Raw genomic sequence first — 70830 nt, forward strand, 5'->3', positions numbered from 1 at the left:
GAATTTTTTCCACAATGTGTTAGAATCAGGGTCATCTGTGACACACGTTCATGTTCTGAACAAGGCATCGCTGGTTAGTCCAAGGCACCAGAGGGTTCTTCAGGGGTCCAGGTGCCAGTGGCAACACTCAAGTTTAGAGAGTAGGTACTGTAGAGTATGCCCAGTAGTATCTACGATGCCAATCGCAGTGATGCCCACATACTTACTAAAAACAGGCACATTTTCTCCCTGATCACTGAGAAACCATGATCGTGAAAAGCACCATGTAACAGAAACCATTCACCCTCAATGTAGCAGATATTTTTAAATTGAGCAATATACAAACTAAATGTATAATACACATTTATAATCAGAGCATAATGCTGTAGAGATACCTGTATGAAAATGTTTGTAATTTATGTATGGAAAAAAAAGAAAAGAAACATGTTAAGTATTTTCTTTATTGTTTCCAGAAGGTGTAATGACTTTCTATTAAAATATGTTGTGGAATCCTGGTGTATCCTTGGTCTTGTGAGTCTTTATAAAGTGTTTTCTTCTTCCAGTGGAGCACGGATATCATGTCGAGGGCTTCCATGCAGATCTTGTGAGTGGCAGCACAGGGGCGGCATATGTCTGGGTATACTGTAGTAGAATCTTCACCATAGATTCTTCACAATATTGAGCCTGAATTTGACGTCAAAGATCTGGGTGTGTTGTCACGTCTCGCACTGGCCACTAGATGGTAGTTTTCGGCCATCATTTGCATCAGGTTTAGATGTACTCCAGGTCTTTACCTACCTATCTAGAGAGACAGGACCCTGCCACGGAAAAAACTGGCAACTGACAACTGTCAGTGGATTATGCATGTGTAGCAAGCCCCAACTTGCTCTGCACAATAACAAATGAGATGGACAAGAATATAAAAAGTGCCAAGTGACAGTACATGAGCCCCATAGTGCTTTTACTCTGGGCTGGCAGGTAAATGCTAGAGAGACTTCTGACTGACTCTCCATGGCCCCTGGAGTCTTCACTAGATGTGTGAACACAGTTCTGAGTAGCCTACCTACAGGGAGTCATTCTATCTCGATAACTGGCTTATATACACCGTTTTGAAGATCTAGTCGAGAGCACAACATGAACATTGTATTGTCGTGGATATAATTGATTCTTAATAGATTTAGTAAAACTTACAAAGCACAAAGAGCTTAGATCAATTGTCTCCAAAGAGGCCTTTTATTAAGACCAATAAGCAAGAAGCAATACTAGCCCAAAGCAAGTAGGAAGCCCCCAACGATGGGTGCGACTCATATTTATAGACCTGTCCCTGGTCATGAGGTCCCTATTCTTGGGAACCAATCATATTATACAAATCTTTTAGTTATGGGCCCTGTCCATAGTCAGAATTATTCACTGCGCTACAGATGTTGGCCCATCCCTTACAGGAAGGAAATGGGCTTTCCTTGAGTGCTAGATTCACCAAACTGTAGAGAGACTTACATTTCTCAGTATAACATGATATAAAACCACTACAGTATCACAGCACTTGGCCTCACAGTAAATCTCATGACAAGTAAGTTGATACTCTGTCTAGGGTTACAGGTTGAATCTTACTACACATTCAGTTTAATGATCAATAATACTAGAATCATTAATGACTCGTTCAATGACAGTATTACACAATAATAAACAGTTAATATTACACATACATTTACATTTTTGGCATTTAGCAGACGCCTTATTCCAAAGCGACTTAGGCTACAATCAATACATTTGACTAAGCAAGTGAATCATCAATCCACCAGTCGTAGCAGGAAGAGTAATCTAGCTCAGGCCAGGGGCACTTGGCAGTCTCAGTGATAGAAGGAAAACACATATACATATACATTTTATATATATATATATATATATATATATATATATACACATTTTGCCATTACACATGAAGTCCACTCCAAGTGTGGTTATGGTTTCCACATTGTCTCAGGTGTTTTTAGACTTCATTGTTGGCAATGCCAAAACCCAATGGGTGAATGAGAGGCCATTGTTGTAAAGCACTTTGGAATAAGGTGCTATATAAGCGCAGTCCATTTACCATCCTCATTTAGGAATGAGCTAACTCCAGAAGATGGCAGTAATGCAAGATCAAGAATGCAAAGCTGCCGTTAAACCCAGAAGAAGAAGAAATAACGCTTGTGCAGCAGTGATTGTTAGCTGTTGCTATGGGCACAGCAGGCAGCGCTTGACAACACTTCGCGCAGGCGCTTTTCAAATAAACGATGCATTGTGGGATTTAAGGGTATTGACATAGCAACCGAAGGGAGAGTTGCGATACATTTTTTGTTCGAGGGGCTGTCCTGTTTAGGTGGCTTTACCAACCACAGAGATTCATCTTTAAACAGCTGCAGCCATGAACGGGACAGTGGCCAAGAAGACCCAGGACACTCTGGGGAAAGTGATCAAGAGGCCGCCGCTCACCGACAAGCTGCTCAGCAAGCCGCCGTTCCGCTACCTGCACGACATCCTCAGCGAGGTGAGACCAGATCAGCTAGAGGGGCTAAAGCTTCCACTGGCTAACCTCGCCACAGGGATGTCTGTGTTGGAGAGGATTTTAGCTGGCTAACTTTAGTTAGCTATCTCATTTTGATAACGTCCCAAGATAGCTAAAGCCACACAACTAACATCATGTTACTCGTTAAGATAGTTCTAGGGTTTCTCTGATGAGCTAATCAGCTAATGGTTGATCTCTATAATGAAGTAGCTAGCTTAGCTAGTTAGCGAATCATGTCATCTATGCATCTACTGGGGGGGGTTTAGGACAGCTAAAGCGGACCGAGCCTGTCGATTAGCTATTAATAAACCTGTCATTGATAGAAAGCATCATCTAACAAAGTCAGATGCTGCTCAATGATGTCTGTTTCCAGTCTTAAAGAGTCTATCGTACGTAAACAGGTTGTCTGAATGAGCCAGCTAGGTGTTAGCTGAGCGTCATGCCAGCGTCGTGTGGTTGCTAGGCACCACAGTCTGGATGACGATGGCAAACACAACAACTGAATTAAAGACACAGAGAGACAGAGAGACAGAGATAGAGAGAGAGAGAGAGAGAGAGAGAGAGAGGGAGAGAGAGACACAGAGAGACAGAGAGAGAGAGACAGAGAGAGAGAGAGACAGAGAGAAAGACAGAGAGAGAGAGAGACAGAGAGAGAGAGAGAGTGTGTGTGAGCTGTCGTTTCCCCCCAATAAACACTATAGTCTAACATGTCACTACAGACTAACATTTCCTCTTGAATGTTGTCAATATATGTTGTGGAACTTCATGGTGTGTCTGTATTTGGTTAACAGAACCTTACATAATGTTCTGCAAAAACAGACACAAGACCCCTGGTTTTAATCTACTGTTTTGAGAGGTGTCGTGTTGTGTTGTGTCATTAGTGGTATAGGCTCTATCTATCAGATGCTCAAAGTCCATACCTTCTTCCAGGTAGTGGACACTTGCAAATTAGATTCTCCCTAAATGCAGCTGGATTGCTGGTTTCATAAAAAGACTGTCTAATGCTGTTGGCTATTTGAAAGGTTAACCTAGGCCTACATGGAGGCTGAACCAAGTAGGCTAACTAATGTCACTTTTTATCTGCAGCATACCAGCCGCCATAGAAAGTCGTTTACAAACAGGCATCTTTGACATAATGGAAAGCACAACATTGCTGTTTCAGATGCCTTGGTTATTATTTGTAGTTTACTTGGCCAAAAAAATGCCGCATGACCTGTTGTACGTGCAGTTAATGTCTGGGGAAATAGTTGGGCAAGCTTGCCTAACAGTTATGTCAACTAATTGTATTATTAACTAGATAATGTAATCACACTCTTAACCACCACTACAGCTCACAACGGGGTCCTGAAAAATGCAGTGTGTTTTCTGAGTTTAAGGGGGGCAACTGGTTAGGGAGGTGCCGGTCTCTGTAGGGTGAGTTTGAAAGTTTGGCAGTGGCTTGGTCTGTGCCTCAAACTATGCAGGCAGAAGGCTCAGCCAAGATTAGCCAGTTAGAGCATCACTTCAAAGTAGGAGCCTGCAAAGTGAATGGAGTCTTTCTTAGCTTATGCTTAACTTAACTTATCTTAGCTTTTGGACAGTGCTGTACCTATGAGCACAGCACATTTAGCTACTCTGAGGTAGTGAAGTCTTACTCCAGCAGTCAATGAAGTGTCCTTGAGTAAGTGCACAGTATTTATAGGCCACAGCACTGGCAATCCCAAGTCCGCATTCAGCCTATTTAGTTTTGATTGCTCTGGATATGAGCATGCTCCAGTAGAGTAGTGTATACATTCCTAACATCCCCAAAGACAGGATGGGTAACTAACTACACTGGAATCTGCTTTGCTTTTTCAATTGGCAGACAGCTGCATACCTCCTTCCGTTTGAGTTTGTCTCTCCTTTCAGTGTAGAGTCATGCATATTTGATAAAGGGAAGTGCGTAGGCATCTGTGACTCTTAAATTATGCTGATTATTTGAGTGTTTATGAACACTGTATTTAACTGATGGATAAGCCTTAACAATGATTGAATTGTCATTGACAAGTCATTGACATTGTCAGTTCCAGCCCAGGTTTTTTTCTGGCTCAAAAAAGGACCTATAGTAACTTGAATGTGACCGTGTTCGGACAGGCCGTTGCGCTAATCAAAAGTTCTGGGGTCTCATTTATAAATCTGCGTAGGATTGACATGAAAAGGTTGCGTACGTACAAAAGACAGATTGTTTCCTGACAAAAATATTTAGATTTATAACATGCACGTCCCACGCCGCTTTCCCTTTATAAATCACATCAACTCTTGTCCCAACCGTTTAACACCCATAGTTGCCTATAAATGGTAATTGAAATGCCCCTAATTAATATGAATCCATACTGACTGCATGACGACAATGACGGCAAATCTTGACAGGCTAACAAAATAAAATTCACCCATTGAAATTCTGCGCAACAGAACACATGATAACAATATATGAAACTGTGCACTCGTATCTGCCCGATTGAGGCATCATAAATAACATCGATTTAAATGTAATTTGTTCATATTATTTATCAGAATACTTTTCATAACATGCGAGTATTGTTTAATGATTACAGATCCAATTAAATATGATTCCCCATTAAACTGTACACCATTTTTCAGGGGTTGTTTTGCAAAACCAGATTTCTCCCTTTGTATTTATTATCCTAAATAAAAAATGTTGTGCACTTCTGGGAACTCTTCATATATAATACATGAGAGGTCATTTAGATTTATTTTACACAATGGTATCATTTTCAAAGCGTTTCTCGAGTTTCATCTTTCTGCCATTGGAGTCGTAGTTGCTCATTTCTCCGTACGCATGGGTCAGAGTGCATGCGTGGGTTTGAACTGGCGATAGAAAAATATTACAATTATTGGTTCCTCGCTAATGTGATACGGTATCCTACCCCCTATAGGTCATCCAGACCACTGGCTTCATGAAGGGACTCTATGGAGATGCAGAGATGAAGTCAGACAATGTGAAGGTAAGGAGTCATCACATAACCCTTTAAGGCCCGATGTTGTATAACAATGTCTTTAAACACCTGGTAAAATGTCTGTACGCATTCAATTCACAAAAGGGAGGTACTACACACTTTTAGGGTCAGGTTCTCTGGTGGCTGATCATTGTAATTACACCAAGTTTTCTCTGAAAAAGTCTGTAAACACAGAAATGATTGTGTCTTGAGTCTTGTATGTTGTCAAAAGGGTGAATTTCTGATTCATTTGAAATGCTAATGTTGTGTAAATGTTGTGTATTGGGGGTCAAAGACTGAAATCACACATTGATGATTTGCATAGGCTTTCATATAAAATTATATTTTTGTGGCTCAAAAGCTGAATGAAAAATTCATCATCATCATGTATGAGAGTGTTAACTCGCTATATTCGTAAAAAAAAATATAGGCCTATTTATTTATTTTTTGCATTAAAAATGCATTGAGACATGAATATAGCAACATTGCATAACTATTGATATGGGTGTTATTTATTTATTTATTTTTCCAGAGGGGTCTTCTTGGGCAGTCCTAATCACTGCTTGATTTTCATGCAATGAAAACTGGGTCCATCCTAAGGGATAAGTTCAGTTTGTGAAATACCTGGACCAGGGGATTAAAATCATCATCTTATTCAGATGTTTGTATGGGCTACATGCCAGCCTCTACGCTCTACCCACAGGCAGTTTGTATATGATGATACAGCGGTCTAATCCAGTTTGAGCATTTTCACACTGGGCTAAACGGTTGTCATCTCATCTCATTTCCCCATGTGGATAACTTAATTTAACCTTTAAAACAAAGAAAAAACCCAACTAAAGCTGAAGGAGGAAGGCAGGTGAAATGAAACGGTGTTCCCGGTAAACGCGATGCAATCTACGCCGGAGAGTTGAGCTTTAGCCTTAAGTCCCGCTCGTTTGCCTCGTCTGCCTGGATTAAGCGTATTAAGTGTCCCCCCCCCAACACCCCCCCCCAAATGATGTCCTCCTCTCTCAGTGCCAGAGATGGGGCCAGGCCAGCGTTCATCCTTTGGAGGTGTCAGAACCCAGACTGCTGGGTGTTTGCAGGTGACTGCTGACCTCAGATCAGTATCAGGGCCAGGTGGATGAGAGCCAGACGTCCGGTTCTCACCCAGCAGCAAGGGCCGGAGACTGGAAACCCATACGTGTTCTATCTGGATGGCCTGTATCCAAACTGACCTGAGGTCAGAGACCTGGAAGGTCAAACAATCAAGTAGAGTGTAACCTTAACCCAAAACCCTCACTCCCCTACTGAAAGAGCCTTCCAACTGGCTTGGGATCAGTTACTTTCACAGTGTCCTCTCAGACGGCCAGGTTTCTCACTTCAGTAATTCTCAGTATACAACTGACCTTAGGTCAGTGGCAGGCAGCGTTAAAGGAGAATGGAAACCCTGACCGGGGACAAAGCGAGGGCAAGCAGGTACCAAAGGGTTCACACCTGATCCCTCTCACAACGCTAGCGATGGACGGCCAGAGGCACCTGATTGATGCAGCAGCATGCATAATGAAGGAGACACACACACACACACACACACAGCCCCGATCATCCGCTGGCCGCACATGAAAGGGGCACCCTTGGCTCTGGGCCTCACACTGCTCGTTCTCAGCCCTTTGAATGTCAGCTCTGCTCTGAAGTATAAGACCACAAGAGCCTAGAGAGTGACTGGAAGAGATAGCATTTATATATCCAGCAGCATAATGTGTTATCACTAAGCCCAGGTCACATCTGCAGCAAGCCTAATGTTGCCCAGTTGGCATGGTGCTTAAACAAAACAAAGTGGTAGTGTCAACATTTGGAGTAATCGGTTCGACTATGCTTGGCTTGCTACACGTTGCCTGGAAAAGCACCAGCATACGCTGAGATTGAGTTGTAATTGGGGCCTAAAGAGTCTAGACTGATCCCAAAATGGACAACAAAGCTTTTGAACTTGTGAATCACTCCGAAAGCTCATTTATTTTTGATACACATCTCGGTTCTTCTGAACACAGTTTTCAGGTCTGTCTGTCTATTCATTGAGGGATATGTATACCCCAAGGAAAACCAGTGGAAAGAAACAGGTCACTGTGGTTTTGTTAGCATTAGCATGTAAACATTTACCTGGCGTGCCAGGTTTACACTGGTACCTCAGCAAGCTAATACCCTGTCATCTGGGCCCAAAAGTGATCTGATTGGATATGGACTATCGGATTGGATTAAGTCCTGAAAATGGGTAAAAAACAGGATTAAAATCACTTTGAAATCCGATCAGATCAAGTAATCCAATCCCATCTTTAATCTGGATAAAATATTCAAAAAGTGTAGTTCAGAACAATTGCAATCATTTTGATAAAAGAAATTGGAATACTTGGTGCCACTGGAAGGGTGGATTTAGAGTGAATTACCAGAACAAAATGTACTATAACATTTTAAAATATGTTTCAATATAAATAAGATGGTAGTTTCTATATGAAATAATACATTGTTTGTAGCCTTAATGGTTGATATATTTTTATTTATATAGATTTGTCACATTTTCAGTGGCCTCTCGCATTCAACCAAATGACTTTGTCATCACAAAATTATATCTATTTGATCTATCTATTTATGATCTAAAGTTTCAAACTTTAAGTTTTATTGTTACGTCTTAAGTGTGAGAGTAAAATTCTTAGGCTTTGGTTCCTGACATTGCAGCACAAGACAATAAAGCAATAGGCATAATCAGTGGAGCCCCTAGACTTTTGGGGGCCCTAAGCAAACAACATTATAGAGGCCCCTGGTAAGGGTCTTAGGCGGGTGACGATGTGGACATTTTACATTTTATTTATTTCCCTGACACTAAAATATAATACGGTTTTACGAAGTTCGCCCATATGCGCGTGCTCGTGTGTGTGTAAGTAAAAAAACAGTCTGAAACAAAGGAATTCATTATACATGTCATAATGTATTAATTAACAGTCACACACGTCCGAGTATTTGATCAACAAAGGAGACATGTGTAGTAACATCAAATTGGAGCAATATAAATAATGAAATATCAACTCACAATGGTGCTTATTAGAACTCTTAACACACTTACATTCTGAAACTGCTGGTGTTTTCACATTCTGAAACAGCAACATTAATATGAAATATCAAACAGAGCAAGAACAACAAATAAATAAACAAATAAATCAAAAAATCAATAAACAAGTATATTCTGAAACCGCTGGTGTTCTTATTTACATTTTACATGACTCCACTGGGTCTGTCTGTCTGCCTGCCTGCTTGTCTGTCTGTCTGCCTGCCTAAGACATCTTACTTATTTTGCACTCTGCATCTTATTTACATTTTTGCACTCTGCAGCTTCTATCCACTTACCACTATCCTGGTGTCGTTTTTCATTGTCTTCTCGTTTCTTTTTTCTTTTTTGGTGACCAGAAATGTGCGATCGCTTCATGATTGCTGCTGACAGTTGAGAGGCAGCTAGAAGTCAATTTCAAGCTAGAAGGGGGCGGGGCCCCACTAGGGGGGTTTTGGGGCAGCGGCGTGGATACTGCCAATAGTGGTTACGGATATGGATGTCCATAGGTCATCTGGTGCCTGAATATTGTGTTTTCCCACCATAAATTGATGCAGAAAGGGCACAAATTGGTGTATATCAATTCACCAGAATGCAAGAAAGGCAGCCCTGCTTCATGGGTCCCCCCGATGTCAAACACCACTGGTACCACCTCCGCCTCATTTTGATCCAGGAAAAACCCTGAGTAGGCCTACAACTAGTAATAAATCTACAACTAAATTGGCACAAGTTCATCGTCTGTGATCAACCTTCACCTTCAACTTCAAAAGCACTTGTTGACAATAACATCTGTCATTGCACGACCACTGAGTAATTTATAGGAAAATCCACAGACAGGCAACAAACCCTATAAAAGGGGTGAATATACAGATGTGGTGCTTGATATCGTTGGTGGTCAGAATTCACAATCGTTACGTGGAATTACGAGCAAATGTTCCACAGGAAGAGGAGTCCCCGGTGTGTGGAGTTAGTGTGCCTGTTGTAACACACAGCAGTCAAGAAGAGGTTGTACTTGTCATCACCAATGTGGAACCAGAACCTGGACCCTCAACAGCCACTACACTGCAAGAGCCACCTCTTAAGAAAAAGTTGAACCGTGAAACGTAGTAGTAGAGATGCAAATGGAACTAAGCCTGCTTCAACAAACAGACTTTGAATTCAGCTCCTCAAAGCACACCGTGCTAATGCTGCTGCTTAATGCTGCTGTTGTTGTTGTTTTTGCCCTATTTGATTTATTATTTTGGATGATCATTCTTTTTTTTATTGTTTTTATTTAATCAACAGCTGTTACTTATAATACTTAAATATAATTTCATGTTACTTAAATATAAATATATAATTTATGATTGTATCCTTCTTAAAAATTTCTCTAAATTGCTTTGCGTCTGTCTTTCTTATGTTTATTCTTCATATCCACTAGGTGGAGATGGGATCGGATCAGGTTGATCCTATCCGCAATTACTTTGAAATACCGGCACAAAATGTGGCTGAGTTGTCTGATCCTGGACCAATCAGTTAAGGCCTTTGCACACCAATGCGTTTTTTACGTCCGTAAAAAAAAAAAGAATAGAACTCATGTTGTGTCAATCATGCTTGCACACCGAATCCGAAATATTCGTCGTTTCTCGCGTCCGTCAAAAGCCTTTTGACAGTTGTTTGACACTCTGCCATGGTATAGACTGGGACACATCGTCAAATTAGAACTGCAGGACAGTTGGGTTAATGCTGATGGAAGTCTTTCGAGTGAAAGCAAAACAACATACAGATGATAATTCACACAATATAATACCACGAAAGCGTACGGCACTAAACAATAACATTCATTTGGGCAGCATCATACTCAAATTTAGGCAGAAGGGCAGGGTCCGGGGAGGTTCACACTGTCACAGACTGCCAATGCATCATAATTCAGCATGGTTATAGCTGTTTCTTTTTCTATTCTACTATTCTATTTTACTTCTGCTGTCTGCGTCTCCCTGGGTATTCCCTTACACATGATGAAAACATGTCTACTAAACATGTAGATGGCAAAAAGTAAAGAAATGCTTTCTACCAGGACTTAAAAAATACCAGGACTTAAAAAACATGGATTTTGTGTTTTTTAGACTGTGGTTAGGCTGGAAATTGTCAATCCCATCTGGAAACCTTGAGCGGAGAGTTTACACATGGTATGTTTACAGATATCGCACTGCTGGAGATGCACACCACACTTTGTTAAAAGAAATAAAGATTTATTGTACTTTTCTACTGATAATACATTCTACTGATGTAGTCTACCATTTGGTTTTAGTTATATTGCTCTCAGTTGTTTGTACCTTTTGCTAAATCAAGCATTTAGAATGTAGAGTGCATATTGCGAAATTTTGCAACGTCAATATAACAAATAAACGCATCGGACTCTAATAAAACGCATCGGAGGTCAGTGTGCAAGGTCTCTGTGCGTAATGTTTTTTTTCGGATGACGGATTAAAAAATACGCATGCGAAAAAAACGCATTGGTGTGCAAGGGTTTTAGAGATGAAACGTTTCGACCTCCTGGGCCCTGGAGAGGAGGGCTATTGAGCTCATTGGTTGAGTAGCTGATTGGTTAAGTGCTTTTTTGCATTGACCTTGAGACTTAACCCTACCCATAGCCTCGTCAATGTGATGTCAATAACTGATACACAATAGGTTCAATTTGAAGATAACCATTTTATTCCAACCAGTGTGAAGCACTGACCTACTTTCTAGCCAGGCTACATAAAGATGATATAAACCCCCCCAAAAAACATATGAGTAACTCCATTCCCAGGCTATTGCGCTTGCACACCGGGAATAACAATGCGTCCAACCTGGCCTCTGTGGGAGTAACTTACAGAGTAAAGTATTATTAGATTTTTTTCCAATCACACAGCTGCGAGCCATGCCTCAAGAATTAGAAACGTGTGGTGTGCAAACACTGGTGGGCAGTGCTGTGGCAGATGAGTGGTGTGAGGTGAAGCTAATGTCTATGTGTCACAAGATGTTCCCGATCTTTGTATTGGCCAGATTGTGGTGTTGGCCCACCAGACATTGGGAAGCGTATTGGGTGGAAGTGTCTGGGAACGAGATGAAGCAACATGAGCCATCCAGTGTTGCCAAAGCAACGCATACATTTTTATCTCTATTCTCTATCCCGCCCCCCCCATAGGATAAGGACTCCAAGATAGCCTTTCTCCAGAAGGCCGTGGACGTGGTGATGCTGGTGAGTGGGGAGAGCTTGTCGGCCAAGCCGGCCCGCATCGTAGCTGGACACGAGCCGGAGAGGACCAACGAGCTGCTGCAGGCCATCGCCAGGTGCTGCCTCAACAAGGTCTGCCTGCTGGAAACACCCCCACACACACTATATATAGTACACACACACAATATAGTACACACACACGCACACACACACACACACACACACACAATATAGTACACACACACACACACACACAAATATAGTACACATACACATATACTAATACAGTACAGACACACATACAAATACATTACACACACATACAAATACTGTACACACACACTCACACACACAATATTTGGTATACTGTGTACAGTATACACAGCATACAAAATATTACACACATATAAAATACAGTACACACATGCAGACACAGTGTACGCATTATGCAAAATATTACACACACACACACACACACACACACACACACACACACACCTACAGATAAGATTGCATGTTTACACCCACTGGCAGTGTATTGTGGCATACATCTAACTAATGATGCTCAGGAGGGAAGTTTAAAGAGGATCATTTATAGCCTGGTACATTTTAATTGAACCCTTGAGAGTCGGGGAAAATAAAGGAGGTTAGAACTTGGGAGGACTCAGTTATACCTCACTGAGGTCAAACTGATTAGAGATTCCAGTAATTATCCAACATGTTGCAACCGCAAGTCGGTTTATCTTGTTCAGAACTAGGGAATTCTGAAAACTCATAATGACTGATAGAATACATGACACTTATTTGGACTTACTTCTGTCGTTTGAAACTCAGGGGATTTCATAAATCACGTCACAACATTTATTCATTCATTATTCAAAAGGAAAGTTTCGCTAACCGTCCTTTCCTATCGGGCTTCGTTTCAGCCTTGTATTTTTCTACGGGCTTTCAACTATTCACGCTGAGAAAGGCGCGTCTGCTAGACGACTATGTTGAAATAGTAAAATGTCTGCCCTCCCTCCCTCCCTCTTCCCCAGCTCTCCAGTGAAGAGGCGGTGAAGCGGGTGCTGGCGGGGGACAAGCTGGACCCCAAAGGCAAGGCCAGCACCACCAGGTCCCAGGACAAGGAGAACAGGGAGGGCCGTGAGCGCCAGAGAGACCGAGAGGTGGGTAGGCAACCAGGGAATGAACTAGAACAATACTGTACGTATGTATATAGGCACAAAGGTACATGTCACACTGGAGACCAGACTGGCTACCGCTGTGTGGATGGGGAATGATGTTGAAGAATCTTCTCGTCGGTAAATGATGGAATGGATCAATCTATTGAGGATTTCTTGATCTTAAATGCTAGGGGTGTAACGATACATCGATTCACATCGATGCATCGATTCATTGACTAACGATCTGATTACATCGATGCAATGTAAAAATATCGATCTATATCGTCATCTTAAAGATACACCTTTATTTTGAAATGGCACATTCTGCGTGACTGTCACCATTTCCGTGCAGCGCGCGACTAGCAGCGGCAAATTACAAAGTCAAAGAGCGCTGCACACTGTGTGTTCTGCATTTTGTGACTGCGGCGGAGAACAGCGAAGCGGTTTTAGCTGCGACTGCCAAGCCCGCCCACGGCCGACTGTGATTGGTCAATGCTCTAGTCTAGCCGACTGTGATTGGTCAATGCTCTGGTCTGTAACAAAGCATCTGTCTTATGAATGGGCAAAGGCTGCAGGTTGGACCTTACTTACTTTACTCCGGTTTGCTTGTCCAATTTCATTGGATAAACCTGAACAAAATTCCTATTGATAAAATCTACAGGTAAATCATTACTCCCGTAATCAGTGATCTAACATGACTGTCCAAGCATAGCCTTACCTTTCACCAATCAACACATCATATCAGATCAGTGCTTCCTAGAGGAAGTGTGATGGATGGCCCTATATTAAAAATTATCCTGACCTGCGTTCAGAGCGTAGTGTTTGTCCTGAACATGTTGATCAGTTAGTTTTTTTGAAGAAAAACCTCCCAAAGAAGAACACTGGAGGATATACTTATTATATAACACTGGAGGATATACTTAACTTATTTTGGTTAAGAAGAATGTATATAAGATGTACTGCACTGTACTGCATTTGCACTTATTATTTATTATTATTTTATTATTATTTATTATTATTGCACAAATATACTGTAGGTTTGTGAGACTAGTGAATGGGTCTATTTTTCTTTTTGTAACAGAAGAATACTGTATAATACAATATGATTTAAATGCTGGATACCTGGAAGAGCTCACAAATAAAATGGTCAAATAATATTCTAGTTGTTTTTGTGAGTGGATAATTGTGTTAGATTGGCATATGATATCGCGTCATATCGATCATATCGTCATATCGATCTTGAATCGAATCGAATCGAAATCGTATCGTGACTGACATTGTGATATCGTCAAACATTGTATCGTCATACAAACAAATCGATATAATATCGTATCGTGATGAAGCTGGTGATTTACACCCCTATTAAATGCGTTGTTCTCCATAGATCTTGGTGTGCAGAATAAACAAATTGACAAGGAATAGATATCCAAACACGGGTCGTAATGATTACTCGATTTAATAGGTTCTCAACAGAGTACAAACATTAGACGATCATTATGGAATACAGACAGACTTAAATACTTTTCATGTTATCTCAGATGTTACGTTGTGAATGAGCTCACCATCTCTGGCGCCTCCAACCCCCAAGGTCTTAGCCGGACCGTCTCCGATAACAACCCCGAATCTGCCTATTTGTAGCGTCACTGCTAACAGTGAAGATCATCCTGACCGTAGCCTGATATTCTGGTTAAGAAAGAGAGAAAGAGAGAGAGTGTGTGTGTGTGTGTGTGTGTGTATGTGTGTATGTGTGTATATGTGTGTGTGAGTGATATGAGAATAGAGTGTGTGTGTGTGTGTGTGTGTGTGTGTGTGTGTGTGTGTGTGTGTGTGTGTGTGTGTGTGTGTGTGTGTGTGCGTGTGTGCGTGTGTGTGTGTGTGTGTGTGTGTGTGTGTGTGTGTGTGTTTCGCGACAGACAGACAGCTTGATGGCTGCCGTGAGTGGTGAGATGAACGCGCTCAACATCTAAGCTCACATACATACACCCGTTGTAACTGCCATCGTTATTGCAGTGGGAATAAGATGCACTGGATGCTTTTGATACAATGTGCCTCGTTACCACACTAAGATTGGCTTTTAAACAAGCCCTGAACAGCGGGCGAGTCTAACAACGAGACAAACAACGCCCGAACGTCTGCGACCCAAGCCCAACACCGGCCGGAGATGTTCCCGTAGACTTCAAGACGACCAATGACAGACTACGAGTGGACTAACCTTTTCCATAAAGGAATATTCTCCGCGACGCAAGGAAACGCGCGTCCATACGGATTCAAGCTTCTGAAATATGTCGCCAGAATCCTGAAGAAATTCCCACCCTCTGTCGATTTCCCGGTGGACCTTACACCTGACTCGCTGACAGCTTGGATAGAAACGCAGCTTTGCTTCATCCGTGAGAGAATACAACCAGCGCTGCGGGCCTCCGGGACAGAGACACATCGACAACACACCATGAGGGGTCTGAGAATTGCTGCAATGACTAAAAGAAAGGCCAAACAGGTTGCCAAATGTTGCTCTGTCTCAGCTATTATTGGCAGCTTGGCCGTGTGGAGAAGGAGGTATTATGTGTACCCTTAAGTGTTCAGTGCTGCTTAGCCCCGAAATATTTGATTCCCTGTTTGTATAATATAATTTGTGGAACCAAATAAAGTATTCAAATGTGTGTGTGAGTGACATAAGAATATATGTTTTAGAAAACCCCACTAGATCCAACAATGTTGACGCCGTAAGACTGTTACCTAAAGGCAACTAAGGGTGTGCGTGTGTGTGCGTGTGTGCGTGTGTATATAGTCACCAGAATAGCGGTGCTAGAACCGGAAAACAATGTTATCACAACTAATGACAACGTAGATTGGCGCCAGATGCTTCTTCAGAGAGGGGTTGATTGCGACTCCCAAAAAGAAGAGAAGGGGAAATGATTGCAATTTACCTCCCGTTGGGGAGGCCGCAGGTGACTTATTTGTGCGCTGGTGCTGCACACGATTCCTATAAAAGCAGCGTACCTCCATATAACTGGTCGTACTGACAACATGCCATTGAGCCGGGACCGGTTTTAGGATCTTGCTCCACGCTCGACAATAGCAGTAAGCAACAATCAACAATTTGAGGGGTGGCTGTGGCGCAGGAGGTAGAGCCGACGTCTAATGATCGCAAGGTTGTTGAAGACATGTTGAAGTGTCCTTGGGCAAGACACTGAACCCTGAATTGCTCCCAGTGAGCAGGCCGGCGCCTTGCATGGTAGCTTGCCGCCATTGGTGTGTGAATGTGTGTGTGAATGTGTGAATGAGAGGCCGTTGTAAAGCGCTTTGGATAAAGGCGCTATATAAGTGCAGTCCATTTACTATTTACAATTCAATAGGAAGTCATCTAAAAGTGACCTGTCACACTTACATACAGTGCCTTGCAAAAGTATTCACCCCCCTTGGCATTTTTCGTGTTTTGTTGCCTCACAACCTGGAATTAAAATGGATTGTTTGAAAGTTTGCATCATTTAATTTACAGAATATGCCTACAACTTTGAAGATGTGATTATTATTTTTTTGTGAAGCAAACAACAACAAATAGGACAAAATAACAGAAAACGTCAATTTGCATAACTATTCACCGCCTTAAAGTCAGTACTTTGTAGAGCCACCTTTTGCGGCAATCACAGCTGCAAGTCGCTTTTGATAAGTCTCTATGAGCTTGCCACATCTTTCCACTGGGATTTTTGCCCATTCCTCAAGGGAAAACTGCTCCAGCTCCTTCAAGTTTGATGGTTTGCGCTTGTGAACAGCAATCCTCAAGTCTGACCACAGATTCTCAATTGGATTGAGGTCTGGGTTTTGACTAGGCCATTCCAACACATGTATATGTTTCCCCTTGAACCACTCAAGTGTTGCTTTAGCAGTATGCTTGGGGTCATTGTCCTGCTGGAAGGTGAACCTCCGTCCTAGTCTCAAATCACTTACAGACTGGTACAGGTTTTGCTCAAGAATATCCCTGTATTTAGCACCATCCGTCTTTCCCTCAAGTTTCCCAGTCCCTGTTGCTGAAAAACAGCCCCACAGCATGATGCTGCCACCACCATGTTTCACTGTGGGGATGGTGTTCTTGGGGTGATGGGATGTGTTGGGTGTGCGCCAGACATAGCGTTTTCCTTGATGGCCAAAAAGTTCAATTTTAGTCTCAATTGACCAGAGCACCTTCCTCCATAAATTTTGGGAGTCTCCGACATGCCTTTTTGCAAACTCAAAACGTGCCTTCTTATTTTTTAGCTGAAAGTAATGGCTTTCTTCTGGCCACTCTTCCATAAAGCTCAGCTCTATGGAGTGTACGGCTAACTGTGGTCCTATGGACAGATACTCCAGTCTCTGCTGTGGAACTCTGCAGCTCCTCCAGGGTTACCTTTGGTCTCTGTGCTGCCTCTCTGATTAATGCCCTCCTTGCCCAGTCCTTGAGTTTTGGTGGGCGGCCCTCTCTTAGCAGGTTTGTTGTGGTGCTATGTTCTTTCCATTTGATTATGATGGATTTGATGGTGCTCCTGGGGATCATCAAAGATTTTGATATTTTTTCATAACCCAACCCTTGTACTTCTCAACAACTTTGTCCCGGACTTGTTAGGAGAGTTCCTTGGTCTTCATGGCAGTGTTTGGTTGGTGGTGCCTCTTGCTTAGGTGTTGCAGCCTCTGGGGCCTTTCAGAAAAGGTGTGTATATACTGACAGATCATGTGACACTTAGATTGCACACAGGTGGACTTCATTTCACTAATTATGTGACTTCTGAAGGTAATTGGTTGCACCAGAACTTTTTAGGGGCTTCACAATAAAGGGGGTGAACTTTGCACATGCCAATTTTCAGTTCTTTTTTATATATATATTTCTCATTTCATTTCAAAACTAAGACTATTTTGTGCAGATTCATCAAATAAAATTCTGATTAAAAAAACATTTAAATTACAGGTTGTCTTCTTCTTCGTCGTATGGGTTGTTGTTTTCCTCTCCGCTCCACCAGGCTCGGGGCCGAGGGGCTACCCTTTTACCACCCCGAGACCTGGTTGAGGGGCTCACCCGGGCTATATTTCTGGACACCCCTCCAGAAGCCACGTCCCCCCGTTGGGTGGGTGGTACACCGGGCAATCCAGGATAACATGATCTGCGGTTTGGTCCTCTGCGCCACACTCGCACGACACATTTGGGGCCAAGCCCCATCTGTGCATTGATGAGCGGAAACGCCCGACGCCGGTCCGGAGACGATTGAGCCTCACCCAGGATAGCCTTGGCAAGTCCATCCCGAGGGGCTCAGGGCCGGCGACTGGGATGTGGTCACAGTTTGGAGGTGTTTGCCTCCCACTCCGTGCGCCACATATAATCCACCCATCCTGCCGCACTGATATTAAGATCTCTGCATTGCTGCCTAAGATTAATTTAATTAATTAATTAATTAATTAATTTTGCCATTTAGCAGACGCTTTTATCCAAAGCGACTTACAATTACGAATTACAGGGACATTCCCCCTGGAGTAACTGAGGGCTAAGTGCCTTACCCAAGGGCACACTAGTAGTGGTGTGGTTTCAGGCGGGATTTGAACTCACAACCTTCCGATCCCAAGTCCAACTCACTATCCACTAGACCACCACTACCCTGTGCGGCAGGCACAAATGGGTGTCTCGACTTGAGACGCCGGGAGGGCTCCACTGTTATAGTGAGCCTATCATGGAGCAGATGGTTATTAAGCTCCACGGCCCGGCAGGCGAGACGTGCTGTGGCTCCCATGCGGCGGAGGCCTGCGGGCTGGATGCCTGCGGGCTGGATGCCTGCGGGCTGGATGCCTGCGGGCTGGATGCCTGCTAGAATGGGAAGGTTGTCCACGGGGGTAGGACGCAGTCATCCTGTCACAATGCGCAAGGCTTCGTTTATAGGCGAGTCGATGAGGCGGGTGTGGGCACTGCGACACCATACTGGGACGCAGTATTCACTGGTTGAATAAACGAGGAATAGGGCTGCCGTGCGCAAGGTCCTTGTGCCGGCACCCCAGCCCGAGCCAACCAGTCGCCTCGTCAACGCCACACAAGCTGTTAGCTTCTTGCGCAGTGACTCGAGGTGCCGGCGAAACGTGAGCATCCTCTCCAATGTCACGCCGAGATAGACTGGCTCAGCGGAAAATGGCAGGGAGTTCCATCTAGGTGTACTCTAAGCTCACGTTTAGCCTCCCTGTTGTTAAGGTGGAAGGCAGCCGACACCGTCTTTGCCTCGCTAAGCTTCAATCTCCATTTCCGGAAATATGCCACTAGTGTCTGCATGTCCTGGCTCAGAATCCCCTCTACAGACTGCCAATTTCCAGCAGAGTACACCACTGCGAGGTCGTCTGCATAGGCGTACTTCCGCGAGAGTGTGTTGGGCAGGTCATAGGTGTAGATATTATAGAGGAGGGGGGCCAGGACCGATCCCTGAGGGACGCCGTTCTTGAGGCGTCGGAGCCTGCTTAGCTGTCTGCAACCGGTGGTGAGGGTAAAGCTGCGATTACGGTTGAGCTCCATGATCATTCTGACCATGTGCCTGTCCGGCAGCAGGCGGAGCAACTTGCAGGTGAGGCCGCGATGCCATACGGTATCGTAGGCAGCCGTCAGATCTATAAAGACGGCCCCGGCCTTCTTTTTTGCCGAAAAGCCATCCTCGATGTCTTGAGTCGTCAGGGTGACTTGATCTACGGTTGACCTCCCGTGTCGGAACCCGGCCTGCTCACATGGGAGCAGCGGGTCGACAATTGGTTCGATGCAGGCGTAGATGAGACGCTCGAGGATCTTGAAGGGGATGCATAACAGAGAGATGGGTCGGTAACTCTTAGGGTCCCCCTCAGGCTTATTCGGTTTAGGGATCGCAACAACTAGGGCTCTTCGCCAGATCTTGAGTTGGCGCAAACAGGAAGTGAGGAACGCTCTCAGCCAGGACTTCAAGGCGGGTGCGGCATGGAGAATAAGCTCCGGGCAGATGGAATCAGGCCCCGGAGCTTTCCCTGGCTTTAGATGCTGGAGGGCAGCAGCGAACTCCTCCGGGGTGAATTCACCGGAGATGTAGTCACTGCTAGGTGTTGGGGCCCTCCAGAGGTCTGACACTTCTTTTGCCACAAGTCGAGACGACTCGCGGTCTTTGCCCTCGTATGACCCACTTTTCACAAATTGTGATGCGATTTTATTTGCAGAGATGGGGCAGTGACGAGGGGAGTGTCTGGACCTACCAGTGAGATTGTTCATGATACTCATGAGAAGTCGATGGAATCAATAGCCTCCTCCCAGCGCTCCTGTCTTTTACAGCTGAGTCTTGACAGCAAGGCTGTTGCAAGCCTGTCTGTCTCAGCTCCTGCAGGGGCCTGGAGGAAGGCACAGTGGAGCTTCTCACACTCCTCATCCCACACGGTTTGTAGCTATTGCAACGTCCGCGTGGGATGGATTTCTTTGCCACTTTCACCAACATGCCGCAGAAGTCCCGGTACGCCTCATCCACGTTGTTAGTGTTAGGCGATGGGAGGTGCCTTGTGGATTTGTTGGTAAGGAGGCGGAAGCGTTTCCAGTCGGCTTTTCGGAAGTTCCACCGTTTCACTGGCTCACTCGGGACAAGGTCCACGAGTTTGGCCGTTGTAATCAGTGAGGGTCGATGTTGAGACCTCGGGAACTTTCCTAGCACACGTCTATCAGGGAGCCGGTTGTCAGCGCTGACACTTGCGAATGCCAGGTCAGGGTTCGTCCCAGTGTTCCAGCGACCAGAGTGGAAGCTGGCTGTGCCCTTGGGGTCGTACAACAGGGCCAGGCTGTTATTAGCTGCCCAGACAGCCAGGTTCTCTCTGTCGGGTGAGTTGGTACAGTAGCCCCAGTCTTCATGCTGGCAATTGAAGTCACCAGCATAGATACAGGGGTGGGGGAACACTGGTAGACACACTGGTGTAATTCGCGAGGGTGGAGGTTTGTAGACGTTGACGATTTTTAGACCGGCAACGTCCACGCACAGCCACTCAATCTCCGAGTCAGCCGGGGATTGGTCAGCGAGAGTCCAGCTCAACCTTTTTTGGACAAACGGGACGAGGCCATGCTTCCTGCTCAGGTTAGACCCAGCTAGCTCAAAGTTTGGTAGAACTAGCTTGTCTGCTGATATGCAGTGGGTCTCCTGGAGGAGAATGACGAGGGCCTTGGTGCTATTGGCCAGGTGTTCGATGACGTCGATCTTACTGGGGGTTAGTCCTTCGGTGTTCAGCTGCAGTATTCTGGGTTCGAGGTCAGCAGACCTCTCCCCCGGCTGCTGCCGAGCACCAGCCCGGGTGAGGGGCCCTGGTTGGCAAACTTTGTTTCGCTTCTTGCCTTTAGCAATCATTAGCTACTTACGGAGGGCACCACGAGAAGGTGTTTGCCACGCCACATCAACATGCACGGATGCTGAGTGCTCTCTGTTCGCTTGGTGATTCACAGTTCGCACAAGGTTTTTCGCTTGTTGTGAACTTAGAGTTCACTAGCTTTAGAGACCCCTTACAGGTTGTAATGTAACAAAATAGGTAAAAAGCCAAGGGGGGTGAATACCTTTGCAAGGCACTGTACAATGAAAATAACCCGACACACATTTCTTCCGCTGTATGACCAATCGGCGTGCCACGCAGCACCACCTTGCATGCCTAGGGTTGTCGACACCTGCCGTTGAGAATCTGGTACAACACAACATAGCAGTGTGTGTAGGGTGTCACAATTGTGTGCCTGTGTGTCTGTGTGCTTGTGTACCTGTGTGCCGGTGTGTCTGTGTGTCTGTGTGTCTGTGTGCTTGTGTGTGCCTGTGTGTGCCTGTATGTGCCTGTGTGTGCCTGTGTGTCTTTGTGTTTCATTGTGTCTGTGTGCCTGTGTGCCTGTCTGCGCGTGTTTCCCCAGGAGAGCAACGAGATCCAAGAGCGCAGCGGCAGCCAGGAGCAGAAGGACCCGGACCCGCCCAGAGAGCAGGACGGCAAGAGGGGAGAGAAGGAGAAGGAGAAGGAGAAGGAGCGGCACCGCGAGGACGAGCGTTCGGAGAAGGGCCGCGAACAAGACCGCACCAAAGACCGCGACAAGGACAAGAGCCGCGACCGTGACAAAGACAAGGGCCGAGAGAAAGACAGGGAACGGGACAAGGACAAGGAGAAGGAGAAGGGGAAGGAGAGGGAGAGGGAGAAGACCAAAGACAGGGACTCAGGGCACAGAGAGAGAGACAGAGACAGAGAGAGAGACAAGGACAGGGACAGACAGCGTCGAGACAAAGACCACAGAGAGAAGGAGCGACCCAAAGAAGGCGAAGAGAAGAAGAAAGCCAGGGAGAAAGGAGACCAAAAGGTATGTCCCCACACCCCCAGCTGTTGGCGGCTCCTGATGAGGATGTGGTCTCTGTCCCGGTGTCTGTCGTTGTTTCTGAAACACGCCTTGTTTTGTAGGGCAGAGCGTCAGACGAGACCAGAGTGAAACCACACCCAGAGGAGCCTAGTAAAACCACAAGGCCTGACCCAGTGGTAAGCTTACTCTCTCTCTCTCTCTCACTCTATCTCTCTCTCTCACTCTCTCTCTCTTACTCTCTCTCTCTCTCTCTCTCTCACTCTATCTCTCTCCCTCTCTCACTCTCTCTCTCTTACTCTCTAACTCTCTCTCACTCACTCTCTCACTCTCTCTCACTCTCTGTCTCTCTCACTCTCTCTCTCACTCTCTCACTCTCTCTCTCTCACTCTCTCTCTCTCTATATATATATATTGCTCTCTCTCCTGTCTCCCTCCCTTCCCCTCATTCTCTCACTCTATCCTCCACTGGACCCCGTCTAAATATTGACTGACGCTTCTGTTTTTTCTATTCCTCACTGGTCGACGGTGATACGCTTATCAGTAAAGCTCCGGAGTTAGCATTTTGATTCCAGCTTTAGCGATGAATTGAAATCCATACGCCATCTAATGTACACACATTAGAAAGTCTCTGTGCAATCAAAATCATTACATCAGATTGTTTTTTTATGACGTCTTAACCACCAAAGGACACATGTTTTGATATAAAAAGAGTACTTCACTCAGAAATGTGTTTTGAGTGTACTGTCCCATCAGTCCACTGTATGTATGGTCCCTACATATTATTATGTTGTGTATAGAAGCCTCACAGATATCCCTATAGCAAACTTATAAGTCTGTTAGGCTACATCCTGGAACAATGACTCTCTCACCTTCAACCCCTAAGGCTGACGATGAACAACATTCTGTCTCCCTTCATGTCACCTATAATAATAATAATAATAATAATAATAATAATAATAATAATAATAATAATAATAATAATACATTAGACTTGTATAGCGCTTTTCTAGACACTCAAAGACGCTTTACAAACTGAAAAGATCGATTAGTAATAATAAAAGAAACAAAAGGTAAATAGAAGAAAGTATAGGGGCCTAATTAAGGTAGTGCTGGGGACACATGGGAGGGGGAGAGGGTTAACTGGTGAGTTAATGTATGGGCTGTGAGTGTCATGGTGGTTAACGTTTTTGCCTCATCCTTCGATCGAAGCCTCCACAACCTGAAGACGAAGAGGATGAAGAGGTACACTCTCTCTCCCAATCCCAATCTAATGCCTTGGTCTAGACCTTAGAGCTACCACATGCTACGCTTGATATAGGGATGGCCGGTGCCACTACTAGGTGATATGCTTTGCTTACCTCCTAGCTGATCGTAGTCGTAGCATTGTAGATGTTTGGCTTTTCTGTTACTGTTATTACATACAGTGCCCTGTGATGCGTATTGGAACAGTGAAGCATCCGTTCATCTTTTGGGTCTCTATAGTTTAGTATCTAGGCCTATATTGTATATTATATATCATATATTTGTATACATTATATATTTGTGGTGGTTGGTTTTTCCTGTGCCTCTTATTCCATGTAATATAATAGTTTGGTATGGCAGTGTAAACTTATAGAAATACTTGGCAGCTTGGTCTTCCTACACTAAAGTTGCATTGTGGTTAAGCTTGAGGTGCAAGGCTCTCCACTCTGGTTGTGAGGGCTTTTTTTTTTATGCCAGCGCTGTCTAACACACCAAGCTAATTCAAAGACTTGATGGTTGGTTGAATTGTTGTGAATCCAATAGCGTGTCAGTGCTGGTCTCAAATCAAAGCCACCATCAATACCTTTGATTTACGGAATTACTTGAGGTGGTTGGATAGAATTGAGCCCTGAGTGGTTTTAGTCTGGTCTGTCAGTCTTGTTAATATGTGTCAGACATAACAAGATCTATAAGGACGGTTGTCACGGTGATGATATTTGGGCGAAGTGGTACTCCCTGCTTCTAACTCCATCCTGTTGTTCTCTGTTTGTGTAGCCAGCGGAAATCTCAGACAGCCAGGTAACAGCTTACTGCAAAGAGGAACTGCATGGGGTACCCCCCCCCCACCCCTGTCCCAAGTTACACCCTCTGCAAAACCAGATCTTCGTCAAAGTCACTCACAGTTGTCTTCCTCTCCTTTCCTCTCCTCTCCTCTCCTCCCCTCCCCTCTCACCTCTCCTCCCCTTCTCCTCTCCTCTCCCCCCCCTCTCCTCTCCTCTCCTCCCCCTCCCCCTCTCCTCTCCCATCGCAGCATGACAGTCCTGTCAGAATACCCCGGCCGTCATCTGCCAAGGGGCAGAGGCGTATGCCCAAAACAGGCCAAGGTAAAAAACTGTGCATCTCATACCCCCTCAATCCCTAATCAACCCCTATCCACCCCCCCCCCCCCCCCCCCCCTTTAATGGGTCGACATTTCACTAGTGAAGAGTGTATGAGAGTGTCATGTCACAGGGAGGTGACTTTGTCTATTTGTTGTCCTCATTTCCAGATGAATCTGACAGTGAAGGAGGTGAGTGTTTCTCTTGCTCTGTCTCTCTTTCTCTCTCTCTCTGTTCCACTGCCTTCTCACAGCAGGGGGCACTGTTGCAAATCTCAATTTTCCCTCACTGTGTCTCGATCTGCTCTGTCCATCAGTACGGCATATACACCTGCCGATCCGTTCAGTTAGTTAGCCCTGCTGAAGATGACTTATGTACCATAACGCTTGAATGTATGTCATGAAATGTGCTTCACCTAATGTAAAGGAAGTTAGGAACCTTGGAAGTTATTTGATGTCTTTTGCTGTCATCGATAGTGTTTTTAAATAGCGTATATATGGACTGTTGAATAGCGTATATGAATAGAGTACGTGGACATAGTGCGGCGTTGAGTCGTGTTTGTTTGGTTGTAGAAGGAGACGCCCCATTGGCTGAGAGGCCTGTCCCTCTGGAGAATGGAGACAGCACAGACACACTGCCACCCCACACCGCCAACAGGTCAGACCACACACACACACACACGCACCTACACCACCCCACACTGCCAACAGGTCAGACCACACACACACACACACACACTTTTCCTGAGGTAAAAGCCGTTCCGTGGCCGTGCGTCCTGAATGTATGGATGTGGTTTGTCCTCTGTCCCCAAACCAACAGCACCCGGAGGATACCCCGGCCCAGCAGCGCCCGGCCCTTTCCCGCCCGGGTCAAGAGACAGGAGAGCCACACGGACGTGACCCCGGCAGAGAGGTCACCCCCCGGCCCCCCCCTAAATACATCCAGCTACTTGCTTGCGTTATCACTCATTCTCTACCCTTGGCTTCTCAGGATTTCTGTGTGTGTCTTGCACATCCCCCCCCTCCCCCTCGTTCATTTACAATGATGATGAGATAAAAATGATGGCCACGCTTGGCCCAATGCTTATAAACACACAAGGGGGAGTGCTTCACTTCTGGGTGAAGGGTAGAGAAGTGGATTGCAACCCGAAACAATCACGGCATTAAAAGTAACAACATTGACAGCTCACCAGGGGCTCCTATAGGCAAACCGAGTTTATGATAGCCGCATTGTATTGTTAAGTATTTGATGTATCGTAGGAAATAGGGCATAGAGACACTGAGCACCTCTGTGTCTGTGTGTGGCGTAGGCTGGCCAGCGCCAAGCCCCCCTCGGCTGTCATCCTGGAGGGGAAGAAGCTGTCGGAGGACGAGGAGGAGGACGACCAGCAGTTTGTGGTGGAGGAGGCTGCCCCCGCCCCCCCCGACATGCCTGAGATGGAGCTAGTGAGTGTTCTCCTGCACCTAGTCCAACCTAGAAGCAGGGCTCCCACGGGTCCTTGAAATCCTTGAAAGTTTGTGAATTTGAGAAAAATAAATCAAGGTCTTAAAAGTTTTTGAAAATAGACATGGGTCATTGAAAGTGCTTGAATTTCCCCCCTCTCTCTCTCTAAAATAAATAAATATATATATATTCAAAATGTTTTTACTTAGCTCGTCAACTAGTAAATAACTTAACACATATTTCACAATTTATTGTTTTGCTGTGCTGTGGTAGAGAAGGCAAGAGACCATCTAGTGTTCACACATTCAAGTCTCTCTTTTTAATTGTTGTCTGTGAGCGGATAGTTCCTATTATATAAATGATCATCTAGGTCTGTCTCAAACTATGCTGTGTTGGGTCCTTGAATTTGAGGGAATTGAGTCTTGAAAGTCCTTGAAAGGTGCTTGAATTTCATGTTTCAGAAGGTGTGGGAACCCTGTTGGTGGTGAATGAGGCGGAGGGGGAAAAGCGTGTCGTTATTCTTTTTGTGAAGACTATTAAGACCCGCAGGGTTCTTGAATGGTTTGATAGCTTGTTTAGGCCAGCAGGCTAACCTTTGTGCACCATGATGGTCGATATAGTTTAGCGTTACAGAAACATGGACGGGGACAGGGGCGGCGGTATTGACAACTCTGCCTGCTTCTGATAACTCTGCCTGCTTCTGACTGTTCTGTCCTGGTTACCTCTTCCACAGGAGTCCCCAGTGGAGCTCCAAGGCGATGAGAAGCACGGTGAGACATGGTCTCAGATCTTCACAGCATGGTTGTTTCATAACGTTGCCGGTGAAACCTGGCACCCCTGATTGACCCCTTGAGTTTTTACTTGTCTAAGCTTCCATCATTTACAGATATTACTGCAGCTTAACGTTGTTCAGGATGCATCGTTTTTACAGCAGGCACTGTGGAAAGTTATTACTGCTGGCACTGGGAAAAGTTATCTCTTTAATAGTAATAACTGTAATTTCCTTACAGGTGGGCTGGTTAAAAGAATCCTTGAAACGAAGAAAGACTTTGAATCAACACCGTCATCTCCAAAGTCAAAAGATCAGGTAAGATGTCGGTGATGTTCAGAGGTTGTTGTTACATTGATGCCCACTAGAGGGCAATGCAGTGACAGCCCTAACTATGATGTCGAAAGTCATTTTCTTTCTCATTTCTCTCCTGTAAATCCAAGCTTGTGTTTTGATATCTCATGAGCCATGCACAGACTTTTATTTCTGGTAATTGAATTCCTTGGAGATGTGGGTTTTTAAATACAGCTCACAGCATACAGCCTTGTTAGCTAAAGAAAGTGTCTTGCAAATGGAGTCAAGTGTAATTGCAAGGCCTTGAAACCCACTGAAAATGTCTTCAGTAAAACAAGCGTGACCTCGCAGATCATATCAGCGAGACGCCTTGAAGCGCTTGAAGGTTTTCAGTTTCATTTGTTTTGGATCAACATTAACATCGATGGCTTCACCGTAACTCCAACCACGTCTGCAACCTCGGCATCATCTTTGACCCCACCCTCTCGTTCCTTCCCCATGCCAACCAGGTCACTAAATCTGCTTTTTTACACCTCAGGAACATTGCCCGCATCCGACCCTCCCTGTCCTTTTCCGCTGCTGAAACACTCATCCACGCCTTCATAACTTCCCGACTCGACTACTGCAACAGCGTCCTCTACGGTTTGCTTGATAACATCCAAAACAAATTCCAATACGTACAGAACTCTGCTGCCCGTCTGCTCACCTCCACTCGCCGCCGTGACCACAACACCCCTGTCCTCCAAAACCTACACTGGCTCCCTGTCAAATACAGGATCCAATTAAAAATCCTACTCATCACTTACAAAGCCATCAACAATCTGGCCCCCTCCTACCTTGCCAACCTCATCCCCCTCCACACCCCCTCCCGTTGCCTCAGGTCTGATGACCAAACTACCCTCAAGACCACCAGGACCAAGCTCCGGACCTGGGGTGATAGGGCCTTTTCAGCCGCAGCCCCGTCCCTCTGGAACGCCCTGCCCAACCACATCAGACAGGCCAACACCCTCCCAACATTTAAACAGGCCCTCAAAACCCACCTCTTCAAGCTTGCCTTCACCAGTTAATCCTCTCCCTGGATAGTTAATGCATGATCTAATTTTTATTCTCAATACATACAATGTACAATACATTTTATTGTATTATGATCTCCTAAAATCTTATTACAATAAATTCACACAACTTGAGTAAAACTGAAGGGGACTTGTTTTTATAGGACGTTTCGTCTAATAGAATGGGCTCTCTTGAGAGTTTCTATTACCCCTCTCTCTCGAGCAGGGTAGGTCATAAAATTATCAAAACACCAGTTTTGTACACTAATATGCTTCTTGCTTTCCAATTAAGATGAATTAATCTAAGATTTTCTAATTCTCCTCTCTGGTGGAACTTTTATGTGGCTTGGCTACAAAACGTAGCCTCCTAACCCCTACTTCCTCATGCTTCGACCGTAAATTGTTATAAACCGAATTATTATTTCGTGACTCTGAAGACGACTTCCACTCTGACGTGACGGCATTATCGCTGTCCCTCACCTTCCCTCCCCACGGCGTGTTTATTGGCCAGAGAGAGCTCCTACAGTCAATATTTACACAGTGAATCAGTGTGAAGGCCTCTTGTCCGTGCTCCAGTGGTGTGGTGTAACCTAGGCCGGCTCTTTTGGGTGGTCCCTGCCGCTGAAGCGTGCTCTCCCTGCCCAGCTGACCGACTGACTCTGATGGATGCTATGTTTTCTGCCATCGCTCATGCGGAAAGGCCCTGTCGACCACCCCCTCTCCTCCTCCTTTTCCAGCCCCAGCCCTCGTCTCTCTCTCTCTCCCCCCAGTGAGGGCATCCCAGCCCAGCTGCTTGATGAGCGGGAGAAGAAGAACGGATCTCTTCTGGGCTCCCCCCCTGGCATGCGCCAGACTCCCAGCGTTCCAGCTTCCCGACACACGTCTAGCTCCAAAAGTTATGGAGCCCATTCTCAGCTGGCCTTAGGACAGAGCCCCCCCTGCCCACCCAACGCAGCTTCAGATTGTGCTGTGGTCTCGTTTTCCTTGTATTCTTCATTTCAAAGTAATCAGACTGGATTCCCCCTCAGTTTCCAAATAATCAAGCAAGATTCCCCCCCCCTGCCCCCGACGTCCCAGGCAGTGGTGCAACCTGAGCGCAGCCCCACAGTTCTCTCCTTAATTGACTTAATGCAGCCTCATCAATTTTCTGGATTCCAGGCCCTTTTTGCATCTAATGGGTGTGTGGGGGTGGTGCCCTGCAGTCCAAACAGGAGCCCCCCCCCACCACCCGTCTCTTGACATGAAAGGGTTGAGGGGGTCGCCGTAATGGAGCCGTTTGTCTCTTGTAATCATGGTGGAACATGGAGGGTTTAAAAAAATGTAAATATTGAGCTTCCTCGTCCCCCTCAGCATGACAGGTCTGAAATTACAGAAGGCCCTGCTTCATTCTTAAACACTGACGTTTATCAAACACCCCCGCTCAGGAACGAGACTCTAACCCCTTCTTCGATTCACGGTTGAACTTCTCCCCCGATTTTTTAATAAGTGAGTAGCATTTTTTTCATGCGTGACTTCAGAGGCCTTTAAGAGCATTTTGGAAATTCACGATTCTCTCCATGTCATGACTTCTGTATGTTTTTCTTTTTCTTTTTTTCTCCTCCCTGAAGCAGTTCTGCTATTGTTAACACCACTGCTTTTTCACCACATCGCTGAACCGGGGGTGTAAATAAAAAAGGCTTTCTGGCCAGTCGGAGCACTTTGTATTTTGCCATATCCAACCGCAGAGTGTGTGACTGAAGAATTTGCTGTATATTTATGGGGACGACCTTCCCTGTGACCCCCCAGAACACTTGTATATTATTGTAAGATACTTCTCGGAGGGCGTCTTTTTTATTTAGACAGAATTGGCCCCTCATAGCAGCTGCGTTTTCCTAAGATATTTTTTTTTATACCCTTTTCTCCCTTTTCTTACCCCTTTTCTTTCCCCATCAAATTAGCCTTGATGAAGGTTTGCAACGTATAAATAAACCCTGTGGCACACAAATGGATGGCTGTTGAGTGAGAGTCACGGAGGAGAAAGGCCAGAATACTCTCGGCAGAATCGGCAGGAAAATAAATACCCCTGCCTACAGGCCCGCGTCTTCATAAACATCCACTTTTTGGGGGGGGGGGGGTGGAAATGTAAGGAAATGACTCGCGGCGATCCATTAGCCATATTGCCTTTGCAGAAAGTGCATTCGTATTCAAGGAGAATGGGCACTGTTTTCGGGGGAAACTATCTGTACCTGAAGACTTGCTGACCTGACTGAAGAGCTGAACACTGCATTCTCCTCAAGGTGCTCCGACCAGTCCGTTGTGACCTGACCTTGGTCTCGGCGGTTCTAACTTTCTGAGATAGTGCTGAACCTCTTATTAGTGCGCTTGCTGTAAGCAAGCAACACTATTGTTATCGTGCATGTATTTCAAAAGTGTTTTTGGTTGTTGTTGTTGTTGTAATTGTATTGACACATCGTAATTGTTTATTAGTTTATTATATCGAGGACAATCCAAATACATGAACCATATAAAATACAGTAAAAAAGGCAGCGTTAGCCTAGTCGGCTAATTTTCAGCTGAAGTCCCCGGCCAGTTGCAACATGGCATCCTGAAAAGTAACGTCATTAGTTAAAATAAAACATTTAAATATTCTAAGAACACGTGGCTGAGACAAGGTACCCCAACATCACACTTGACAAAAAAAACACGTAAGCAAGCTGAGATGATTGAAGGGGCTACAACCTTTTGTCCCTGTCTCGTTCTTGTACATTGGGGTTCCACCTTTTCAATCATTGGCACGGTTTAGGGAGCTCAGCTGTGACCCCTGAGGGAGCTACACTGACCCCAACATGTGACCTTCCTGGCCCTCCGCCTCTCTCACCACCTCACTGACTCCCAGCTATTTTTATGATCTGGCTGGACGTTTGGATGTCTTTCTCCCAAAAAGAGAGGAAACCCCCTGAACTAGTCCTCATCCTGTAAAGCCTTTCTCCTCAGCCCACTTCAGAGACCCTCTCTGGGGGGGACAGATGGTTAGAGGGGCCTTTGGACGGGATAGTGTCTCGATTGTGTCCCAAAAGTGTCATGAAGAAGACGAGGAAAGTCACTTTATAATCCCTGAGGTGCCAAGCCTCAGGAAATTGGAGGAAACCGTACGCTCGCTAGTACCTCCCACCTGACTCGACGATGACAACGTCACGTTTGTCGTCGGTGTGTGGCGGGTTCACTTGTTACAGGAACCACTTTACTCGTCGCAACGTTGACGTGTGAAGTTTGTACATTTGTTGACGGCGGTCGTTCCGTCTGACCGATAATTGAAGTTGATGTAGTGGCTCATTACACCGTTACGTAAGCCGATACCTCGTCCTGAAATAGTCCAGCAGTGGCTACGTTTATGCTGCTTTAATTAGTGATGGCCAAGAGGGTTGGTAGGCTCTCTAACAGGTTTCATGCATGCTACCCATTCTTCTTGTCAAAGCCCACTTTGAAGACTGTTATTTTCCCCCTCACCGGGTCCCTATTACCAACAAATAAATCATGCGTTTTTGCATGCATTTCCTCATTAAGCTAATTAGGCATGAGAGGAGAGAATTCCACATTACAGCACAGGCTGAAGTCAAGCCAGCGTGTCTGTTAGATTCAGCTTCAAACTCCTGCCCTCATCTATAGAGATTTTTCATGGACAAGTCATAAACAACCAAACAACTCTTACTGCAAGTATTGCTACAAGAACGCACCTTTTTGAAGTCATGTACACCACAGCTGTGTGTACAGTGTTGACTCAGGATGAAACTGCACATTACGCTACATTACCACACGAGTGACACCATAGTGTGGTATCACTGTATATTCCTTGCTGGGAAGAATGCTAGAAACGTGGCGACTGGTTTTGATTTGAATATCGTCTCAGTATAAACAACGGGACAAACGGGATGGAGAGAGGGATGAAGAACGCTCCCAGCTCCCCCCCGGGAGCCACCTGCTCCCAGGAACGCCGGCCCCTGGCGAGTCTCTCTCTCTGCTCTACGGCCGCTGGCTTCCGTCACTGTCTGAGCTAATGAGAAAACCTGCACCCCCTTCCTCACCCCCCCCCCCCCCCCCCTTCTCCAGCCACCGCACTCAAAACAAATATTTTTCTTGGGTTGGGGGGGGGAGTAAAAAGAGGAAAACTAGGAGCGCGCTGGGCTTGTAGCCCCCGACAGCAGAGGCCTCTATAAAGGAGTGATTTATGTCTGGGCGGACGGACGGCGATGCATGCAGACCCAGGGCCTGACCGGGTTTTCCAACGGGGCGCGGCGCAAAGAGGACAGCAAGCAGAGCGAAGCCCCTAACCCCCCTACCCCCACCTCCCCTACCCCCATCGGAGGGCTTCCGCTGGCCTTGGCCCCGCTGGGACGAATGAGCCTCGGAGCGTTTGGGAGGGCGCCCGCTTTGGGGTGGGCCGACGGGGGGAAGCCACCCACCTCGCACACGGCCATTAGACTTTTCAATCTTCGCACACTTTGCTGACCGTAGAGGGAGGAGGAGGAGGAGGAGGAGGAGGAGGAGGAGGGGGGGGGGGAGAGAAGAGAAGCTTAGATTTTTTTGTTTTTTGCTAGCTTCCTAGAGGAAGGCAGCGCCGTTGACGTTTGGTGTGTTTGTCTACGACATCGTGACGTTCTTTTCTTAGCTAAGCCGCGTTTCTCCGCTCGTTTTTATTGAGCCGTCTGTCTCTGTTTTCAGAGCTAAATGATGAAAGGCTAGCTCGTAACGAATGTGGCACCTAGCTGCGTTCAACGTGGGGTATTTTGCCCCCTACCCCCCAGACTAATGCCTAGTCAGTCTGACAGTTGGGTCTGTTTTGAAGGGGAAGCCGTCGGTTAGTTTACACTGTCATGTAGCCGGAGAATGATCTCTCCTGCCTCGTAAAAAGCAGGTGTTCCCATCTGGGAGCGGAATGACACAAATTGGCTCAGGAGTTCAACTTGAAAGGGACATAAGTGAAGTAGTTGTTACCGAATACTGTAGTAAAATAACTTCACTGCCACAGCCTGTTACTAAAATAAACAAGGGTTTAAGTCCAGGAGTCTGGGTGAGTGCCGTGTATGTGTGTCTCGTGTGTGTGTGTCTTGTGTGTGTGCGCGTGTGTCATATGTGTGGCAGTGGCACCCAGCCAGACAGGCCTAGCTCTTTTCCATTGCCCCCCCCCCCACACACACACACATTGGCCTGCAGACCCCAGCTGAGTAAACATCCCTGGGCCTCCCTGTGCCAAGGGAAGGCCCCCCCCCCTCCCATCCAGGGGCTGAGGGGTGACTGGGGCATAGCATAGCAGGACCCCCCAACCACATACCATACAGAGGAGGCCTTCACCAGCCAGCCAGTCCCCCCCACATTAGCCAGCACAATTCAGCCGTGCCCTTTGATCTTTATATACACAGCTAAGGTTTGTATAATTCCTGCCTAACATTTTTAGCCTTGAAATGTTAAACCACTAACTGCAGCCCTGCGCCGTGCTCCCTGCATTCGATACTCAGCTGGCAAGTGTTGAATTCTGCAAGAGGGTTGAAATCTTTTAAGTTGAAGGAGCCGCTCCTGGTGGGTGGGTGGGTGTGGGTGGGTGCTGCGTGTGTGTGTGTGTGTGTGGGGGGGGGGATGGGTGGGTGCTGCGTGTGTGTGTGTGCGTGTGTGTGTGTGCAGGTGGGTGCTGCGTGTTTTGCGTGCTTGTGTTGCGTACCCCCCTCCCCATATCAACTCCTAAACTTTAACAGTGTATCTCTCTCTCTCTCTCCTTAATCCCTCCATCCCTCCCTCCCTCCCCTCCGCCCCCCAGGCCATGACCTTGGTGTCGGAGACGGCCCGTAGGAAGGAGCGGGACCTGGTGTCCAGGGAGATGGAGCGGCTGCGCGGGGCCGTCCAGACGGTGTGCCGCTCCGCCCTGCCCCTGGGCAAGACCATGGACTACATCCAGGAAGACATGGACTCCATGAGCCACGAGCTGGCCGCCTGGAGGAGGGAGAACCAGGAGCACGCCCTCGCCCTGGTGCAGGAGCAGAGGTAGGGGAAGGAGGGAGGGAGGGAGGGAGAACCAGGAGCACGTCCAGGCCCTGGTAGAGGAGCAGAGGTAGAAGTGGGAGGGAGGGAGAGAGAACCAGGAGCACACCCAGGCCCTGATAGAGGAGCAGAGGTTGGGGAGGGAGGGAGGGAGAGAGAACCAGGAGCACGCCCAGGCCCTGCTGCAGGAGCAGAGGTCGAGGAGGGAGGGAGGGAGGGAGGGAGGGAGGGAGGGAGAACAAGGAGCACGCCCAGCTTAAAGAACACATACACACACATGTATACATACGTGCACATACGCATGTACACACAGGGCTCCAGACTAAGCTCCAGACTGTGCTGTGTGTTTGCTAAACATTCCTCTTCACATTTCAAGGGTCTTACTGTTGACAAACGCATTACATGTTACATTGCTTTTTTTCTTTGATGAAGACAAATATCTTTTTGTTTTACTCACACAGCAAAGTCAAATGGTTGCACTCTGGACCCCTGATACATACGTGTGCGTGTGTGTGTGTGTGTGTGTGTGCGCGTGTGTGCGCGTGTGTGTGCGCGTGTGTGCGCGTGTGTGTGTGTGTGTGTGCGCGTGTGTGTGTGTGTGTGTGTGTGTGTGTGTGTGTGTGCGTGAGCGTGCGTGCGTGTGTGTGTGTGTGTGCGTGCGTGTGTGTGTGTGCGTGTGTGTGTTTCAGAGTGACGGACAGTGCCGTGGAGCCACTGGAGGCTGAGCTGGTGGAGCTGGACCAGCTGATTAGGGACCAGCAGGACAAGATCTGTGCCGTCAGGTCGAACATCCTGAAGAACGAGGACAAGATCCAGAAGATGGTGTCCAGCATCAACTTCTCCTCACGACCTTGAGGGGAGAGGGTCAAGGTCCAAATACAAAACCCATCCCTCCAAAAAAGAAAAAAGAAAAGCACTGATCATTCAGGGAAAGCCTGCTTCTTACCTTAGGGTAACACCTTAGGGTAACAGTTGTAACATCCTTCTGGGAGAGATGAGGCGGGGTCACAAACTGCACTTTCAATGGGCATCATGGAAGGTACCCAAATGCCCCCCCACCTTTTCTTTCATGGTGCCTTTGTGGAACTAGCGAATGCATAATACATGAATACATACATACACACATACATAGATAGAAACAAACATACACACAAATATTCCATAGGCTCTAAATAGCAGTTACTGTCAGGGCTCTGTCAGCTGAAGAGAAAGGGAAACACCTACTGCAAGTTGATTTGATTACAGTGCTGCATCTGAACGGGACTGACACTTACAAACACATTTAAATAATGTAATTAGCTTCTTCTTTGTTTTTGATATTTCAGTCAGATCCGCGTTCTGAGATTGGGGTTGGATATTGATTTGAAGCTGGGAAAGCTCAGAGTGAAGTTGCGCTTCCAAATCCTGGACTTTGTTCCATTGGACGGATAAAGCACACCCATCCGTCCAACCAGAAAGGGCCTACTATCGCTGAATCCATCTGGGATATATAAACCTAGTCTTATCTGTGACCAATGTTGTTTACCCAAACCTCTACAAGGCCTGTAAAAAGCAATAGATCTGACAGCTGCTCAGAGGATAGGCACGTCATTAGCAGTTTTAATGTTCTACAGTCGAGTCATGCACCACTGCACTTTGAGAATAGGAGAGGTAGAGAATACGCTGTTTGAAGCAAACACTTGTCCACTCGTAGACAGAGCGACTGTGAAGTCAGAAATACCTTCTTTTTTTCTTTTTTGTTTGTGTTGCTTAATTGGAGACCTCGATGGTAAACGAAAGCAGGTCCCACTCATTTGACAAGGACCATTTGAAATAGACACGTGCCCGACTTGTACTGTATATTGAAACATCTTGTACTGGTGAGTTTAACCCACATTTCAAGATACTATAGTACTTGAATAAAAAATAAATAAAAAGAAACAAGTTTATCCCCACCTAGTGGGCATGGAATATGTTTGTTTATGGCATTTGTTTGTGTTTCATATGTGTATGAATTATGATGAAAAAAAATAATATCTGAATGATTTTGGAGTTGAAGTATACTTAGCTGGGCAAATTGCACTAGAGGATACACTACATAGTCAATCCATGAGTTAACGTATGAAAACAAAACACCAGTCTAGGTTTATAAGACAATAATAACCCGACAACGTAATTTCTTTTTGGGGAATTGGATATGAACCATTCATGACATTTACATAGTTATTTACCTTTTTACAGTTAAAAGTGAATGTAATACTGTATATAAAAACTGTAATCCATCATTTCATACCAGTATTATTAGATATTCCTTCAAACGTAAATATGAACATATATTGTATTTCAAGTTGTACAGGGATTTTACAAGATTTTACAGCTGAAATTCCTGCAGAGTAAGGGCCCATTTCTGAACTGTTAGTTCTTTAAATGAGAGTAATTTCCATACATTTTTAAGGAAGGACCATTTTACACTGTAAACTATTTGTACCATATTCACAGTTGCTCTTTTAAATGTATATTATGTATATTTTGAGTCTGTATCATAGTTCACAAATGACTTTAATTTTTGTAGTGGAGTGAAATAAATGGATACATTTAAAAAGGAATAGCTTCCATGTCCTTTGAATTATTTTGCATAACACAAGAAGAGGCGAATGGCTATGGTAGAGTATATCCTGGGGAGTACTCTAAACCCTTTGCTTATGTGAGGTAAACATTATAATGGCATCTTAATGAGTCCTCTGGATAGCTTGTGTTGCATTATAAGCAAAATGATAATTGAGTTTGTGTTTTTGACAAGTTCACACAAAGTCCTTGTGGTGTCTGGCACAGCATAGAGTCACGCACACAAGGAGACCTCCAATCTTTTGAAGGCAGGCCCAGGGTGACATAACCAAGGCATTTTAATTTTCATAAAAGGCCTTTATTTAAATAAAATATATAACAATAATAATTGGGCAAGCAATGAAACAGCTGCAACAGACACACAAAAAGCATTAAGAAGCCCTTAAAGCCCTATTAAGCGAAGTTTAGGCTGGCCATTTGTGATAGAGGTCAGTGTTTAGGGGCACCTGCTTTGCAAAGCCTGGCCGCAGTCTTAACGGGTGGATTAGTGCCGGCATCCCTGTGCACACAGCCCCGGCTCCATTCTCCATCTGCGTTTGCCTTCCTGGAGGAAGGCTCAGGACAGAGAGTCAACTCCCCTGCCGTGCCCGAGACAAGCTTCAAGTGACTTGTGCCACGTGTGGGGTTGGGAAATGGCCGCCTCTTCACCTTTAGAAAGGGCTAAGTCGATCCATCTCAAGTGTGTGGTCACTGAGCCTAAGAACGGTTTGCTTTCAGTAATGAGTGACTTAATTTGGTGAGAGGGCCCCTAACACACCCATCAGACCACCAACCTTCAATCATACGACCTTACCTACTAATACTGCACTTAACAGTAACTTAAACTTGATTAACTGTACCGTGTTTATCTTTATACTTAACAACCATACGAAAATACATTACATGTCATGACTAAAACTATTTCACAAATGGCATTCCTGCCATAAAGCATTGCCTTTTCAAAGAGATAATTGCCTATGACTGATGTATTCTTTTTTCCACTGTTGAGTAGACCAGTGTTTATAAACCTGGGGGGTTCTATGTCCCCCACGGTCCAGTCCTTTCAGAGTGACACCTGGCCTCCATGTTTATTTTTAGAGCCCACAGCCCAGTGTCCACGGTTCAGCTGTCGTCAGGCAGCAATAAGCCATGCCTGCTGCACGCCTCCCAGTCCCCGACGTAAACCTCCAACAGCGGTGGAGTCAAGTCACCCACCACCACAGATAAACACTCCGGGCAGCCCTGCCTCCGACCATCCAGCTCTCTCAGCTCCCTGGCAGGTCCTCCACACTCTGGTCTGCGCCTCACAGCTATGAAAGAGTCCATTCTCAGCTACAGGTGTTGAGAACTCCTGAATATTTCAAATACTGTTCAGAGAGGCTATCGATTGCAATTTATCTACATTGTTTAATGGTTTGTTAGTACACACAGTTTGCTTCAAAGTCAAATTTGATGTCTATTATTGTACTAATGTACTATTGTACTCCTTCATGTGGTCTGTATACCGGTTACCAATGCTGATTGCCTTTGGAGTTGATGGTTCTCTCCTGTCTGATAAGGTATTTCATGTAAAGCTCAAAGAATGCTCAAAGAATGATTTAAGTAAACAGTAAATCCATGAGTCATTTCATGAGTCATATCATATTCAAGGGTTACTCCATTTTTGGAAATGTCTGGAGCTCTCCCAGACTGTGGCTTTAAATGATTCCAAGGAACAGGTGGCGTAGTAAAACGATAGGGGGATGGCTTTATTTAGTCCATAATGACATGATAAACGTTAGGAAAAAATAGTTTATGACAGACAACAAGGACTTACATCCCACTGGTGTGTTGTGGTGCTAATTCCGAGTAGACTCCCCGCTACTTTGAACACGGTTAAGAATGGCGGACGGCGGAGACGCAGGGGGCAAGGTTGACGACCCACCTAGTATCGGCTGTCCCAGCGGCTATCCCCTTATCACAGCTGCAGGTAAACATCAGTTACATGTTGAATGTTTACATTAATAGCTGCAGGTAAACATCAGTTACATGTTGAATGTTTACATTAAGAGCTAATCGTGTAGGAGGACATGCGGGCCGACAGCATATCTGCCGTTTTGAAGTGGTTTTGACTCGAGCAACTACCCGTTTGCGTAAACGTGCTCAATTGCCCAATCATCTCCTCATCAGTCCAAGACACACATAGTATTGGTATTGTATTATTATTATTTTTCACTTGCTCGTTGGCTGGTCACCAGCCTGGGGCCCATTCCACTAAGGTCGATTATCTTCTAAGCCTCGATAAAGTTCTAAGCCTCGATAATGTTAGCTTGCGTTCGGTTCCATCAATGTGGCTCAAATAATTCGCTGCTTGGTAATTGTAATTGTCTCAATTTGCATTGCTGTCATCACAGCGGTCTGGCTGGCGCAGTGGTTAAGGCAGCCAGCTGGAGTTCCAAAGGTTGCGTGTTTGAAACTTGATTTAAGTGTTTTTTTTTTGTTTGTTTTTTTACATTTAACCGAAGCCTTCATGCAAATCGATTTACAACATATATATATATCTGTCTAAGTGAATCATCTATCCATCAGTAATCTTAAGAAAAAATAATCTATGCCAAATCCAGGGTCTAGTTTAAGAACATCATTTACTCAGAAAGGCTTCAAACACCATTGTAATCGTGTCAGTTCTTGTAAATTAGCCTGCACCATCATTTTATAGCCTATATACTTACTATTACTATATTTTAGATGAGATTTTAGATTAGATTCAGACAACGAAATGCAATAAAAAAGTGTGTCCGAAGAGGGATTCGAATCACCGTCTTAAAAAGACGAATAAATACCATGGCAGCGGTAAATACCACTAGGCCATCGTGACGATAAGATAATTTTTGCCTGCTGCTGATATCACCACAGTAGTAAATATTCATTTATTAAAATATGAACATATAACAATAACTAGGGCTAGTATGACCTACGCATTTAATCGGTCAGCAATTTCTTACCAAACCATTTCCCTCGCCTTGTTAATTGCGGCAGTATTGCACTATTTGACATCATATTTTTCCGTCTTCATAAAAATCAATAATTCGGAATGCTGCGTAAATGTAGGACCCCTCGACTCTTCGGGGCTCTTTATGTCTGCGTGCACGCGCCCATATCGAAGATTTGTAAGCCTGTCTTCTGTGAACACTGATGACACAAGACTGATCCTCGTTCGAGGAATCACCTGAGGCTTGAATTCCAATCCCGAGTTGCCTGATCGCCGCATTTATTTCAATCGCCGATATACTAAGCCACCTTTAGTGGAACGGCCCCCTGGTCACACACTGCTGTGGGACGGCATCCCATTCCTCAACCAGGATTTACCAAAAGTCAGCCAACATGGTTGCGTTGGTCACTCTGGCACGTGCAGCACGCCCAAGCTGATCCCACAAGTGTTCAATTGGGTTGAGGTCTGGACTCACAGCAGGCCATTCCATCCTCTCCACCCCCAAATTCTGGAGGTGCTCTGTGATGATCCTGGCTCTGTGGGGGCGAGCGTTGTCATCCTGGAGGATGGAGTTAGGTCCCAGATTCTGGAGATATGGGATCGCCACTGGCCCCAGAATATCATTCCTGTCAATTAGGTGCCAATCAGATGCCAGTCACACACCTGTGACTGACATACACCTGCCAGCACTTGAAGCTCAAAACGAGAGTGAATACCAACAGAAGAATAATGCAGGGGATTTTGGCAAAAAAAAAATGGGCCACTACCCACACGTTTAGCTGTGTTACTCATTCCACGAATGCATGATCCGTACAAGTTGTACCTCGTTGTAAAGGTGACTAATCAGGCTTTCCAACCATATAAAATACAATACCAATTGGTATTATTAAAGGGGAGGAAGAATCGACTGAAATAACGTTTCCAAACTTTTTTTGAGGGGTATATATAGCCTTCTCCCTGGGAGACCATACAGCCCACAAGCCACTTGTATTTGAAGGCACATTCGTAGGTGAAAAAGTGAACCTGATGCAGGTCAGAAAAACATTGCACACCTCTACTTTAGTAGAGGCTTTAGACTGTGCCTGCCTTGGTCCCAAGGTTGGTGCAACCAATCACATGTCACTATGACATCCCCCATTAACGATATTTCCTGGTTTCACTGTGACAATCACATCTCTCATACTTCAAAAAAACACATTTGGGACACATTTCACTGCAGTGTGAACCTAGCCCTAGTGTCCCCCTTTTAGTTTTTTAAAGCAGTTTTGGTAGGTTTTCTCTTCAACCAGAACGTCCTCCTTTTGCCACTGCTCCCATGTTGCAGTGTCAGTTGGGCCGTAGCCGCCCCTCCTCAAAGTAATACTCTAGTACATCTTTCATCTTCTGTTTTGCAAGTTATATTTGAAAGAAGTGCAGAAAGGCTTTTTGAGGGGGTCACACTTTTTGCAAGACTGTCAATCAGGAGACACATATTTGCATGTTGGTATCACACATGTGTTGCGGTCACTTGGCTTTGCCTCTGTTATATGAAAAAGGTATGTACCTTGTAAACTGCCTGTAGGACATGCAGTGTTCTCTCTCTCACATTTCTGCATGTAGGCCTTATGGAGATCTTTTAGAGAGCTGGTATTCTTAGTTTTTTCTCTTTCCTGCCTACTGTGTCCAACAAAAGGGAAGCGTGTGTGAGTAATTTGACAAATGGAGAGTAGGTAAGTATGGATTAAGTAAGACAAATGGAGGAGAAAAAAGTGTTAAAAGGACAAAACATCCATTACCTGTCCCTCCTGAGACATCTACTTTCCCTCTACCCCACCTGTACCCTAGGTCTACCTTCCATCTACCCCACCCTACAGTTTCTCTACTGTTAAAATATTAAATAAAGAAATCTTCTTCTTCTAGCACTACTGCCATTCTGCCAATACTAATAATAATACATAAATACCATCAAATAAAAGCTAAGAATCTATACTTTAACCTCATAGTACTATTTGTTTGATTTAAAATCCAACCTTCTGGAGTATATTACTTACGCAGGGCACTGTATATTATCAACTGCTCAACTCCATACATGAACCCTAATGACTATGTAACAACATGTTATGTTAATAGGTTAACTTAGGCCTCGGCTACACAACGTCAAAGCGACGACGAAACGCAATTTCGATCTCTGGCCACACAAATCCAGGGGCGTGTCGCCTATGTGTAGCCTATGTGTAGCCTACGCCCCCAGATGAGCCCACTCATTTATGACAACATTTCATCCCCACAACTACAAAGACAAAGTTCAGATGAAAGATGAAAGTTAACAAGGTCGTTGGTTTACAAACATTTTATATAACACCTTAAATAGTCATAGGCTACACGGCGCCGGATTTGTCTGAAATGGTGAAGATCTGATATTGTTTGCACCTCACGGCTACACGATTCTGCCGAATTCGTGAGCTGTACGATAACGCTGGGAATGTGTTTTCATATCTTTTTCAGAGTCGTGTGGTCGGCGATTGGGTGCGTTTTTATACGATAACGATGACGCAGACACCCACAAATGTATTGTGGTTTACTTACCGGTAATACTGTTCAGCACTTGAGGTTACATTCAATGCATGACTTGTGCTACAGTATATAGGCTAAATAAAATTATGAAAGTAACAAGTGTGTTCTAGGCATTAGGCACGTAACATATGTGTATAAATAAAGTTTGATTGATTGATGTATGTGCGCATTGCTGTATTGATGTATGTGCCCAACCATTCAGCGCAAGTCTTGTGCTATAAATAGCCTAGACTTGATAAACCAGTGCTGTGATATTATTTATCGTCTTAGAAACATCTTAGCAAGAGGCACTTCAACAATTATCATGACGTTTATTATGCATCAGCTCTTTTTATACAACCTAAATTTACACAGATGAATAATGTATACATGCCATATCTTGGATGCAGACGTAATATAAGTGGAGAAGAGATTGATCGGGAGTTGACAATACTACAGAATGAATGAAAATTCATGAATTTCTATTATTTTACGGTACTGTCTCAATTATATTTGAAATATTTTCTGGGTCTACCAGTATGCGCATGCCCAGTGTACCTGAATACGCGGTTCCATGTGGCCAGAGATTCTTTTGTGCGACAATGAGAAAACGCCTGTGTGGCCAGAGATCGAAATTGAGTTTCGTCGTCGTTTTGTCGTCGGGTAGCCTAGGCTGAGTCATACTCACTTGTGTTGATTTACATTCAAAGACATGTTTTGAAAGACCGAAAGCTTGCGCAATAGAAACATACATTTTTGCACAGTTTTTGAGTGTGCGGATGCTGCTTTTTTTCATTCCATTGATACTCTTCAGTTCCAGCACCTCAGCTAAATCTGATTACGGATGAGCGGTGGTATTTTCACTATTTTGATTTACATTTAAAGAAACCACAACAGACATACGTTTTGTGGTGGTAATCGGTAAATTTCAATGGTTTATTATCAATTAAGGCTTTCTGCAGAAAGGATCGTCAACATAGACAAGTAAGGTCTCTCCTGAAGCACGACCCTGAAAACATGGCAACACAATTGTCTTATACTAGAGGTGGTTTCCATGACGCATGCAACAGTTCTGCATGTCTGCGAGGGTATCGCTACCCTTTAAAAGAGCAATCATCTACTAAATCACAAGATCATGTGAAGGCTACAGAAAGTTCAGGTCAAGTCCAAGTCAACAATAATCAGTAGCCTATACAATTCAACAGCCTTAGTATTTTTCTATAACAGTTTCATCTCACTTGAAATTATAGTTCATTTAAATAACAGTGCACTTTGAGCTCGATTCCAAGAATCGATCCCCTAGCTACAACTTTCAGGGCACTTTGCTTCGCAAACCCACTGGACGGACATCATCAACGTTCCTCAATGCCCACAAACCAATTGAATGTGGTGCAACTTGTTCTGTTGCAGGTGCATGTCTTTATCGGCTATACATAGGCTATGAAGGCTAATAACCATATGAGATATACACACTTTAAATACCAATATTTTAAAGTTGTGATTAACTTGATTAAAACTTTTAATCGATTGACAGCACTAATATATATATATAGATATATATAGCACTAAGTATATTGTATAGGGAGTTTCAGCTGTGCTCTCTCTCTCCCCCAGGCCGTAACATGAAGGAATGGCTTCAGGAGCACTTCAAGGACAGTTCCCTGGAGCAGGGGGAGGACATGAGGCTCCACAACGCTGCCTACGTGGGGGACCTGGACACCCTGCGGGACCTTCTGCAGGAGGACAGCTTCAAACAGTGAGGGACCCAACGCCAGTATCACTGTTATTTCATCCCTAGAGCCAGATGTTTTCCCTGCTTAGATATCATACTCATGTTCATTTCTGGTACTTCCTAAAAAAAATTGAACACAATTGGTAAGCACCTGGTACAAAGGCAGCCAAGGTAACCTCCCTCGTACAAAGTTGTGGTGATGGTGTCAATAAAATCACCAAGAGACCATTTTAATCTTTTTTTTTTTTAAAGTTGATACCTGCTTAACATGTGGACTATGTAAAACAGAGTGCAACAATAACAACCCTCTTCCATGCCTTCCAGACGCATCGACAGCAAGTCTGTGTGGTGCTGTGGCTGGCTGCCCTGCACCCCTCTGCGCATCGCCGCCACGGCAGGCCACGGGCTGTGCGTCCGCTACCTGATCAGCCAGGGCGCCGAGGTGGACCTGGTGGACGTGAAGGGCCAGACGGCGCTCTACGTGGCGGTGGTCAATGGACACCTGGACTGCGTCCGGATCCTGCTGGAGGCCGGCGCCGAACCCAACGGTAGCCGGCATCACCGCAGCACCCCCCTCTACCACGCAGCGCGGGTGGGCAGGGCGGACATGCTGCAGGAGCTCATCAGGTGAGGAGACCACGGGGCGGCCCCATGGAGGAATCAGCCAAGAACAGACATGAGGGTGTAATTTTCACGGATCGTTCAGCAGCTTTGTTGTCTCGACCCGATGGGTGGCTTGTGTTGTTGGCATGATGTCATAGTATGATGAGAGGCAGACTTATTGTGCTTTAATGTCATGTCATTGTACTTTGTCATAATGTGACCGCGTTTCATCAAAAGGTCCTCATGTCGGGAATTGTGAAACCTCGCAATTAGGCCAAACAAGTCTTGTTGTGAAATATATTTTTCTCCAGTTTTTGGCATGGAACGAAAATTTAAGCGATGAAGAACCCACTCAATATCATAACCAACAGTTTTACATTCACTATATACCTACAGTTAGTTAGCAAACTTGGGGGGGGGGGGGGGGGGTAGCATTCTTGAGTGGGCGTGTAGTATTCTTGAGTGGGCGTGTCGCTTTCGGCACTCCCGACCCACTTCCTCATAAATAGCCATGTGCGTGCGTGTGTCTGTTTGTTGACAAGACTGCTGCCATCAAGGACTATCCACAGAGAAAGTTTGTTCTGCTTTGTTGTGAGTTACATGCGTTGTTTACTAAGCTGTGTGTATGTACAAGTTTGGATGTTTCTTGCCAACACGGCATAGCCAAACGTGTTAGTTTGTTAACTAGTGTACTGACATACATGCTAAGCTGTGTCAGTGTTTACTAGTGTACTGAGTTACATGCTAAGCTGTGTCAGTGTTAACTAGTGTACTGACATACATGCTAAGCTGTGTCAGTGTTAACTAGTGTACTGACATACATGCTAAGCTGTGTCAGTGTTAACTAGTGTACTGAGTTACATGCTAAGCTGTGTCTGTGTTTACAAGGCTAGCCACACAGGTGTTAGCTTGTTAGCTAGCTAGCTAGAAGATTGTTATTGATTATTTGTGTGTTTGTTTTTGTTAGCTGGCTTAGCCGTTTTGTTTTCTGACTTTTTCTAACACATGCTACTGTAACACACCAGCAAAATACCGCTATTTCCTGGGGGTGGGGGGGGTGGGGGGGGGGGGGGGGTGGGACATGTATCCCATATTTTAGAGAGTTTGGAATGAGAGCGAACAACAATAGTTACGGTGGTAGACTCCAGTTCTATGAGTGGAGCGGAGCCCCATAGGGGAGCTCTGCTCCTATTGGTTTACCCCGCTACCTAAGGTAGCAGAACACTGAAAATGTGAATGGCCATGCCCCCTGGGTGTTATAAGAGGGGTGTCCTCCGTTGCTTAATCCTCCCAAAAGTATACAATACAGCCGCGTTTGAACAAGTCGAAGTGGGCCAGCAGCTCTGGGGCTCCGCTCCACTCATAGAACTGGAGTCTACCTCCGTAACTATCGTTCTCTATCGTGGAGCTACGCCCCATCTGCTTCTATTGGTTTAGGAGGAGCGAGCGAGGCCAAATGTACCCCCACTGAGACTCTAACCTTGTCAGACATAATAATCTCAGCGGCACCCGGAACTGACCACTGCTAATAGCCTCGCAAACCGAATGGGACGGCCGCTGCTTTGAGAGTGGTGTCCTCGCTTTCTGTCCGCCGTAGCAGATCAGAAGCTGGGGAGAAGATCTCAGTCCTGCCATGCGCTTCATATACTGTGCCAACACGCGCACCGGACATAATAATGTAAAACGCTTCTCCTTCTCTCCATTGTGAGGAGGAGGAAAAACGGCCAACTCACAATTCTGAACCCTAACCCACGATTAACTTCAAGGATAAAAGCCGGGTTAGGGCGTAACACAGTCTTTGTTTCATCACCAGATATGATAAACAATCCGCTCGTGTTGACAGAGCACATAAATCAATAGTCAACAGGATTTAGGATTAGGCTTGTCTTGAGAAAAACAGTAAGCGTAACGACATAGTATCAATGGGTCGGAATGGGGGCTCGCACAGAGCCTCTAGCACAATCGCTATGTCCCATTTGGGTATTAGCGTCCCAGGACGTCTAAGCCTATACACTCTAGTCAAAGCGCTCAACTAGCAACCAAGTCGTTGTCGCAAACCCTTTCATGACAAGCTGAGATGGCGACCGCGTAACATAATAGTTCCCGCAGCCAACCCATGTCAAACAATGACTGTAAGGAGCATAAAAAACGTGTCAACCCGGCAACCTGCTGGGTCAGCATCCTGTCCCTCACACCTTTGCGTAATACTCGCCAGCGGGACGCGTATCGCTTTGCAGCGGATCGCGCGTGCGCACTTGAATGGTCTGAATGACAGCGTCTGTCAGACCCCTGCGCTCTAACAGGTACCCCACACCATGTCTCTGGCTTGAGAGTGCATCCTGTCCATGAGGTATGGGCCACAGGCCTCTTACCAACCTCACCATCAGCTCTGGATGCCATGGGGCTCCGGGGCGGTCTAGGGCTACAAGAATGAACTCCAGCCTCTCCGACCTCACTCGTGCCAACAGTGGGAGGATCCTCGGCCATGTGCGAATGTATCGACTTCCAATGGCGGTTAGTCCTGTTCACAAAGAGAAACAAACAAAGGCGTCACTGCGCATTCGTTTGTGACGCAAACGGATCCACTTCCGCTTGCCCGAACTGCGCCCAATCAGAGACACGATGGAGGGTGCTAGTCCCCCGTCGGCCTCTTCCGGGCCTCCCCGTGATAACAGATCTGCTACGGCGCTTATCTACGGAAATATGCGTCCTTCAGATTTATGCTGATTCCGTAGTAACCGCTTAGTCAACATATGAAAGGGGCGTTTCGCCACTCTCTCGTTGAAGGACCCTTTAATCTAGCATGGGTTTCACACTTCTTGATTTCTTGGAACAAGGAAAAACGGGGAGTACACACCCATGTCCCACTGGCCCCTGGGGACCAGTATCACTGCGTTCTTGCTACGAGATTCGTAATCTCCTCCTGGAGCGCATCTGTTTTTATCGGGCAGGATAAAACAGTCTTTCTCACGTCCCAGAAGGGCGGAGGAGGCGGAGTGAACTGCAGTGCATACCCCCTCCTTAGTGTCCTGTCTAGCCAGCCTGACAGAACACCTGTCCCTTCTTGCCATTCTGCGCAACGCAACGAGAGCGGCCGTAGCTGACAGGAGCTTCGAATCTCTTTCTGACCCACCGAGGTGGCGGAGCGGCCCAAGCAGGGGTCTTATCGAAGGGATTGGTTACCGTGTGTAATAATGCTTGTGTTAACACAATGCCCCTCACTGTCTCAGGCCTATGTCTGATAATAAGTGAACTGTACGCTGACGAGCGGGGTCAGTTGCTGATAGACATGGGGGGAGGGGTTATTAATACTGACAACGGCTCATGTATCTGACTACAGTCAGGAGTGATAACTTTGTCTATGTCACAAGAGTGGTGAGTCTGAGCTGACCGCACGCTGATAAACTGGGCCAGTCTCTGCTCCATCTTAACAGGTAGAGAGCTGAACACGCGCTCATAAGCCGTATCAGTCTCCGCTCTGTTTCGAACAGGTAGAGACCATACGCTGACAAGCTAGGTCATTCTCCGCTCTTATAGATACCATGGAAAATTGTCTTTTATTGACAAGATAACATGGGGATTGTCCCTCTTTTGCCTCTTTATGAGGAAATATAAAATAATTAACCAGGGATTTTTTTACAGGTAAGGAAGCCTTCGGTGATGGGGTCACAGACCCCGCCGCCTGTTTACACCTTTCTCTTCCGTTTTCCCCCATGCCATGCTGTGGGGGGATCTCGCTGCCGCGGAGGTCCGTAGACTCTCTCGCTGGTAGTCGGGGGAGGCTGTGGAGACCGAGTGGGGTACACCTTCGGTGCAGCCAGAGCCGCCTGACGATGAGTTGCCACGCCCTGAGCCAAGTGCAATGTGGCTGCACTCAGCTTGTTCACGAGCTACGCCTCTACTGAAGACAGACCGTCAGGTCTGTCAGTGGTAATCTTGGAGATGGTGGCGTTGAACATCGCGATGTTGTTCGCCGCCACCTGCGCACCGAAAACGTAGCCTTTCGGAGGTGGCCGGTCCATTCCGGAAGGGAAATCCTGGCGGGTTCTCCATTGGTTTGTGGTTGTGATAGAGCTGTGGTAGAGCTGCGGGCTGTGGTTGTGATAAAGACATGAGCCCAGATGTTCTTTATGTGCCCGAGTCTCCTCAGTACGCTGAGCTATGGTAACTTTCCTGCACCTACCGCACAATATAATTTTTATTTTTTTGGCATTCTCCGGTAGGGGGTAGGTGCAGAAACGTGACCATAGCTCGGTCTAAGAAGGTCTGATCGACTAGGGGTTGATATCTACGTGTTCAGGAGACATAGGTGCGTAAAAACCCCCACAGCCCGACCTATGAGCGAATCATATGGCTGGGGACTTTTTATGGCAAAACTCCGGTTTTGAGAAGCTGTCCATACCTTTAAGAGGTGATAACCACTAATAAGCTGCCAAACCAAAATTTGGGCTGGGAGAACTTGGGCTGGGCTGGGAGAACTTGACTGGCCTGCACACAGAGATGAATTGGTACACCGAATGCGAGCCAGTCCTTGCCCAACATCAGTGCCCAACCTCATTAATGCTCTTGTGGCTGAATGGGAGCAGTATACCGGTATACAGTATATATACAGAATTATTGTAGCAGCAGTAAAGTGTGGGGGGGAGTCAGTTCAACAGTGTACTACAGTACATGACTACTGTATGTTGTGCTATGAACATGTCTACCCCATAGCTGACCCTCGTCCCCTCCCCCCACCATCTCTCCAGGTTCAACGCCGATGTGGACGTGGACCACCAGCTTGGCCGGCGGCCCCTGGTCAGCGCCTGCACCCTCAGCACACTGGCGGTGTGCCCTCTTTACATCTGCTCCGCCTACCGCCACCTCCGCTGCCTCCGCCTGCTGCTGCAGGCCGGCGCCCAGCCTGACTACAACTTCAACGGGCCGGTGAGCCCCGAGGCCCTGAGACGGGGCCCGGCCTCCTGCCTGCTGGACGCGGCCCTGAGGCACGGCTGTGAGGACGCCTTCGTCAGCCTGCTGCTCGACCATGGGGCTGACCCACGCCTGGTGCCCTGGGAGCAGCCTGGCCCAGAGGCCACGGCCAGGGTGGACCCACAGGCCCTGAGAGTCTACCAGGAGGCCAGGAGTGAGTGGTGTATGATGATGAGAATGATAATAATGTTGATGATGATGATGATGATGATAATAATAATACTGACAATGATTATGATGAATTGCGTTTATAAAGCATGTTTCCTAGTGCTTGAAGCACGTTATGCTGTAACTCAACGTATTGACTGATAATATGTACAATGCTATCAATGTGTAGGGTATGGTGTTGGTAAGGGGGAATAGGGGTATGTGTAGGGTATGGTGTTGGAGGTGGGTAGGGGGCTTTGTGGGGTAAGGGTATTGTGTTGGTAGGAGGGGTAGGGGTATGTGTAGAATATGGTGTTGGTAGGGGAGCATGGGGTGAGTAGGGGGGGTCGGAGTATGTCTAGAGCCCCGGTCCCCAACAGGCAACCCAGGGGCCACTTCCGGCCCATGACGGGTTGATTTAAGGCCCGCAAGAATTTTTTGAGACATGCCAAAAGGCAAAAATATATAATATTAAAGAAAGCGTTTTCTTCCATCTGGCATTTCAGCAATCAATCAAAGGAGAAACGTTTCCTCTTAATTCCACCCCGCATATCCCCAATAGTCCAACCCCCTTCCTTGGCGAGACAGATAAGACAAATAAGTTCTATGCAATAGCTACAAAGAAATGTAAAGTTGACACCGAATGCAGATTGGACTGATATATTTTGCTTCATTCTACCTGGACATGGCAATGCTAAACTAACTTGCTTGCAAATGGTAGCGGTCAGCAAGGTTGCTAACATCATATGCCATTTCGAAGCAAAACACAGCAGCTCCAATTAAAGATTCCCACCAAAAGCAGATACCAGAAAGCAGAAAATAGCTTAAACTCTGCTTATGAGCAGTTAAAGTTATTCATAAAGCGTGATCAAAAGCCAAAAGAGAAATTGGCTGACCAACAAACATCTTAACCAGTGCCTTCATAGCAACACCTGACCAACAAACATCTTAACCAGTGCCTTCATAGCAACAACTGACCAACAAACATCTTAACCAGTGCCTTCATAGCAACAACTGACCAACGAACATCTTAGCCAGTGCCTTCATAGCAACACCTGACCAACGAACATCTTAGCCAGTGCCTTCATAGCAACAACTGACCAACAAACATCTTAACCAGTGCCTTCGCAGCAACAGTTTCTTCACAGCAACAACATCTTAGCCAGTGCCTTCACAGCAACAACATCTTAACCAGCGCCTTCACAGCAACAACATCTTAACCATTGCCTTCACAGCAACAACATCTTAACCAGTGCCTTCACAGCAACAACATCTTAACCAGTGCCTTCACAGCAACAACATCTTAACCAGTGCCTTCACAGCAACAACATCTTAACCAGTGCCTTCACAGCAACAACATCTTAACCAGTGCCTTCACAGCAACAACATCTTAGCCAGTGCCTTCACAGCAACAAACATCTTTACCAGTGCCTTCACAGCAACACCATCTTAGCCAGTGCCTTCACAGCAACAACATCTTAACCAGCGCCTTCACAGCAACAACATCTTAACCAGTTTCTTCACAGCAACAAACATCTTTACCAGTGCCTTCACAGCAACAACTTCTTAACCAGTGCCTTCACAGCAACAACTTCTTAACCAGTGCCTTCACAGCAACAACATCTTAACCATTGCCTTCACAGCAACAACATCTTAACCAGCGCCTTCACTGCAACAACATCTTAGCCAGTGCCTTCACAGCAACAACATCTTAACCAGTGCCTTCACTGCAACAACATCTTAACCAGTGCCTTCACTGCAACAACATCTTAACCAGTGCCTTCACAGCAACAACACCTTAACCAGTGCCTTCACAGCAACAAACATCTTAACCAGTGCCTTCACAGCAACAAACATCTTAACCAGTGCCTTCACAGCAACAACATCTTAACCAGTGCCTTCACTGCAACAACATCTTAACCAGTGCCTTCACAGCAACAAACATCTTAACCAGTGCCTTCACAGCAACAAACATTTTAACCAGTGCCTTCACAGCAACAACATCTTAGCCAGTGCATTCACAGCAACAACATCTTAGCCAGTGCCTTCACAGCAACAAACATCTTAACCAGTGCCTTCACAGCAACAACATCTTAACCAGTGCCTTCACAGCAACAAAATCTTAGCCAGTGCCTTCACAGCAACAAAATCTTAACCAGGAGGGTATTCCTAGAAGCGCGATTAACTCTGATCCAGATTTAAATCAGATCCGGGCGCTAATTTAAGCTTGCGTTCGGTTCCATCAATGTGGCTCAAATAATTCGCTGCTTGGTTGCTATGCAACCAATCCTTCTGAGTAATTCTGGTCGCGAGCAGACTTACAGGCTGGTTTAGGTAATGCGTGCGTCAAAAATGTCTCACAGGCGGAAACTACATCCCGAACGACAGTTCCTCAAGTGTCTTTTAGGAAATATTAGTTCCCACTTTTTACAAGATAGATAGATAGTTTGACTGTGTGATAGATTGATAATTTGATATTTTGAAAGTGTGATCGATCGATAGATAGATAGTTTGATTGTGTGATAGATAACTTGATATTTTGAAACTGCGATAGATAGAAAGATAGATCGATAGATAAATAAAAAAGTGTAAAAAATAAATAAATAGGTATGTCTATCAACTTGCATTGCTGTCATCACAGTGGTGTGGCTGGCGCAGTGGTTAAGACTGCTAGCTAGACTTCTGAAGGTTGCGTGTTCAAGACTTGATTAATTGAATGCTTCCCAACACTGTTGTTTCTCCCACTGAGATGAGTCCATGTGGAAAAATGCATTTCTTCGTAAAAGTAAGACTAATAAAAAAAATGTAAATGTTTTATTACCATGCAATCAACTTGTCAGTCAATTGTTTTGGTATAGGAATTTGGTATTTTATGTTCCGGGGTTTCGCAAGGGGTCTGCCATAGACGGCGACCCTGGAGCCTGGGGTTCAGTGCATTGCTCAAGGACACCTCGACACATGGCCAGCCGGGGTTTGAACTTCCGACCTTGCGATCATTAGACGCCGGCCGCAGCCACCCCACCATGTTATATAGTAGCCTAATAATATACCAAAAAATAGATGTAAATGTCTGTTTAAATTATAATTAGAGGAAAATATTAATATCGCACACTTCTCTCCATGCAAATAAAAACATATTTTATTATAAAGTCATCAACATGTTTAGTGTGCAGCAAATTATAATAGGCTACCTGCAACGTATCTACACCAAAACAAACCAATTAACAACATGCCTTTCTAGAGTAGGTGTTTAACAACTGTTAAAACAGCTGTTTCCTACTGTTAAAGGGAAAAATGGATGAGATGAGATGAGGCTAGTGACGTTGTTAGGCCTGGGCATCTGGGGCTCGAGCCCTGAATGTTTTAAGAATAACCCCGGATCCTGGGGGGAGGGGGGGGGTAACGGGTGGGAAAGTCGCCACCTCCCACATCGCCATCAATATAGCGCATCGCCGTCGATTTAGCCCAAGCTACCACCCGTCAATCAAATATGTCGCTGATGATCCTGTCTCCTCAATCGTTTGCATGCTGCCGTCTCTACGACACTCTGTGACAATGAGTGTTGGTCATTCACGAGAATTCACAACTGTTGAAATGTGAATATGGTTTGTGATCATGTTGTCAGGCTATATGACTTCGTGGAATGGCTGCTGCTAACCCTGCTCTTCTCCCAGGGTGTCCTCGGAAGCTGACCCACCTGTGCCGGATTGGGATCCGCAGAACATTGGGAAAATGTCAGCTGAAACATATCCCCTCTCTACCGCTCCCCGAGCCCGTTAAACACTTCCTGCTCCACGAGACCTGGACAGGGCCTGCCTTTTGATTGTGATGGGTGATTTATGTGGATCTCTCCCTGTCAGAGGCCATATTGTCTAAAGTGTCCTCTTGTTGTACGTGGTTGTCTGTGGTGAGGCTTTAAGAGCAGGCACTCCCCATTCATCTGGGAGACCTCTCTCCACGCAGACACCTTTGTTTATGTTGTGGCATTTCTCATTAGTGGCATTATTATTTTACACCTTACAACATCCTAGACTCACACATACAAGCATCCACTCATTTACACTACTGATTACTGATGGACACACCTCATTCCTGTTTTTTTAGTATTATTTTAGTATTATTTTGCCTAAGTTGATAAATATTATGTTATTCTATTGATTCTGATGGTCCCCCATTTTTGTCTCGATCCATGAGCCTGGGTCATGGCAAAATGGGGACTTGTCCTTCGTCTGGGATCTTTTGATCTGGTTATTGGTTAAACTCCCTTTTGGTTTGCTAATTGTTTGTAGCATTGTAGCATCCTTTTTGGGTTGGGTCATTTGTTGCTGCATTTGTTTCAGTTTGATAGTTTGATAGTTTGTTTGTAGCGTTTGTAGCGTTTTGGTAGCATAGGGGTGCTATTTGTTTGGCTACCCTTTTGGTTGGCCATTTGTCGCTACATTTGTGGGGAGCTATATGTCAGAATATAGTATTGGTTTCATTGAAGTAAATTTGTTTTGGTTGGGGATTAATTTTGACCCCGTTGGAGAGAGGAAATAATTGTTTTCAGTCCCTGCTCAAGACGTTCCGCTCTGCTGGCTGCAGGGACATTGAGGTGATGCAGCAGTGATGGGGCTTTCACACCGCCAAGGAACCGTTCCGGTTCACGTTCGTGTTCTGGAACCTCCGAACCTTGGTGCTGCCTGGCGAACCAGACCACATTCATACCAGTGTAACCAGAACCATCGACCATCAACGCTGGTGACGAAGGGGCGGGATAAACAAAAATGTCACAACAAGATGGCAGCTGGAAATGAGGATAATATCTTCCACTCTACAGTATCTGAAATAAACACTATTTTCTCTGAAACAAAACAAAAGACACTTTCTAAACACTTTCTCTTACTAACCAGCTGCTCCGTTACTGGAACAGAAATGGCTTACGAAGTTTGCATGTGCGCACGCGCGTGTGTGTGTGTGTTTGCTGAGCATGTGAGGAAGATGGAGAGAATTATGAAAGTTTTGATAAATGTTTTAATCACTAATGATTTGATTTAGATTAGATTACATTTTGTCTCTTTCCTTCTTACTAGTCTTTGCAGCCTAGAATATGACACTGACGACGTCATGGTTCTAGTTTTTGGTTCGCGCTGAGAACCACCATTTTCTGGTTCCAGCTACGAACCAACTTTTCAGGCTCCGAACCAATTTATTTTCGGTCTGAACGCGCCGGCCGGTTCCAGACATGGTTCGCGAACGCGAACCGGAATGGTTCCTTGGCGGTGTGAAAGCCCTAAGAGAGGGTTGGGAAGTAACGTTGGCTACCTGGAGCATTAGTTTGCCCCAGTTAGGTAAAGCAACGTGTCCGTTTGGGCATGCTGAGTGTGGGGTAATTATATATTTTTAAATGTTCAGTGTCTGTGGTTGGAGCATAGTCTTGGGAGCACGCCGTGGGTTGGAAGGTCACCACCGCGCTGGGGTCTTTTGCCAAGCCAGCAGTATTCATTGCGTAAATACCTGCCACTAATAAGTGGAGATTATTGATAAGAAATGTAAGGACACTGTTTATGATACTCTAGGGGCTAAATTGATTGAGATTGGGGTACTGCAAGCCGCTGGGAAGGATTTGTTTCCCCCTAGCCCACCTGCTGTGCCTGGTCTAACTTTTGCACAACAAAAATAAATGTTAATGTTACAACTAGAGTTTGATCGCGAGACAAAGAACATAGAACTAGAGTTCAGGACCAGAGAATAAGAGTCAAAGAACAAAGAATTTGAGTTTGCTCCTGAGACACAGAACAGAGAATTAGAGTCGAAGGACAAATAACTTAAGAGTTTGCTCGTGAGGCAAAGGACTTACAAGGACGTACAGTTGGAGCATGTTAAATGAAAGTTGCGGCAAGAGAAATTGCGATTGGTCAGCGAGGGGACGTTGAGTCACCTTCAGGCCACTCCTCTTTTGGGCTCCGACTGCAGGGTTCGAGTTATAAGCTGAACTCTGTGGGGGTCTCCAAAATAACAGTGCGAAATGTTCTCATGCACGCGTGAATCATGCCCACACAGCGATGGGACTTACAAGTTTTAATTAGCTATAGGCAGTAGCGGATTAAGGTGGTCAGTGGCCCTAGGCTACTCCTTTGTGTGAGGACCCCCCTGCCCCCATACACAAGCCTCCCCCCTCCCCAAAATATACAACTCACGAGCACCCTGCACACACACACCACTCATAATGCTTTACCATAAAACACTTAAACACTTTAATAACACAATAACACAACAGTGTTAATAATGCAAAGAATTAAAAAAAGGTTCAGTGCATTCAGTTCTGTCTCTATTGCTCTCCTCTCCCGTTGTCTCTCTGTTACTGTCCTGTTGTCTGTCTCTCTGTTGCTGTCCTGTTGTCCGTCTCTCTGTTGCTCCCCTCAGCTCTAAATGACAGAAATGAATTAGCTAATTAGTTGGCATGTAAACATATAGTTAGGGTTGGGTACAGTTTGGGTTTTATTCGATACCGGTGACAAATCGATACTTTAACAACGGTACCGGTACCGAAACATCATCCTCATCCTCAAATCCCAACATATCCTGACGCTACAGCTGCAGGCTACTCATTTCACCACATCAACAGCCCCACATGAAACAACAGCTATAAAAGCGATAGTCACACATGTATCTCGGCCAATAATTGTGTTATTTTTGCTATACAGAAGGAGCGAAAAATACATTAGGTTAGTACACTAGGTTAGTAAAAAGTAAAAGCCACCGTACCTTTACGGAGACAAGATAGACCAAAGTGGTCTGTTTTCAGTAGGCTGCGGTCGCGGTCCTAACCCATGATGCTGACGTCCGATGTCCTTTCTTTATCCAAGATTGGATGAACGGGAGAGGGTCAAATTTGTCTTTGATAAAAACCCGAAATTTTCTAGGCTTGATGACCCGGTCGGCAGCAGTGGCCTTTTTTTGGGCGGCATGGTAGCTACTACTGTATGTATATACTCCTGTATAGCTAATGAATGAATGTTTGCTTCTCAATAATAGGCTAGGTGCACGATCTCACTACTTCCTGAAAGGCAACTGGTGTCTCACTCTATTGGTTTAATTGATTAATCAGCTGTGCACTGTGTGTTCCAACGGTTTACCGCACAGCTGATTAATCAAACGTTTGCTGTTGCACAATATTCTACTGCGCCCCATGGTGTCTTGGTGGTGAAGTGCAGGCAGTCAAAGGCATACTGTCATTCACAGGAGATTAATGGTGCGCGTAGTTCTTTTGGAAAACGTGTTTATTTTACAATATTTATAATATAAATTAAATAATATTCATTACATTGACATTTTGATCAAATAATAGTTGTGGTAATGTATTATTAGCGACCCCCACAGATTTTTGATTTTACTGCCTTCATGGGAGCTCAGAGAGCCTCAGACCATCTCTATGGGAGCTCAGCTCCCATTGGCTCCCACATAACTCGAACCCTGTCCGACTGCATTTGATATAGTTGGAAATTGGAAACTGCCTAAATTCTATGAGAATGACCCTGAGACATTCTTTTTGTTATTTGAACGTATTGCAGATGGCCTGATTCTGATCGCACTTTGATGTTACAGTGTGTGCTGACTGGGAGAGCCCAGGAAGCATACTCGTTTCTCAATATTGCTGACAGTGGGAGTTATGCCAAAGTGAAAACGGCTGTGTTACAACGTTTTAGACTGTTGCGAAAATCTGACAAGCAAACATATGTGGACATAAGTGTTTGCGAGAGAAATATCGTCACACATTAATGGCTGGTGCTCAGCCTCTGCTGTTAACACTTTTGAGGAGCTCTATGATTTGATACGGATTTAACAATTTAAGAATACTGTTCCTGATGGCATTGTTACCTATGTTACCTGAGCAAACGGTTAAGACTGTGACTGAGGCTGCGGTTCTGGCCGACAAATACTTGTTGACTGACTCACAAGAGTAGTTTTGCTGAACCCGGTATGGTGACTCGGGTCACGCAGAGAGAAATGTGTTTTGCCCACAAAGATAGGCAAGGCAACAGGGGCAATTCAAAGTGCTTTACATACATTATTTAAAAATACAGCAAGAGCAGCATAGTAAGAAAATCAAAATTACAATGAATAAAAGCAAATATAAGAAGTAAATAGATAAAACATTTCATAAGACAATAGTTAATGGAAAAAAGACATTGATAGAAGTGTTTGTGTTAAATCATAACTGCTGCAAAACATGGAGGTTTTTAGCTGAGATTTAAATATTTCAAGGGTTTGGGCCTGTTTGATTTCTTCAGGGAGTCTGTTCCAGGAGCATGCAGCAGCGTGACTGAAAGCTGCTGCACCGTGTTTTGTTTTTACTCTTGGAATGATTAGCTGATTAGTCTCAGCTGACCTTAGGGACCTTGCGGGAATATAGGGTGGGAGGAGATCTGATATGTATTGTGGTCCAAGACCATTTTATGATTTGTATGTAATTATGAGGATTTTGAATTCAATTCTCTGAGAGACTGGTAGCCAGTGCAGGGATCTCAGGATTGGTGTAATGTGTTCAAATGTCTTTGTTTTTGTTAGGACCCTAGCAGCTGCATTTTGGATGAGCTGCAATTTACAAACAGCTCCTTTAGATAGGCCTGTTAGTAGATCATTACAATAATCAAGTTTACTCGAAACAAATGCATGGATGAGTTTTTCAAGGTCTTGCTTGTTTTTTAGTTTGAAGAGACAGAAATCAAGTTTTGCACTGGGGCGTGTGCTGAGCCGAGTTCACTGTCATTATTATCATCATACTGGCCATTGAAAAACGAGTGTCCTGTTATGAAGGCTAAGGGTAGAGGTAGTCTGCCCCATCCACCTGCCAAACCCAGGTCCCGTGCTCATCAAAATCTATTACACCATTTCAGGGTCAGATACATAAGACGTTAACTGACTCAAATTACGCACCTTTCATTACGGAGGGTTTTGAATCTCTGGGGGGGGCTGAGAAAAAGGTTCCAGTGAAGCTCCTGAGGGACGTCCTGTCGGTTCCTTTACATAAATTGTAGCTGACGTCCGAACAGGTGCGAAATGACGTTCTAATTTGCGTGCGTCCTTCCTTACCAGTTGCTGGGGTCGACGTCATCTTAGGAAATAACCTTGCTGGTGGGCATGTCTGGCGTGATGTGTCTCCACATTTGATAGTGTCTGAAATTCCATCACCTCCTGATGAGAATGCATGGAATGTCGCAGAAATATTTCCTGCATGCGCTGTTACACGCTCTATGAGCCAAGGTGCATCTGAGGTATGCATGTCTGTTAAGAGCACCACTAGGGTGTCTCCTATACCTGAAACTCTATCGTCTGTGCCTCGCGCTGATTTGGTTAAGGAGCAGGGGGTAGACTCCACCATTCAGGAGTTGTTTGTCTTCCCTGTTGAGGAGTTAAAAAAAACGTTGCTCACGGTTACTTCCTCCAGGACAATTTGTTGATGAGAAGCTGGGTTTCTCATGGCCAATTATTTTGTGGGGGAGCCTATCTGTTAAGTGGTGGTGCCCGCTACATATCGCAATTTGGTGAACTTCTCACCATGGCGTTGCTGGTCATTTGGGGCGTAAAAAAGACGTGTGACCATATTGTGATCTGTTTTGGCCTTGGCTAAAGCGTGAGATGTCAGTTTATATCAGGACATGTGTCATACCTGCCAGTTCGGAAATCGGACCAGAAACTGAAGCCTGTGCGGTGCATGTAGGGACCTGTAGGGGTCATGCCTGTAGGGGCTGTTGAGCCCGTTCTTCCGGCAGTCGCTGTCAGAGCGCCACTTTCTCCTTGTCCTACAGTGGCGTGGCGGGGCGGGGCGGTGAGGAGGCGTTGGTTCCTGGGGTTTATGTGTTGCTGGGTCGGTTGAACAATTCTGGGGTGGTTGATTTGGGCCAGGGTTGTTCATTTTTGTTTTCAGATACACCGACGCACGCTGACCTGATGGGGGCACGTAATTGGCGTTGGCGATGCGAAGCCCATCCAGTCTGCGTTTTAATGGAGGTTTTTTTAATGGAGTTTTCATTTGAAAAATAAATTGATTTTGGGCAAGCGTTTTGTTTTTGTGTTTTATGCTCTGCCCTAGTCTGTTCTTCTGGTGCCTGCCAAGAGAGTGGTTCAGCTCTTCCGTCCTCTTCTCTCCTTCCCTCTTAAATTGCTTCCTAGGTACCAGGTTGCTGAGGTTGGGGTGAGAGATGGAGGCTGCATGGATTGGTGGGGCCTGGAGTATGGCTGTGGTTGGGTATGTGCACTGGTTATTTGTTTTTGTTATATTTGTTGTTTACTAATTTTGTATATTTTTGGGTGGGACTGGTTTTGGGTCCCTTATGGGCCCCATTTTGTGTGGGGGGGGTGTGGGCTGTGTGGGCTGTTTTCTGCGGGTCTGTCTTCTCTCTCTCTGCAGGAGAAGCAGACCCATGCTCCTGGCCGGCTGCCCTAATTAGCTGCATGGCCTTCACCTGGCGGTGAGGCTTTAAGAGCAGGCACTCCCCATTCATCTGGAAGACCTCTCTCCACGCAGACACCTTTGTTTATGTTGTGGCATTTCTGATTAGGGGCATTATTATTTTACACCTTACAACATCCTACACTCACACAACCACTCATTTACACTACTGATTACTGATGGACACACCCCATTAGTATTATTTTGCTTAATAAATATTATGTTATTCTATTGATTCTGACTTGTGGTCTCCTCTTTTTGTCTCGATCCATGAGCCTGGGTCATGTCCACTAATCGGGCAAAAAATCACTGACCATTTCGACCCATGTCTGGAAACAAGATATAAACACTGCGCGTGGATGGGACGCACACCGCAGTTCACACTCTCTCTGTAGAGATGAGCAATCCTTCGTTCCCTGTACTGACTAAAGGTTTACAGTGTGATTGCAGAGAGAAATTAAACCCTCTGAAGTTGCCTTCTTTTCTGTTTGTCTATTCGCCATGTCCAGATAAGTCAGCGTTCTCCTTTGATATTGAACTGTAATTGTAACCAGGGAGTAGCTAAAGGACTGTAGAATTTTAGGAAGGGCTGGTTATCTAACTAACTCTGAGCTAAATCGGCAGTGTAGGAGGATAGAGGCAGGGGGCGCCAGCAACCCTTTAGACTAGCATATCACAGTTATATATATATAATATATTATAATACAAGCTATAACTCAGTTAATCACACGATAAGACAATACTTAAACCCAATACTAGATTTGCTGTTAAACTAAACAATACAGACAACTAAACACACAGCAATGTATCAAATATAAACAAACACATTTATTTATACAACTTATATATACATCCCAATATACTCCCTCCCCGCCGGCCACACACACACTCACTCACTCACTCACACACAGTACCTGGCCTGAAAAGGCTTAGAGTCCCGGACTGAAAATGAGCGCGTTGAGGCCTGGTCGGAGCCCGCATGCGACTCGAGGAAGGCAGCAGACAAGGGGGGGGAGTGACGTTGCAATTCGAAGGGAAAGGGGCTTCTTCGTAGCAAACGACGAGGTGTGAATGGTTCAGGTCCGGTGGTCCACGGTCAGCTCCGGTGGTGTTAGCGGTCGGTCGCAATCCACCTCGGAGGCGACGGCTTTGTTTGGCTTTGGTCTCGCTATGCGCCAACGTTAGCAGCCGGCGGCTAGCAAGGCTGGCTAACGGTGACACAGCTAAACTGGGCTAGCGCTGTTAACTCACTAAAACTCCGAACTCTTCTTCACGTCGTCTGTCAGCTTGAAGGCCTCGAAGATCCTCTTGAAGAAGATGAAGTTGGGGTCGAAGATCTCTGGTTCCTCTGTGATGTACTCTATCTCCACCTCGGGCTCCTTCTCCTTCTCCTTCTCACTCTCGTCACTCTAACGCACAGACCACTTCCGTCGCTATAGACACCAACCGGACATACATCAAGTCACGTACGCCAATCAAAACCACGCCCACTAATCTGGCGCTTGCACAATACTGAACAAATCTAAGACAGAACTTATACAATTACAATAACAATACATACACCTTCATGAAAACGTACATGAATAGTATGGAAAATAATTAAGGAAATAACAGGGGCAAAATAGGGCTGATTTGGGGAAACTAACTGGCTCTAAATTGTGGGCCTTCATAACAGCCGCCCCATGAAACCCTCGGTTTCATTTAACTATGGAAGGCACACTGGCTAGGCTGCTCTAGCAGCGTGAGGTATGAGGTGATAGTGTCCTTTGTAATTTGAGGGAGCTCAATCAGGCGTGCCACAGGTCGGGTGTAAGTGCGACCACCAACGTCCACGATGGCCGTCCGCACCCTTCCATCCGGACCCGGCAGGACCTTGGTCACTCTGCCTGTCTGCCAGGCGGCGCGTGGAAGGGACTGGTCGATCACCAGTACCACGGCACCTTCGGACAAGTTGTCTCTCTCCCTCGTCCACTTCTGCCTGACTTGCAGGGTCGGCAGGTAGTGCAGTATGAACTGCCTCCAAAACTGGTCCGCGAGCACCTGGCTGTGCCTCCACCATCTTCTTCCGGTGAGCTCTGCAGGGTCGTAGACTACCTGAGGCAGTGCAGAGTCTCGCCGCCCCATCAGCAAGAAGTTGGGCGTAATGGGATCCAGATCTGCTACATCACTGGAGGTATAGCCTAGGGGCCGGGAGTTCAAGATGCCCTCAATCTCTGCTAGTACAGTCTCGAGCACCTCATCGGTAGGCACCTTCTGTCCGAGAATGGTACGTAGGACGTTCTTTACTGAGCGAATCTCCCGCTCCCAGGCTCCCCCGAAGTGTGGAGCATTTGGGGGGTTGAACTCAAACTTCACTTGCTGGGAGGCGAGTCTGTCACGGGCCTCCTCAGTCATCGCAGCGTAGCTCGCCCTCAGCTCGGCCTCACCACCGACGAAGTTAGTGCCTCTGTCCGACCGGAGGGTCTTAGGGGTCCCTCGCCTGGAGGTGAACCTCTTGAAGGACATGAGGAAGCTGTCGCTTGTGAGCTGGTGCAGAACTTCAAGGTGCATTGCTCTCGTCGTCAGGCACGTGTAGATGATGCCCCACCGCTTTTCGGAGGCTCGCCGGTTTCGGACTAGGAGTGGCCCGAAACAGTCGACCCCAGTAGAGTGGAACGGAGCCTGTCTCAGTCGCAGCCGGTCCTCGGGCAGATCGGACATCATGGGCTGCGGCGGCGTGGCTCGCCACCTCTGGCAGTCCGAGCAGGACCTTTGATATCTCCGTACCGCCTCCCGTCCATGGAGTATCCAGAATCTCCGTCGTACCTCCGCGAAGACACGCTCTCCACCCGCGTGCTGCACTTTGTCATCATGGTGCTTGATGACCAATCTGGTGACCTGATGCTTAGTGGGAAGCACGATGGGATGCTTCGTGTCTAGGTCTAGATCTTGAGCGCGGCGCAGTCTGCCACCCACGCGAATGAGAACACCGTCGAGCTCTGGAGCTAAGCCGCGGAGTCTACTGTCCGAGGGGATCGGCTTCCCTTTCTCGAGACACTCCAGCTCTCGGGAGAAGGCATCCTGTTGGGCACTCTGCAGCACCAGGAGCTCCGCCGCGGTGTAATCTTCGGCGCTGAGCGTAGTATCTAGGGGTAGACCGGCCTTGGAGCAGAACATCCTCTTCTGCAGCTCTTCGAGCGTCTCACACTCCTCTCCCGGAGTAGTCTCAGGGTCTACGACCTGGGTGGCTCCGCAGAACAACGTCTTACGCAGCTCTTTGTCCTCTCTGTCTTCTGCTAACGCCGGCGTGGCTGGCCACTCTGACTCCCGCTCCTGTAGGAAGTCTGGTCCCGTGTGATACAGGTGGGGCTCAGCCAGATCCTGGAGAGTTGCCCCTCTCGTGATGACGTCCGCAGGGTTCCTCTTGGTGTCTACATAACGCCAGCAGTTCACCTCAGTCAACTCCAGAATCTCTGCGACTCGGGTGCCCACGAACACCTTATACCGACATGAGCTGGACTTCAACCACTGGAGGACGGTAGTTGAGTCTGACCACATGGTGACGCTCATCAGAGGTAGCTGGAGCTCGTCGAGCAGGAACCTTCCCAGTTGCGCGCCGTTCAGGGCAGCACACAGCTCCAGTCTTGGGATGGACTGTTGCTTTTTCGGCGCCACTCGGGAACGTGCCAGGACAAACGAGACGTGGACTTCACCTCCAAGCTCTGCCGCTCTGACGTATGCCACGGACCCGTACGCCATCTCCGAGGCGTCGCAGAATACATGTAGCGTGATGACACTCCTCTCTAGGTCCGTGGAGGGAGGGAAGTAGCTCCGCTGCAGCTTGATGTGCTGGAGAGTGGGAAGTTCCTGCTCCCAGGCCTTCCACTTCTCTTCTAGGTGACGAGGCAGAGGATCGTCCCATCCTCGTTCTTGGGCCCACAGCTCCCGGACAAGCACCTTGGCCATCGTCGTGAAGGGAGCGATATATCCCAGTGGGTCGTACTGGCTCGCTAGAGTGCTGTATATCGTTCTCATCGTGACGCGTTGGGGCTTGGCAGGCTTATTGCGATAGCGTAGAGTGTCGGTCTGGAACTGCCAGATAAGTCCGAGCGTCATCTCCTGAGCACCATCTGGTGAGTGAGAGACCCAAGCCTCGCTGCTGGTCGAGGTGGCCTCCTCCGGGAGGTCTCTGATGACTTGCGGGTCGTTGCTGGCCCACTGGCAGATCTCAAATCCACCCTCCTGGAGATGAGCACGCAGGTCCTGGACTAGCTGGCGGGCTTCCGTGGCTGTCTTCGAACTGTGGAGGCAGTTGTCCACGTAAAAGCTCTTATGGACGGCGTCAAACACTCCAGGAGGTGCCGTCTCCTGCGCGGCGTGAGTCTGTAGCGCATAGGTGGCGCAACAGGGGCTGCAGGTTGTCCCGAAGGGTAGCACCTCCCACTGGTAGATAGAGGGGTCGGGGTCGCTCGGGTCCTCTCTCCAGAGAAACCTCATGAGTGGCTTGTCTTCCTCCAACATCCTGACCTGGTGAAACATTCGCTTAATGTCACCACTGACTGCGATCGGCTGCTGACGGAATCGCACCAGAACTCCCAAGAGGGCTGGGGTCAAGGTTGGACCAGGGAGAAGATAGTGGTTGAGGTTGAGCTTCCCCACCTGGTAGCTACAGTTGAAGACCACTCGGTTCTTCCCGTTGTGGTGAACATTGTGGTGCGGGAGGTACCAAGACTCGGCACTCTGGTTCGCCTCGGCTGGCTCAAGCTTCTTCACCAGACCGGACTCCGTCAGTTTCTTCATCTCCGTTCTGTAAGAAGCAGCAAGGACCTCGTCCTTCCTCATACGCTTCTCAGTGCTGGTCAGACACTGTAGGACGGTTCGAGGGGATACTCGAAACTCTGGCATGGGTTCTCTTCGGAGTAGTGGTGTGACGTATCTCTTCACGCCCTGGACTTCGATACGCACCGTCTTTGCTTTAAGGAGGTCTATGGCGTAGACGTCCTCCTTTGACCGTACGTAGAGCTTCTCATTCTTGTAGGGCGCAACGTCTAGCGTCCACAGCTTCTGGACGTTGTCTAGTAGCGCCGCATTCATGGAGTCCACACTGGTGTGAAGGCAGTTGATGGTCTGCACTTCTTCGGTTCGGACATGGAGGGATGACGTAGCTCTCCCGTCTCTATCTCTCCACTCGGTAGCGCCTTGGAGGGCCCACCCAAGCGCAGTCTTAACAGCCATCGGGCAGCCTCGTGGTCCTCTCAGCGGAGGACGGAGCGACACGATCAGTGCAGCGTTGTCCGAGCCGATGAGAAGGGTTGGCTCCGCTCCTTCTATCGGATGTAGGTCTACTCGCCGTAGGTGGGAATATCTTGCGCGTAATCTCTCCAGGGGGTAGTCGTAGCGGGAGAGCGCTAGCTGGTCTGCGGTGAAGACATTCTGAAGCCGATATCTGTCCGACGGCCGCCCCGCCGGGGAGATAGAGAAGTTGATTCTCGCCCCGGTGACCTCTTTAAGGTCGCGACGTATCGTGCGCAGAGTCAGCTTCTCCTCAGTCCCTTGGAGCCCCAACTGGCGCACTGCCTCCTGGAGAAGGATGGTCCGTTCCGACCCGTCGTCTAGAACGGCGTACGTGTCGTACACAGCGTTGTTGTGGTGAAGTCGGACCTTCACCACCTTCAGTAGGACCTTGGAGCCGCTGCTCTGGGTTGGGTCTAGATAGTAGACAGGTGTTTCCTCTTCCGGTGCGCTACCGGACCTAGGGCTTCTGGTGCCCTCCGTGGACCTGGCGAGGGAGACCTCGTGTAGGATGTTGAGGTGGACCTCCTCACAGCGGTTGCACTTTCTCCTCAAGGTGCAGTTCTTAGCCAGATGGTCGCGCCCACAGTTCCAGCACCTCTTGTTCTCCTCGAGCCACCTCTGCTTGGCCTCGGTACTCAGGTTGTTGAAGTCACTGCACTCATTGAACCAGTGCTCGCTGGTGCAGTACGGACATGGCGGTGGACCTCTCCGTCCCTTTTGAGGGGGTTGAGAGGAATCCTTTCCCTCAGGTCGGGCTTTCCTCTCTCTCCGAGGCTCCTCCTCCGTGTGCAGCACTCCTACTGGGCGTCCTCTGTTCGAGCTCGGCCTGTCCCAGCGGTCTCCCTTCTCCCTCTCCTTCTTCGGCTCAGCGTAACCCATGGCGTCTACGTTGGTGTCATGCACTTCCTCCAGTAGGAACTCCGCGAAGGCAGCCATGCTCAGACCCAACTTCCCGGGGTTACGAACGCGCTGCTGTCGCCGGAACCTCTCCTGCCGGAAGCGTGGGATCTTGCGGAGCAGCCGCTCTACGTTGGAGGTGCTGTTGATCTCGCTGGCGCCAGCTGGGCCCTGCGTCTTCAGCATTCCAACCAAGGTGTGCACGCGGAGCGCGAAGTCATCCAGCGCCCGTGCATCCTTGATGGGGGCCTGCTGTTCGAGGGCTTGCAGTTCAGCAAGGGCGTGGTTCCAGGGACGACCGTAGCGGGCATCCAAGTCGGCGAGCGCTCTGGTGTAAGGTGTCGGTGCGGAGGCATGGGCCAGAACCATGTTGTGGGCTCTGGGGTTCCTCACATGCTGAAGGAGAATCGCATATTTGTAGGACTCTGAGCAGGAGTCGTCCAAGAGCGTGTCTAGGCAGATGCGTAGTTCCACATACTGGCTCCTGTCCTCGTCCTTGAAGAAGGGGAACTTGGGTCCCTCCACCTGGGGAAACATCCTGTAGTGGATGATCGGGGCTGGAGTGACGGTCTGGGTGTCCGGCCTGCATGCCTTTTGGTTCACTGGAGGACCTAGGGGTGTGCTACGCTCTTGGGGAATGGCTCCCCTCCCGGGCAGCGACGCTGGCTCCCTCTGGGCCGCGTAGCGGTCGGGTCCCTGGTCCTCTTCCTTCAAGGTGGTCAGCTGGGCCTGTAGTTGGACAGTCATGGCGGGGGTCATGGAGCCATCGGCGGGGGGTTCAGGAGATGGCACTCGAGAGGGCCGTGCGGATGATGCTCTGGAGCTACGGGCCGACGGAGCTCTGCTGATGCACACGTCGCGCATGATCTGCATCACTTCCTCCATCTTCTCCGCGTGCAGTTGCTCTCTCTCCATCTGGAGGCGGTCGCGCTCCATCTGGAGGCGTTCACGTTCTAGCGCCTCCTGGCGCTGCCTCTCCGCCGCGCGTTCCGCCCCCTCCATCTGGAGGCGCTCGCGCTCGAACTGGATGCGTTCCCTCTCTAACGCCTCCTGGCGCTGTCTCTCCGCCGCACGTTCCGCTCCTTCCATCTGGAGGCGTTCACGTTCTAGCGCCTCCTGGCGCTGCCTCTCCGCCGCGAGTTCCGCCCCCTCCATCTGGAGGCGCTCGCGCTCGAACTGGAGGCGTTCCCGCTCTAACGCCATCTCGGCCTGTTGGCGCATACATTCTGACAGCGCGGCACTACTCCCTCTGGAGTGCATGCTATCCGCCCCAGAGGCAGAACTGCCCACGGAAACCCTGGACCGGGAGGAAGCCACTGAACGGCAGGAGCTAGGTCTCGAGCGCGCCGTACTGGGAGGCAGATCGTTAAGGCTGAGGCCCTCCCTCTTCCGCCCGCAGGCGCTGTCAGACCGGGCCTCTCCTTCCTGCTCTTCCGTTTCTACGGCAAAACCCTGCTGTTCTGCCATCTCATCCTCAGGCTGGTGCTCTTTGATGGCTGTCTCGGTGCTAGCCACCCGCGCGCCGGCGGACACCTCGGCCTCTCCGACCACTGTATCCCGTGGAGTGCGCTCCTCACTACCACTCAGTGAGCTTTCGAGCTCAAGCTCATACTCTTGTAACCTCTGAGGCAACCGCGGGACTCTCTGTGGTCGTGGCTCTGGCTCAGGGGGCGGAGAAGGGGGGGTAACTGTCTTGTCTGGTTGGCTGCGCTCAGCCATGCTATCACTACACAACCTATCCGGCTCGAAGGACCAATTGTAACCAGGGAGTAGCTAAAGGACTGTAGAATTTTAGGAAGGGCTGGTTATCTAACTAACTCTGAGCTAAATCGGCAGTGTAGGAGGATAGAGGCAGGGGGCGCCAGCAACCCTTTAGACTAGCATATCACAGTTATATATATATAATATATTATAATACAAGCTATAACTCAGTTAATCACACGATAAGACAATACTTAAACCCAATACTAGATTTGCTGTTAAACTAAACAATACAGACAACTAAACACACAGCAATGTATCAAATATAAACAAACACATTTATTTGTACAACTTATATATACATCCCAATATACTCCCTCCCCGCCGGCCACACACACACTCACTCACTCACTCACACACAGTACCTGGCCTGAAAAGGCTTAGAGTCCCGGACTGAAAATGAGCGCGTTGAGGCCTGGTCGGAGCCCGCATGCGACTCGAGGAAGGCAGCAGACAAGGGGGGGGAGTGACGTTGCAATTCGAAGGGAAAGGGGCTTCTTCGTAGCAAACGACGAGGTGTGAATGGTTCAGGTCCGGTGGTCCACGGTCAGCTCCGGTGGTGTTAGCGGTCGGTCGCAATCCACCTCGGAGGCGACGGCTTTGTTTGGCTTTGGTCTCGCTATGCGCCAACGTTAGCAGCCGGCGGCTAGCAAGGCTGGCTAACGGTGACACAGCTAAACTGGGCTAGCGCTGTTAACTCACTAAAACTCCGAACTCTTCTTCACGTCGTCTGTCAGCTTGAAGGCCTCGAAGATCCTCTTGAAGAAGATGAAGTTGGGGTCGAAGATCTCTGGTTCCTCTGTGATGTACTCTATCTCCACCTCGGGCTCCTTCTCCTTCTCCTTCTCACTCTCATCACTCTAACGCACAGACCACTTCCGTCGCTATAGACACCAACCGGACATACATCAAGTCACGTACGCCAATCAAAACCACTCCCACTAATCTGGCGCTTGCACAATACTGAACAAATCTAAGACAGAACTTATACAATTACAATAACAATACATACACCTTCATGAAAACGTACATGAATAGTATGGAAAATAATTAAGGAAATAACAGGGGCAAAATAGGGCTGATTTGGGGAAACTAACTGGCTCTAAATTGTGGGCCTTCATAACAGTAATTGTCGAAGAGGCTGTTTACGGCGAAGTCTTTGAACTTCTCTGAATGAGTCTGCCTTGCTTCTTGCCTTGTTCACATATGCCAACTTACATTTGCAATAATTAAATGTATATTTATTACGTGTTTATTATTTTTAGCCTGTGTTAGCAGGGTTTTGTGTACTGTCTGCAACCCAAACCATCGCAAAGACATCTGCACTGTAGCTGAAGTCCTATCAATGTCTCCCTCTTCCTGCCTGTTGTCTGTTTGTCCTATTGCTGAAAAAGAACATCAGAGAACAATTATGTCTCACTTTGCTCACAACCGGTTCCAAGATCCAGTCTCAGTGAAAACAGTCCTGTCATTGACAAAGCCTCCGGAGCCTGGTTCTGGCAAACCCCGCTCCAGCCAGAACCTCCTTCAATCAGAAACATCAAGGAGTCAAGGAGAGTCCATTTGGAAAGTGGAATGACATAGGAAAGTCGTATTGAACACGCTAACTGAAATGTGTTTAATACTCCGTGGAACCTTTCTGTCCAATGACAGCTTCAAGACGCTTGCTGTACCAAAAAACGAGTCTCTTACAGTGATCAGGTGGGATTTTGGCCCATTCTTCAACACAGACCGTCTTTAAATCTTGTTGATATGTTGCATACTTATTTCCCCCACTGTAAATACATTAAACACTGCCAGGTACGCGGAACGTTCACGTTTGATCATCTGTTCATAGTCTTCAATCAAGACTTATTAGTTCAGTCAGCCGTGACACGGATTGGTTGGAACAAAAGCCTTGACCCTGGGCTGAGCCTGAAATCGGCCCTAAGTGGATAGGTTTAATGTCTTCCATTATCTCCCTGGTCTGGAAAAAACAGGAAATGCGACCTGAGCTCCCAGTCATGCGTTTCATATTATAATAATGATTAACATTGAACAGGGCAAGCAGGCATCGCTCGGGCTGTTGGCCGCAGCCTAGCCACAGCTCTCTGGGCAGATCGAAAGGAAGTCCGTCCCTAAAAATAGGCCTCTGATGATAATACTGCTCCTTTGAGCTTTCGGCGAGAAGTCTCAAGATTCTCATGCTTGAGTCAAAACAGCAGAGGCCCGATCCTTGGCTGGTTGCGTAGCCGCTGAGCGTTAGCGTATGTGCCTGGATGTTTGTGACAGTGAAAACCGCATCTTGTCAAAAACCACGGCACTGCAGAAAAAACTACAGAGGCAGGGAAACGTCGGGCCTTGCCAGCGGAAGTAGTACTGAACAGCACAGCAGAGACAAGGCAGGGTTCTGGCTTCAACGGACCGAGCCAAAGAGGGGAGAGGTGGGCTCTCACACTCATTCATTCATACACATACATACACACACAGATGACCACACAAACACACACACACACACACACATATAGATACACAGTATACATATACGCACACTCTCACACACTTCCACACATAGTGGGCAGGGGTCCAGGGATGCGAATGGAACCGGGCCATAGTGATCCTCCTCAGCCAGGGGCAGCTAGGTAACAGGGTCATTTGCCTCATTTCCCCCCCAATCCACCAGGGGAGGGGGGGGGGGGGGGGGGGACCACCGAGCTGCCACAAAGCCCACATGAGAGGGATGGAGTCAGGCTGTCACCATGGACCTGCCGCCTGGGTCACACT

The 70830-nt window shown here is 46.9% G+C and overlaps 2 protein-coding genes across 2 annotated transcripts; both read left to right on the top strand.

Annotated features, from left to right (window-relative positions):
- The first annotated feature begins 2338 nt into the window (after positions 1-2338).
- On the top strand, positions 2339-36735 carry traf3ip1 (TNF receptor-associated factor 3 interacting protein 1). The gene is made up of 15 exons (XM_080535559.1): positions 2339-2509; positions 5443-5511; positions 11751-11912; positions 12818-12946; positions 21825-22259; positions 22358-22432; positions 24528-24600; positions 24765-24785; positions 25167-25251; positions 25414-25506; positions 25904-26043; positions 26781-26807; positions 27048-27124; positions 33947-34164; positions 34851-36735. The coding sequence occupies exons 1-15, from the start codon at positions 2387-2389 to the stop codon at positions 35014-35016; spliced, it is 1893 nt and encodes a 630-aa protein (XP_080391685.1). The 5' UTR covers positions 2339-2386; the 3' UTR covers positions 35017-36735.
- A 1890-nt stretch (positions 36736-38625) lies between these two features.
- asb1 (ankyrin repeat and SOCS box containing 1) lies at positions 38626-53523 on the top strand (the record flags this gene model as incomplete). Its single annotated transcript, XM_080536753.1, has 6 exons — positions 38626-38713; positions 40725-40747; positions 43840-44003; positions 44304-44606; positions 49331-49707; positions 53375-53523. 6 exons carry the CDS (start codon positions 38626-38628, stop codon positions 53521-53523), a joined length of 1104 nt encoding a protein of 367 aa, XP_080392879.1.
- Between the last annotated feature and the right edge of the window lie 17307 nt (positions 53524-70830).

This window comes from Nansenia antarctica (genome assembly GCF_963989245.1).
Source record: "Nansenia antarctica genome assembly, chromosome: 7".
NCBI classification, from domain to species: Eukaryota; Metazoa; Chordata; class Actinopteri; order Argentiniformes; family Microstomatidae; genus Nansenia; species Nansenia antarctica.

Bases quoted from the DNA above. Each gene is read 5' to 3' on its own strand.
- traf3ip1 (XM_080535559.1), top strand. From the start codon at position 2,387: ATGAACGGGACAGTGGCCAAGAAGACCCAGGACACTCTGGGGAAAGTG. The intron at 22,260-22,357 runs GTATGTCCCCAC...CTTGTTTTGTAG, and splicing joins GGGAGAAAGGAGACCAAAAG to GGCAGAGCGTCAGACGAGAC. The intron at 25,252-25,413 runs GTCAGACCACAC...CCAAACCAACAG, and splicing joins CCACCCCACACCGCCAACAG to CACCCGGAGGATACCCCGGC.